The sequence below is a fragment of the Brassica rapa genome, chromosome A09, assembly GCF_000309985.2.
Source record: "Brassica rapa cultivar Chiifu-401-42 chromosome A09, CAAS_Brap_v3.01, whole genome shotgun sequence".
Lineage (NCBI taxonomy): Eukaryota > Viridiplantae > Streptophyta > Magnoliopsida > Brassicales > Brassicaceae > Brassica > Brassica rapa.
Window position 1 is genome coordinate 15,984,844 of NC_024803.2, and position 60,948 is coordinate 16,045,791.

The 60,948-nt window shown below is 33.3% G+C and overlaps 5 protein-coding genes, 1 long non-coding RNA gene and 1 other non-coding gene across 10 annotated transcripts; 2 read left to right on the top strand and 5 right to left on the bottom strand.

The window, feature by feature from the left end:
* Positions 1-845: 845 nt before the first annotated feature.
* LOC117128356 lies at positions 846-16,331 on the top strand. 2 transcript variants are annotated; one of them, XR_004451660.1, is made up of 3 exons: positions 846-867; positions 14,978-15,014; positions 15,773-16,331. It is a non-coding gene; the product is annotated as an uncharacterized LOC117128356 (long non-coding RNA). The 2 variants fall into 2 exon arrangements; XR_004451659.1 differs by lacking the exon at positions 846-867 and having other exon boundaries at positions 13,876-15,014.
* Positions 4,972-19,914, bottom strand: LOC103839415 (phosphate transporter PHO1 homolog 6). The gene is made up of 13 exons (XM_018654485.2): positions 16,648-19,914; positions 13,544-13,892; positions 13,381-13,429; positions 13,212-13,283; positions 12,334-12,463; positions 12,045-12,165; positions 11,573-11,831; positions 11,385-11,489; positions 11,110-11,304; positions 10,734-11,024; positions 10,320-10,456; positions 10,116-10,226; positions 4,972-5,240 (listed from the first exon to the last, which is right to left on the bottom strand). Exons 1-12 carry the CDS (start codon positions 17,198-17,200, stop codon positions 10,118-10,120), a joined length of 2,370 nt encoding a protein of 789 aa, XP_018510001.1. The 5' UTR covers positions 17,201-19,914; the 3' UTR covers positions 4,972-5,240; positions 10,116-10,117.
* On the bottom strand, positions 18,875-18,977 carry LOC117128809. Its single transcript, XR_004452200.1, has one exon. It is a non-coding gene; the product is annotated as a U6 spliceosomal RNA (small nuclear RNA).
* A 1,480-nt stretch (positions 19,915-21,394) lies between the features above and the next one.
* LOC103839413 (DNA-binding protein SMUBP-2) lies at positions 21,395-23,814 on the top strand. Its single transcript, XM_033280501.1, has 2 exons — positions 21,395-21,541; positions 21,630-23,814. Exon 2 carries the CDS (start codon positions 21,637-21,639, stop codon positions 23,566-23,568), a length of 1,932 nt encoding a protein of 643 aa, XP_033136392.1. The 5' UTR covers positions 21,395-21,541; positions 21,630-21,636; the 3' UTR covers positions 23,569-23,814.
* A 9,901-nt stretch (positions 23,815-33,715) lies between these two features.
* LOC103839680 (vesicle-associated protein 1-4) lies at positions 33,716-38,346 on the bottom strand. Its single transcript, XM_033280568.1, has 2 exons — positions 37,443-38,346; positions 33,716-36,953 (listed from the first exon to the last, which is right to left on the bottom strand). Exons 1-2 carry the CDS (start codon positions 37,655-37,657, stop codon positions 36,623-36,625), a joined length of 546 nt encoding a protein of 181 aa, XP_033136459.1. The 5' UTR covers positions 37,658-38,346; the 3' UTR covers positions 33,716-36,622.
* A 12,282-nt stretch (positions 38,347-50,628) lies between these two features.
* LOC103839412 (rhamnogalacturonan I rhamnosyltransferase 4) lies at positions 50,629-58,557 on the bottom strand. 3 transcript variants are annotated; one of them, XM_033280521.1, is made up of 9 exons: positions 57,869-58,557; positions 57,550-57,791; positions 57,403-57,470; positions 57,235-57,323; positions 56,999-57,152; positions 56,624-56,913; positions 56,350-56,554; positions 56,107-56,264; positions 50,629-56,024 (listed from the first exon to the last, which is right to left on the bottom strand). In XM_033280521.1, exons 2-9 carry the CDS (start codon positions 57,779-57,781, stop codon positions 55,778-55,780), a joined length of 1,443 nt encoding a protein of 480 aa, XP_033136412.1. In that variant the 5' UTR covers positions 57,782-57,791; positions 57,869-58,557; the 3' UTR covers positions 50,629-55,777. The 3 variants fall into 3 exon arrangements, with proteins under 3 accessions (XP_033136412.1, XP_033136413.1, XP_009114162.2); XM_033280522.1 differs by having other exon boundaries at positions 55,700-56,024; positions 57,550-57,775; positions 57,864-58,556; XM_009115914.3 differs by having other exon boundaries at positions 55,700-56,024; positions 57,550-57,775; positions 57,869-58,552.
* A 591-nt stretch (positions 58,558-59,148) lies between these two features.
* Positions 59,149-60,076, bottom strand: LOC103839410. The gene is made up of 2 exons (XM_009115912.3): positions 59,575-60,076; positions 59,149-59,434 (listed from the first exon to the last, which is right to left on the bottom strand). The coding sequence occupies exons 1-2, from the start codon at positions 60,019-60,021 to the stop codon at positions 59,348-59,350; spliced, it is 534 nt and encodes a 177-aa protein (XP_009114160.1). The 5' UTR covers positions 60,022-60,076; the 3' UTR covers positions 59,149-59,347.
* Positions 60,077-60,948: the final 872 nt, after the last annotated feature.

The window sequence follows — 60,948 nt, forward strand, 5'->3', positions numbered from 1 at the left end:
ATCATCAAAATGTGTTAAAATTCATAAACTATATTATATTTTTTTTGAAAAATAAATTTATAAACATAAATTCATTAACATAGGTTAAACGTTTATATCTACAACTACATATTATTTTATTTATTTTTATTTTGAAACTCTCAACAATATATATTTTTTTAAATAATAATATACAAAAATATAATAGTTTATAACTAACCTTTAGTTCATATACTATTTAAAAATATGTTATTAAAAAACTATGAAATTTTAATTATTCATTCAAAATATTAATGACAAATCAAATTTTAATTATAAATTTAATATTTATATTAATTATAAACATATTCTGAGAGATGTATAATTTTTTTCCGAAATTAAATTATTTATATAAAATAATTTATTAGTTTAGTAACAAAACAATTTCGAAAATCATATAATCTCCCACCTCAAATATAGTTGTGTAATTTTCCAAACATTTTTGACAAAATATAAAATTTTAAAAATAAGTATGCAAACTTAAAATGATAATGTTTTATATTTTTTTAAAGGTATAATTATAGATAATAAAAAATAACTTCTTGAAATGTAACATGAAAAAACAAACTATGTTATAAAAATTAAAGTAATCTAATATTTTGAAGTCTTAATTTAATAAAAAAAAAATTAATATCATAACATTCAAAAAATATTCTATATCATAAAATTTACTAAAATAATATGATGGATGCTACCATGTATACAATTTACTAAAATAATATGTTTACATTCACAATATAGAACACTAAAATTAATATTATATACTTAAAATGTTTATAATAAATCAAAAGTATACATTCATAAAATGAAAAATATCCGCACGAATGTGCGGGTCAAAATCTAGTATATGTGTTAAAAAAAAAGAAGAAAGATCATCCATATATGAATTAAAACTTAAATTATAAAAGATCAAAAATAAAAATAAAATTATGAGAGATATTTTTATAAAAAATGTGAATATCAGTTAGCAAAAAAGATTGACCCTAAAAACTATTATTTTCAAATTATTGTGTAATTTTCGTGAGAAATTGCCACAAATACCACATTTATAGTACCACTTTTCATGTTTACACTAACCACTTTTACCTCTACTTTTAATGAAGGGTAAAATACAATTATACACTTAGGGTTAACTAATCTAGATTTAGGGTTTAGAGTTGAAGGGTGGGGTAAGGTTTTTGGAATGTGAAATTTATGATTCTAATAAATATATAAATACTTAAAAAATACATAAAAAATTTTAAAAATAGTTTCAAACATAATTTTCGTTTTTCAAAAAGAAATTTGAAAAAAAAAGTTAAAAAAAATTCAAAAAAAAAAATTTAAAAAAAAATTTGTAAAAAAGTTCGAATTTGAAAAAGTATAATTCGAAAACATAAAAAAAATTTACATTTTTTTATTTTTTATTTTTATTTTCTTTATTTTCTTTATTTTTTTATTTTCTATTTTTTCATTTTTTATTATTTTATTTTATTTTATTTATTTTTTTATTTAAATAATGATTTATTATATATAGAAATAACAAGGGCATAAGAGTCTTTTGCCACTTATTTTTGAAAATGTCTCATTAGTGGTGGTAAAAATGAAAGGTGGTAGCATGAAAGTGGTAAAAATGTAATTTCCCCAATTTTCTATTAGTAAAGATGGATGTGAATTGAAGTAAAGTGAAGAAAATCTACTTTGGTCATCAAATTTGAAGGCATTTAGATTGGATATGTATACTTGTACATTTTGTTTTGTAACTAGAGATCTAATCAAAAACTATTCAGAACTATCTTTTTTTTGTCAACATTTAGAAACTATTTGAATAACATGTTTTTCATGCACCCTATATTTTACTTTTTCCAACATCAAAAGATACTTTTATCATCTTATTTATTCCAGTATGTGCTGAAAAATAAAAGTTATTCCAGTACGTCACTAATTATTAGTTTGGCAGACTTGCGTGTGAAGAATCTCACTTTACACGCCTACTTTTTTGTATTATTATGTTCTTTTGGATTAACTTTTTGTATTATAAATGTTTTTCCGCTTTTGTTTTTATAAGCTTTCTCATGTCTAATGGTGTTAGTCTTTGTCATACTTCTCTTTAGGAATTATCTGCCTCACTTTTAAAAAGTGCTCACCGAAAACCCTTAAAAATGTCATGCCCATCTCGTGTTAGGTTTACTTTTTTTTTTCTTTTTTTTTTTATGGATTTCTAAGAGTTAGGTTTCTAATGATGTTTAAAAAATTAATTATATTATTATTTATTTTTAAATTTTGACATTTTTACTAAAATTTAGTGTTACTAGTTTTATGATTTTTTTTAATTTCACGCATATATATATAGCTATGGTTAATCAAAAATTAGTTGATAATAATATAATTCTGCCAAATTATTATGTTATCCGACTTGAATTTTGAAAAATTAAATTTATAAAACAATTTTTTTGAATATCATATGTATTCTTTAGATTCTCAAAGTTACAATAGTAATATTTTGAAAAACAATTAAGACACTATAGAAAGATTTTCTAAATAAACAAATGCCTTTGCAAATGTAAAAAAGACTCTTTATCAGTTTAATAAATCTCAAACTCTTTAAATTAATGTGTATACACGTTGTCCTGACTTCGTTTTTTATTAGGAACTAAATTATCACTTTTTGTTGTACCTCATAGTTGGGTTGTACCATCAGGTCTCAAATGTGATGTTGTACCTAGTCGTTTAAATCAAATCTCTATTTAATCTCTATTTTGGTAGTCTTGGTTTGGAATTCGGTCCAAGTAGTTAACATGATATGTCGTAATCCATTTTTAACATAAGTCAGAAGATATTAAAATTCGGATAAGAAAATGTTTTACGCTTCCACTAGTGCGTTTTTACCGGATCTGACCAGAAAACCAATAAATTTTATCAAAGAAAAAAGCTACTAAACCGTTGAAAAATGGTTAAGTACCACGGACTACAGCCCAAGAAATATGCCATAAAGAAAGAGACCAAAAGCAACAAAAAACATTGACAAAGAGAAGATAAAACAAACAAATCAATCCAAGCTCTAACTAAAAACTAGGGGTGGGCGTTCGGGTACCCGTTCGGATTCGGATCGGATATTTCGGATTTTCGGGTATTTCGGTATAGAGGTCTAGAACCCGTTCGGGTATTTCTGTACTTCGGGTCGGGTTCGGGTATTTTTAGTTCGGATTCGGTTAATTCGGATCGGGTTCGGATATTTAGATTTTGAAAAAAAAAATTAAAATTTTCATTTCTCAAGTTTGTTGTATTTAAAAATATAACTTTTAGTTAACTAATTTTCTATTTTTAATAGATTGAATGGTTAATAGATTTGGACATAACATTTTAAAACTAAAAAGGCATTAATTTAGTTTTTTTTTTATGTAAGTTTTTGTTAATTTTTGAAATAAAAAACTTGACATGCATTTTAAGTGATTAACAAATCATTTTTTCTGTAATTGTATGTATATCATATGAACTTAAAGTATGTGTAGTATCAATATAAATATTTTATATAAAATGAGAGATATAAACTAGAAATATATGGTTAATTATACATATGTTCGGTTATCTTCGGATATCCATTCGGGTTCGGGTATTATCCGTTCGGGTTCGGGTATCCAATCTCTCCTTATTCAATACCCGTTCGGGTATTTTGCTACTTCGGTTCGGATTTCGGTTCGGGTTTTTCGGATCGGATTCGGGTGCCACTTCGGATATCGGGTAAAGTGCCCACCCCTACTAAAAACACCTGCAACAAGACGCTTCCACGCTAGAACCGAAAAGAACAAGATGGCGAAGCTGAACTGACAAATAAAAGCATCGGAAGACTTTCAAATCACAATTCCCCAAGAAAAGCATAAAGAGAATTAAACATGAGCTCTCCTAGAAAAAAGAGAGATTTAGTGAACTACCCAAAATTGAGACCCATTTTATGCGATTGTCCATCGATTGACACTAAGGTAAATTTCATTTCAATTTTGTTTTTGGACTTCACAATTTTCTAACATTATCTTTCTTCTGCTATGCTTCTGACCCTTTCCATACAGTATGTCCCTCATTTGACACTTCCTTTCTTCCACCCTCGCTCTTTTTCTTCTATCTCTTCTTTTTTGTTTTACATGTAGCTTCTTTTTTTGTTTTACACAAAGACAAACATGTACATCTTTTGCATTTTTTCTTCCTTTATTCCTTTTTCACTTACATTTATAATTTTGTAGATTATTGTTAATAACAAAGTAGGACCTACGATATTATCATCCATTCATTCATTATATTATCAACTAAAAAAACATATATTTATATAAGTGGTGTTAAGGTTTGTAGATGTGTATATAATTGTGTATCATAAAAAGAAATACTAAAAGAGTGAGTTAGAGAGAAGACAAAATTTATGTGTCTTGTTTATCTGTTATCAACAACGTTAGTTGATAAGATGTTGATTATCAGATTCAAGTTATTGTTAACAATCGGGTAATTACAAACAACACATGATTTACTAACACGATGTCTCGATGATTTATAAGTGCAAAATTAAATATTGTTGTTGAAAATACTGATTATCGGTTAACAATGATGTTATAAAATAATATCTTAGTTATAAGATGCAAGTACATCTGAAAGATTATATAGTTACAATTTACAAGACACGGTTGGTTAACTGCTAAATATATTATTATCTTTAGAATATTACATGCACCTACTTCACTTCTAGTCCACACTGTTTGCTCGGTTTTTAAGTGCTAAAAATATTATTATCAAATAATAATAATTTTAAAAATATATAATACCAAAATATTTTATTAATAGAATAACTGTATAATTTAACTGTCTAAATTTTAAAATTAATGTTAAATTAATTATTAGTGGTTAACTTATTTGTTAGAAATTGCATTTGTGAAATAACCTTGTTTGTTGTAGATACATAATTTGTTAGCTGATACATGTTCTGTTAACTGATACATTGTTTGATAGATAGTTTGTTAATTGATATATTGTTTAGTATATGGTCTCTTAGATAATACTTGATACAACAATATATCAAAACATGTAGAATGTTAAAATAGTAATACACATTGATACACTTTTTTTCCTCTTACACCCTTACATTCTCTTTACTCTTTTTCAATTCTCTATCCTCCTGTTTTTATATCTGTCGTTGCCACCATTTAAAAAAAATTGAATCTTCTCTTTTATTCATTCATCGATATCAAACTACATGTCACCTAACAAAACATATACCGCATCACAAATCATGTATCAGATATCAAATCATTTAACAAAGCATAAACTGCATAACAAATCATGTATCAGATATGAAAAAAAATTTAATCAATTCTTTGGTATCAAATAATGTTTTAACTCACAAACAATTAATGAATCAAACCATTTGACAACTACAAACCAAGTATAAGCAATGTACAAGCTGTCAAACCTATCATGTACACAAATCATTTATCAATTAATGACAAAATATTTTGTATCAGCGAATTAAATATGTAGCAGATATCAAATCATTCGCTAGATAACAAACGATTTATAAAACCATATAACATATAACAAATATTTGACCAATTTCAAGTTTAAACAATCAAAGTGAAAAATAACATGAAACTTATTACATAACCACTATAAATTAATATTCACTCATGATGAAAAGAACACGTTCAAGCAAAAAAATAAGAAGTAAAAGAAAGTAAAAAAAAATTAACCATTAGTAGAAGCATAGTTATGAGCTTAAAACTCCTATGTTTTGCTTTTGATAGGAAAATTTATCAGTAGTATAAGCATGGTCATGTGCTTGTGTAACTTGTACACACGATTTAAACTTGTACACACGAATCTAAATGACCAAACCCAAGAAGATAAACGAAAAAAAGTTTTAAGGAGTCTAATAAAAACCTAGAAAAAAATTCAATGAAAACAATAGAACTTAATTTATTCTTTTAGTAAAAAGAAACATAGATTATTGCTCGTAAGTGAGAGGAAAAGAAAGAAAAGCATAAGAGAATGAAAATAGTTAGGAAAGAAGATAAGTTAAGAACTGGAAAGAAAAAAATGAAACTGACATCCTTACTGACACAACTGACATGACACAACTATGATAGAGTGGTGGGAGTAGAGTTAAATCACCATCTAAAATGCTCCTATCACTTCATGTGTAATCATCTAATTAAAAGGTTGCTTATGGGCATAGAGACCAATTATCTGAAAAAGGTATATCAATATAAATAATGATAACTATTTATATGAGTACCAGGGTTTAGTTTTGTTGAAAAAATTTCGTGAGACGTATCTTTGGACATTATGACTTATTTGTAGATTTGACTGCAATTTGACTGCAATTTGACCAGTGTCATTTTCATATATCCCTTATATATTAAAAGATAAACATTACAACCTCTTATCTATGACATGTGTGATCATTCTTAGAATCACTAGAAAATTAAGTTGATCCATGTAAACCCATGCTATATTTTTTATTAAAATAATCATAAATTAATTATTAATGTACAGAATTATATTTTTCTTCTTTTATTAAATAAAAGTTATAGAATTACCTAAATTAAAATATATATTGCAAAATAATTTTAAATAATAAAGATTTGGCAACAATTTTTATATCCTTCATCATTTATAATATTTTTATATTATTAAAATAAATTAGACTATATTCACCATATAATAAAAATTTTATATTTTTTGTATATGGTATATATTGAATTTTTGAAAACGATTTTAAGTTACTAAAATTGTTAAAATATTAAAATTGTTAAAATCATATGAGTACGAAGTCTTATTTAATAGATAACCATATTAAAAATTATATGTGTATGTTAATATGATTTAAATTTAACTATATACCATAGAAAATAGGTAAATATGATTATTTTGATTTATTTCTCGTAAAAAGACTGTAAATAAAAAAAATGATTATTTGATTTATGTTTTTGTGTTAATTTAATTATCCCACTATATAAAAGCAACTAATTTCAAGCCTTCTTAAGCATGCCACATATGATAAAATATTTAGAACCAATCATTTAGTCATGTCATTATGAGTTTCTTAATGACAAATTGCTGGGCCTCACAAAACCTTCACACCAATTCAATGTATCATTCCAGCCAATAGCATATCATATTCCTCCCTCTTCGTTAACCCTAACTTCCACAATTTTTATACGCTTAAAATAGTTAAGGCAAATCACAATACACCATTAAATAATTCATACCACCATCTTTCAAAATTCTGGCTAGATAGATACACTTTCTCCACTGTTCAGAGCCATTAACACCTTAATCAGATCAAAAACCCCAACCTGACGACTCTCTTCAACTTCCCCATCTCCATCTATATAACCCTTTGGCCACTTACGAAGTTCAAGTATTCTCCAAAGCTATATGAAAATACCTACTGCAGCTATGGCTGGACAAACTCCAACTCAACTGCACGAAACCCAGTCGAGGCGTGTTGAAGAAGAGTTAGAGTTTGTATTATGATCAGAGTACGCAAATTTCTGTCTAGATCGGCCATTTAGATCCCTGCAACTGAATCGCCACTGCCGAAGAGACGACGTAGCAGAAGATAAAAGATGTTTTTTCGTTCGAGAACTTTCGTATTGAATCTCTTCATAAACTCTTGGTAAGCTTATGTTAAGTTTAATGTTCTAAATCTGATCTGATTTGATTCGATATTATACATCGACGAAATTAAGCTTTTAAATTTAGTCATGATAATTGATACTGTTATGAAAAATTCCTTTGAGATTAGGAAGCATAAGTATATTGAAGCTCCAGATTGGTAATGATTTTTTTTTTAAAAAAAATTATTGCTCGAATGTATGGTTTTGTCTATGCTCTTTCTTGATTAATAGTGTTTGTATGATTTTTTGCAGAAATGACAAAGCAAATCTGCTCAAATATTTCCTACAGACCTGAATGTTTTTGCGGCTTTCAACTAACTTTACAAAAAGATCACTCAGCTTCTGACTCTAGAGAATTTTAGGTAAATTTTCTGTTCACTTTATATAACTGAATTTTCTGGAAAGCATACACTTTGGTGTTTAAGAGAGTGTGTGTGTGTGTGTGTGTGTGTGTGTGTGTGTGTGTGTGTGTGTGTGTGTGTGTGTGTGTGTGTGTTTGATATCTCGACAAGAAAAACGAGAAATTGTTAAAATATGGTGATACAAAATCAGCCAGGAATATAATGTATACTGAGTTGCAGAAGCTGATCGAGGGAAATCCTTTGTTTGATATGAAGCTTCCCTTTCCCAGTTTCAAGGTTTCCCAGCTCAGAACTTTGATCAATCAAAGGTGAATTTCCTATATATTTCTTCAAACAGAAGGGTCAAGTTTTCAATGTTATTTTGTGCGGAATATTACATCTCGAATTGGCAGAACCAGCTATGTCAACGAGGCCAGATCTAGAGTTCAACACATCAACCAAATTGACAAAATTATCCATCTCTTTTTTGATGTATGCCATCAAAATTTAATCTAATCTTTAACTCGAGTCCTGAAATGGCTTTTTGTTGCAGGTTGTACAAAGTCTTGAACATTCTTGAGTTCAATAGCACGAGGCAAATTATGCCAATAATAGTGCATGATAAAGATGGAAAACTCTGACTACTTTTTGAAAAACCAAATAAGTAAGTGTAACTGGTGATTTCATATAACAAAGTATACATATCTTCCTTTTCAAATTATTTTATGCCACTTCCTTTTCAAAAAAATTGGAGAATGCATGCTTGATCATTAGTATATTATATACATCTGGGATTGGTCATATAATACACTGAAAACGTAACTCCAGTTGCTGACTCTTTATGGGATGTTAACGCAACGATATTGCTATCTTTATTACAAACTCATGTTGGATGTGATCTTGACTTCAGGAATCTTTTCTTTTCCTAGATTGATAATTCTGGCAGCAGAAGCATGTAATACAAAGTTTGGATATTTATAGTTAATTAACTAACTTGTCATGATCTGTGTTTGTACCAGTTCAAAGTTGGGTGCACAAGGCAGGAAGCAACTGTGCTTAATAATGATTTACTATACACATGCTTTACTATATTTACTCTGAAATTCTATCAGAATAAAATATTTTCATATTTTGTTTTTCATTAAAACATATATATTTCATTTTTTCATTAAAATAAACATTTTGAATATTTAAGTAATTTCAAATTTATTTAAAATAAATTTATGTTTTATTTTTCTTTTAAACAAAACTTTTAAATATTTAGTTAATGTCGTATTTATTTTAAAATTAAATTTATATTTCATTTTAACTAAAACAAAATTTTAAAATATCTAACTAATTTTGTTATGGGCAATTCTCTCAAATAGATCTTTTTTATTTTGAAAATTTTAATATTTTTTAGTTTTTAAAATTTGAAATCATACCCCCAAACCCCCCCCCCCCCCCCCCCCCCCTTAACTCTAACCCCTAAATCATAAACCCTAAATTTTAAATCATAAACCCAAAAATACACCCCTTAATAAAACGTTTTGGTCATTTTGATATTTGAGGTCTATATTTGTGATAAAAAAAATTTTAGGTCTATCCTAGGGAATTTCTCTTTTGTAATTACAACTAAAGACATGTATAGTTTTGTATTAATCTGTGATTTAATTTAATATAATATAATACTTTTAAAAAAAAATTGATCTTTCACCAGTAAAATTTTTCAATTTAGAATATTGTATCACATGATTTAAAATATGCTTTCACTAAAAATTTAAAACAAATAAAATAAATTATTGCAAATGAACTATAAAATTATTGTATTTTAAAATGTTTTATAAACAATTAGTAATATTGTAAATGTAGTGGAAAAATTTGTAAATTAACAAATTTGAATCATGTAATCCGCGCGTAGCGCGGAAAACGAATCTAGTATATGTAATAGTTACTTGCTTCTCAATTATTCAATATGTATTTATTAATTATTTTATAATATGTAAAAATTGCAAAATAAATAATAGTGTATGTAGAAAGATGTGTATTTAATGTTGGTTCCATCTTAACCTAGTACTTACTAGTAATACAAATGGGCGATATCATGCTAAAGCTGAAGTAAAGCCGATTAACTTACCACTAATTAAGGCCACATAATATTTTTTGGTCTTCCTCGTAGTTGAATGGTAATGAAACTGTCTTGAAAGCTCTAAACTTCCCGACATTGTTTAAATGTTCGTTCTCCAACCTGTTTTATTATATAAAACGTAAACACATTCTAAGATAGTTGAGAATTAAAGTAAGATAAGATAACAAACTAAACTAATGTGTAGTACATAACCTGAAGAAATTCCATATCCCACGACGAATGATCTCAAGACTTGCAACAAAGGCAATCGCCGCCTGTGTGTTAATTGATTCAAATTGTAAATCTAGCACTGTTTGCAGCCACGCAAATCTCAGCACCACGTTCAAGATCTGCGTTAAGTTTAAGAATCAGTTGTTTTTCTTGAAACATTAACTTAATTAATGCCTAGGGAGGTTGTGGTATTGTCTGCTCGATCACTATTCGAGTTGCACAATTCAAATGGGGTATGTAAAGACCCTAGTTAATACCCTCCATCAACTTTGTTTTCAATCAAGATTCTTCCGGTTCTGCACTTTGCGGGCCCATGCTAAGCTCGCCATTTTCCTTTGTATTTTCAAGTAAACGGAGGGAAGACAATCTTTAAAGTAATGTTTTCAAAGCTTTTACCATGGCAATGAAGTAAACTTCTTTGTGGGGTACTAGGAGTTCATCACGTAGCCACGGATTCTTGGATGTTCGGTTAAGAAGTCCCCAGTCTTGAACCAAGTCCCAGTACGTACAGAAAACCACAGCCATGGCAGAAGTAACCCCACCTGACCATCTCCAGATAGTTTGACTATCTTTCTTTCGATCAACTTCATAAGCCATCCCTAAGCAAACAGCAACTACTACTAAAAAGTACTTGAAACTATTATACCCTTGTTCAATGTTTCTCTCTTCAAACACTCGCCTCATGCACTACACAAACATAACGTGATCATACATATTAACATTATTGAATTAACAAAATAGTTATTCAATTCGTAGAGATCAAGTTTTGTACCTGAAGGAAGCGAGAAACGAATGGGAAGGCAGCAGCAATGAATAAGAAAGTGTTGAAGACTCGTGACTCTCTACAAGTGTTTTGCCTTTGTTTGAAGTCTCCCCAACCGTAGTAACATATGTAGAAATGAATGCTTCGAAGAGTTTGCGCTTGGCTACATAATTGATCTGCCAAGAAGAAATCGGATAATGTCACCTGCATGAAGAAGACAATAGTAAAATGTTTGTCAAAAATGAAATTTTCATTTATAAGCAGTTTGAGGTTTAATGTTTTACCTTGCAAAGAGGAGCAGCAAGAATGCGAGATAGGCAATTGAGAAAGAAGTAGCGACTTGATCGATAGAAAATGTTGAATGGTAGGATTAGAACTATGAGCATAGTCTAGTAAAAAAACACAAATTTATGAATCCTTTATCGTCGAATAGATATATGTGAGCTCAAAAACAAATTGTTCGTGGACTTACAATGAGGAGGCAAAGAGGAAGGAGTTCAGTTAATGCTTGGTAATCTTTAGTTTTGGGGTTTGTCTCCATGTCAAGATTGGCAAGGACACAAAGAAGCGCAAGCGCACCAATGCTGAATCCCACGAATAGTATTTGTTTGTAGCCGAGTTCATTTCCTTGTTTGAATCCAAATATGAAGGAATAGTTTACTCCATACCGCCTCCAAAAATAAATATTAGCAGCATACATAATTATGTGCAACACGATGAATCCGAACAAGCTGCAGAAACAAAGATACAAAAATATGCCTAAAAGGTTCTAGCCTGAAATGATCATATAAATTCGTAGGACCATAGGCTAGATTGTTTCAAATATACAATTTCTGTGATTGTATTTATATTAATAATGACGATATACTTAAATATAATCTTCTTTTTGAGTTTAAGGGTTCGCACAAGATGTCAACTACAGTTGTGCATTCATAAAAATTTACCTATAAAGAGGAAACATTGAGTTCATGTACTGTTCCTGGCGTTCATCTTGTAAGATGTTTCGGGTGCGAACGATAGCGACAAGAGCCACAACGAGGGAAAACATGCATCCACCCAAGAAACCTGAAACATAATTTCTCATGTGCACCAAGAAGAAAATTGAAAACAAAAAGAACTTCTGTTCAAGATGTAAGTGTATTATTATCTGGACGGCTCCATAAACTAAAACTCTAATTAAATTGTTCGTAGCCTTGTAAATATTAGAGCCGGTCCTGCTTATAATGATTGTACCTGTGGAAAATGTAAGTCGGTGTCTCTCTCTTTTAGCTTTAGGTTGCAAGATGTTGATTCCTTTTGTTCTGTTGCCATTTGTGAAATGCTTTATGAATGTAGTTTCAACATGATCAAGGAGTCTCATAACCTATGCCAAAAGAGGAGCAATATAAAATCAATATTAGGAGGAGTTCAACGTCGTTAATAAGTTATATATTCTAGTTTAATGAGGGTTGACTCGAAATCATCAAATGGTCATTGTCTCTCTATTTTAGATATACTATCACAATTTAGTTTTATATATAAAGGTATTTACAGATCTTTGTAAATTATACAATTTTATTACATCTTTTAATTACGTTAACATTTTTGTATTAAGTTAACATTCATATTAACACCAAATTCCTTTGATAAAGCTAGAAATACTTCATATTTTAACAAATATTGCATTTTCCAGTTTCAACTATATGGTATATTTATGAGCAGTCACATATATATAAAATATACATTTGAAGTGTTTATATTTATATGTTCATATCTCAATATTCGAATATGGATATGAGTCATGTGACAATGCTACACCATTACTGCATTACATCACTAGTATAACATAATATATAGGTCTGAAGTGCATGAACGGCATATAAAACATATTCTTGAATGTTATTTTGATTAACCATAGAAATTTAATTTCGACCTTAGCTCCATAATTTCCACATGCCCAAAGTCAGCATTAAGAAAACCTTATATAAATAATAACACTTCGTACCATACGTAATTTTTGAGTTCGGGGCACAATATTCTCCCATATTAAGCAACTTGATGCATTAATTATGTAATACATGTTTTTCTATAATTTTGTTTTCAACATGAAAACTACTAACTACTAAGCATACCTCATCAGAGCTTCCAAGGCAAGAGTTATCAACCATTGTCATGTAAGACTTCGCAGCATCCCTCGAAGTTACCTATACGAGTAATTTCGTCGAACACATTTTGGAACAAACCTCATGCAAACAAAAAAAATCCTAAAATCAAAATATTAATCTCTAAACCAAATCTTACCTTATCATACTTCTTCAATATCTTCGAAAGCGCCAACACATTCAAAAAGCTGCACATATATTTTGATTTAAACTCATATCCATCAATCATTATAAAACTAAATAATTCACCTTAAAGGATCTACAATTAATTGCAATACTAACAAAGGGCAAAAAATACGCACCTATAGCTTTTAAGAAACCATAGTTTCCGATGAAACTCTACGAACGCACATCTTAGCTTCTCCTCGATTTTCCTTAAATTATATCTGTTTAATATGAGCTCTGGCTCGTTCGAGACTTTGAGAACGCTTTTAATGGTGGAACTAGGCGTTCCCTTAGTGTAGCTGATCCTGACGGAGTTTAGAACTCCCATCGAAGCTGGTCTCGTCGTATCTTTCATCTTGCTCATGTCATTGGCCGGTTTGAGTGTTGTTTTGCTATAACTGTCTTTCTCAACGTTATTGTCATTTTCATCGGATCGACCAGCTCCACTGGAGCCTCCTTCCTCTATGACTCCCGTGGGAGATTGAGCTTTTAAAAAAAAAAAATGATTTAGCTTTAAGTTTAACTAGATTTAACGCGGGTTATGTTTTTTTTTTCTCAAACACACAATAAAAATAAACTATCACCTTTAAGTATTTTTGGTTAATTATTTGGATCTTATGTGATGATAGTATGGTCCTCGTTGATGACATCTAATTAAAGATAATTTAAGTTTTATAATTTCTGTTGTGTTTTCATTGATAATGATGAATAGTCCATGAGACAATTTTTACGCGTCTAACCTATATAGATATGATAGTATGTGTAGGAGTTTTTTTTTTGGTTTTTACATGTAGTTGTAAATTTATAAGATTCATTTCAAATCTGTTAAATTTTATATCACTATATCAATATATGTATAAACAGTTTTGGTAAAATATATGGTATTTAACAGATGTTTATAAGTTATCAAACTGCATTATTTTAAAACTGTATATTTTTGGCATATTGTGTAAAATAATTTAAATTTTACTAAAATTAAATAAGTGTATCATCTACATACATAATTATTTCTATCAATAGTATTGATGATCTTAAATATTCTATGATTTAATTGTTGTGTGGTTAGTTTGATTTCGAAAAATGGAATATGTTTAGCAATCTTTAGATTTGTTTGCTAGAAATATCTGTGATATAAAAAGTTGTAAAATCCATATGATTGTTTGAATATAGTAGATTTAAGATCTTCTTAATATTTTTATTGAACATACATTAAAATTTCATTTAATATATTAGAAATAATTATTTTATAATAAAATCGATTAATAGTTTACCCTTGTGATTATATCAGAATCTTATTAAATGACTATCTTAGAAATCAAATCAATAATAATCAAACCCAGAAATTAATATTCTGTTATGATAATACATTCAAATGTGAAACAGTAACCCGTTTTATACTCATGTATATTGTGATGATACATAACTTAAATATACTACATGAAATCAACATGTGTTGGGATATCATAAGGTTATTTAAAATGTAAACCACTATTTGAAAATGAAAGAGTAGATTCATGATAAGTTTACTCTAGTCTTCTGAAATTAATTGGTTTGGTTTGATACCTATATAGAGTTAAATCTAAATGTACACGATCTTTGCATATACTGGTACTTAAGTTTTGGAATACTATGAATTAAAGGAATTGAAGAAAATGGAATGCTAAATAATGGAATGATGGAAGTTATGGAATAACAATTAATGGAATGAATAATTGCGGAGAAATATTTTTCTAACACACCTGGTAACTTTTTAAAGGAATTGAATGGAATGAGTAATTTTAGTTTAAATTAAATTATTAAGAATGTTAGAATATATCAATAAAACGTGGATGATACTAAAATAGATTTCATGTAGCATGATTTGTTGCTTCCTTATCCATCATATTTCTGTTGAAAAAACTGGAAAATTTAAAGCTTTATGATCTCCATGAAAAAAATAGAAAAAACAAAGTTTGGAGAAGTTCTCTCCCATAAATAGTTAAAGCATTCAATAATTAGAAGTGTTAAAAATAACGAAAAATGTATTTTGTTGTTATTTTGCCCAATTAGTAACAATCGCATACGAGAATTATAAACTTCAAGAATCTTAGCAAATCTATTAATTGATTGCAGTAAATAAGTTACATAATATCTAAACTTAACTAAAAGTATTTTTAATTAATTTGATTCCATTCCATCTCATTCACGTTACTTTTTTATTATGAATGAACTATAACTACATTCCTTTTGATTCCATTGATTCCACATGAATTTTTGGAATGAGATTTATTTGTATTCCATCTAACTGGTAGATTTTTTTTGGAATCCAAAGAAATAGACCATTCCATACAATTCCATTCCAAAAAATAGAAATCCAGTTACACCAGTATTGTTAGACTCCTTTTCCAGAATAAATAATAGATTGTACTGATTATGGTTATAATCTTTTAGTCTTTATTTTAAATCAAAGATGTAAGTAATATATTTTAGATTAACCAAAATCGTTAAATTAAAGATAATAATTAGTAGGGTCAATTTTCGTTTGACGGTTATAACTTTTTTGATAGTTCATAAAACAGTTGATAAAATAGGATTCTGTTTTAATAAATTAGATTTACGTTCGATGCAAATAAAACCATACACCAGAAGCAAAAAAAAAAAAACTTAACTTGACTATTTTATTATATATTGTTAAGGTTCATTTCAATAAACTATATAGATCACACTAGCGAGAGTGCAAAATGTTCAAAATATGAGATGGTTTTATATTTCTACTAGGAGTGGTCAATCGTATTCCATGAAGAATATTTTTTATTTTATTTTTGTCATGTCTCAAATATGTGACGAATTTTAAAAATAAAACGGATCTTGATGAAGCTGGAAAAAAGATATTAACATATTATCAAACTAAAATTTGTAAAAGCTGTAAAAAGTAAACGAAAATTCTGTAGAAAATGGAATTATATGTGTGCATCCGTGTGATTAGTATAAGTTACGGCTACAAAAGCTGTAACTTATTATATTTTGAATATAATTTATTAAGTATAAAGTTTCATATACGGGTATGCCACCATTTCCTGATCTAAGTTTAGTATACCGTAACTCAACGTGGTTTAAGTTGTAGTTGACGATTATATATTACTAAAGTGTAACGTAAAATTTTCGGTTTAGGTTTATACATAACCATCTACCTAACAAAAATAATATTTGTTTGGTTTTTATATTATGTCATTTTTACGGTTTATTAATATACCGATCTTACAAGACGTTTTGGCGAGCTCCGCCGGAGAAACCGCATTAGGTGAGGCCATGAGAGTCATCTCCGCCGTACGCTCCTCCTTCATCTTAAACCTAAACGCGATCAGCGCATCCATCTGTTTGTTAAGCGCCGCCGCTTCTTTCACCACTTCATCAGCTTTCTCTTTATAGAACTTCTCCACTTTGTTGAACTGGTCGTCTAGTCGCCGGAAAAACACCAACTCATACTCTCCTCCTCTCTCCGCCGTCATAAAAAACGTCGTCTCGTACTGGTGAGTCACCGAAGAACTCACATGAATTGGCGCCGTCGTTATTCCGTCGTTAATGTCGACCACTGTCGAAGAAGGGCTGATCTGACCGCAACCGCCGCCAAAGCCATGTCTCTTTTGACCGATGAATGTGCGGTGCAGAGCCGTTGTCATCTCATGGCCTTGAGGATTGGTTTTGCGTTTGAAGCGGTTGATATCTTTGATTAGGGTTTTTAGATACTTGTAGTCCACGTAAGCCTGCTGCCACTCAGGCACCATCTGTGACGAAAATTCTTTTCCGAACTTCATTTTTATATGTTCTGATTTTGATTTGAGATAGTGAAGAATTTGTTTATAAACACTGATAACAGTTTGCTGTATTTATAGATTTATGTCAAAAGTTTGACTTGACTGTAAATTGTGATTGATGGAAACATCAATATTAGTAACGAGTCAATTAGTTAAATTATCAAACTAGTTAAAACATAGATTTTTATCTTTATATGCTAGTATATATCAAGATGATTTTCAAGTAAATATACGAATATAAATGCTTTAAATGCTCCTTTTTGGGTCAAAAATGCTTTAAATTCATCAATTACTATAACATGCTTTGTTTCCGTACAACGTAACTGATGAGAGTCTTGGAGTATTGTCTTAGGTCTAATGTAAGAAAATTTTGAGCATTTTAACTAATGTGTTAAGAGAATATGCTTATTAACCCTTTGTATAAGATTTAAAATGCTGTATTGCCATATCATGTGGACCTTGTCGACCTTTGAGACACAATAACCAAAATCGTGATTTCTAAGGATCGATCTCGAATAGTGGAAGTAAATAATTTCTGCTTAAACATTTTCAAAACATATTACAGTTTTCTAGTTGTAATAGCTGAATCAAAACGTTTAGATGATTTTACAGATTGTTCACGTTCATTATTTCATATTTTCATTGTACCTTGGGATCTAAAGATCTTGTATATCAAAAAATTCTAACACAGATCAAATCGAGTCCAGAGTCAATTTATACCAGTTTTTATTTGATCTAGCAGTTATCTGAAAATTAAAACCATGTGTTTATTTAAAAATTCTTAATATCTTAATTATGTATACAAAATGATATTAGGTTAAGGTACTTTATAAAGGTACTATTAGGTTTATATATTTTGAGTAGAGTTTATTATTTTAAGACCATGTTTAAAAAAGTTTCATGTTTTAGGTATTTTTACAAATTATTATTAGGTACTTTAAAATGTGCTATTAGGTTTATGAACTTTTAATAAGTGTCTGTAAAATTGATTTGGGCCACACAAGCTATTTTTTGAATCACCTTTACATATTTTTTAAAAAAATTTCATGTCCGTATTAGTATAGCTAGTTCGTGTAATATAGCCAATTAAGCGTTTAGTTAAAATGGGCTATTTTTAAAAAAATTGCTTGTGGTCTTCGCCATGTCAGGACCGGCACTGCGGAGAAGAGTGGACAAACACGTACCACACGTCCATATACGGGCGGGCTACATTACATAACTTATAAAGCTCATTGTAAGTAGTAACTTAAAGCTCACTGGAGTAATGTCACAAAAAGCATGTAAATGTACATCGCTAAGTACAAGTGTCTAACACTTCAGTCAGGTTTGTATAGACAATAATAATTTGAACCAAGCTTCATCCAGCAGAGAAACCTGAAAACCAAATCGCTCATAAAGATACAAAAGAACAATCTTGACAAGAATTAAAAATTATTAATCATAACATTTTTTGTACATATGATTCTACCTCTCTTTTTCACTTTCATTCCTTTTCTTTTTTTACCATCTGCGAAATGCTTTATGAGTTAATTTAACTTCAACACGCTGCATAAGTATTTTTATTTTGTTTCAATATCAGAAGGTTCTAGTTCTTCCATTTCCGAAACCACAACATGTAAGATTGCTAACATAATAGTCGGAATATTTTCTAGTTGAGATAATGAATTCTAATTTTAAAATTTGGACTAGTTTTCAATTCGTGCATGTCTTCCTTACGCATGGACCATGCTAATTTTCTTTATTTCATTCCAATTTTATCGAATGTCCCTAAAGGGACACACTGCATGAGTTTCATAAGCCGTGGTATACGAGAATCAAGAAAATATCGATACATAAAAACGTATGTATGATCCATTTAACGTTTGTATGTTTCCTATAAATATGTTTCCACTTTTCATGTATGAAAAAGAAAGAAAACATATTGTTTGTATCAATGTTCTAGTTTAGGCGGGCAGCGACAAAGTGAACCTAAACAAATTGATTTTTTTTTTTTAACAATCTTTTAAATGATTGGTTAAGACGTTTAAAAAATCGGTTTAGGTATCCGCCTAATCAATAATCTCTTATAAAACGTTGTTTAAATGCCCAATGATTTTTAAACATTGGTTTGTACTTTGTATCAATCATAGGGGGTGTCAAAATGAGCTAGATTGCTCAACTCATCTCAGCTCATAGTAAGCTCAGATCTTTCATGAGATAGTTCAGCTCAGATCTTTCATGAGATAGTTCAGCTCAGCTTATTTATAGTATGAGCTTCAATATGTAAACTCGAACTTAGATCATCTAGATCATGCATGAGTTAGATGAGATAACTTGCGATCTAATATAAATAAATAATTCTTTTAAAATAATTATAAAATAAGTTATTAAAATAAATTACATAATATTATTTAAAATTTAAATATTAGAAATCCAAAATATTAAATACTAAATAAAACCAACACCTAAAATAAATTAAATTAAAGGTGAAACAATGATCCAAAATCCTTATTCCTCATGAGAGTCTATTTTCTTTATTCTAAAAAGTTAAAGATAATTTTAAAAGTTTAATTTTTATATTACTTATGTATATTTTTACATTTAAAATTTAGAAGATAAATATGAATGATATAGAAATTAGTTTCTTTTTAGAGAAAAAGACTAGGATAGCCCCAAACCAAGTTTTTGTTTTCAAACTAGCACTCAAGGTTCAAATTCACAAAAATAGGTTTCATTAAAGAGGTAAATATACACTTATACCCATTGGGTTAATTAATCCAAACCTAAGAGTTTAGAGTTAAGGGGGTGGGGTTTTGGAATTAGGGTTTAAAATTTTATAAAATAAAAAATAAATACTAAAAAATTAAAAATAAAAATTTAAAAAACAGTTTCACAAAGTATTTTTGAATTATAAAAAGAAAATTTTCAAAAAAAAAAATTTCAAGAAAAAAAAACTACAAAAAATTTTGAATCTGAAAACATATAATCTGAAACTATAAAAAAAATTTCTTTTTTTCATTTTTTTCATTTTTTTATTTTTATTTTATTTATTTTTATTTAGTTTTGTTTGTTTATCTCTATTATTAGAAGAGAAGTACCAATATAAATTGCTCCTTAGTTTTCAAAGTTATTTACATTTGAATGCCACTGAAGTAATAAATTTACCTACCTTTTAGTATTCTTGTATTTTATAGTTTAATTAATGCATTTTCCTAAAATAAAATATAACAAATTATGTTTATTTATTTAAAAAAATGTTTTCTATAATCTAGGTAAACAATAAATTATACTTAATCAATGTCAAAAATGTAACAAGATTTTATTATTACGGGGGTGGTTATTTTTTATTTTGGTATATTAACTACGTCTAAAAAAACATAAAAGTGTTATAAAAATACATAATATAAACCACACGATTTTAAATAATATATTAAATTATTTAATCGTATAAATCAAATATAAAAATAGATAACCATTTTATTTTACATTAAAATTTTGATCCATAAAAAATACATTTGCACGAACACACGAGTTATATTTTAAAAATAGGGTTGTAACAGTTGACGGATCAAAAAATAAAATAAAATTATTCATTATAAATTCTAAAATGATTGTGTTTAGAAATATATTAAATAATTATTTAGTATATATATATATATATAAATTTTAAAAACATATATTACCATTTATATAAGATAAATATTTTTTTTTGCAAACCAAAAATGAATACCCACGCGGGTGCGCGGATCAAGCTTTAGTTTAATTTTAAACCAAGAGTATTAAGGATATTTTACCCTTTAATGAATGTTATTTTTGTGACTTTCTCCTTCTAGTGTCATTTTGAGATAAAAACTCAAAAGGTGCTATTACTGACAATTGCCCTTCTTTTTACCTAAGAAAAATAGAAGTTATCCGATACACACATATATATATATATATAATTATAAGTATAAAAACGATCAAGCTCTGTTCATCGTTCATATAACTCGTAATCTAATTTAATCTTGTTAAACTCATTTATTAAATGAACCTAAAAAATAGAGATCATGTTCATAAAAAATTGAGCTGAAGCTGAGTCGGCTCATGAGCTATAGCTCATTTGGACACCCATAATCAATCATCAGGTCTAAAATATATATAAAACTGGGCCAATAGCGGACCACAAAAGCCGAAACGTTCATAAAATCAAAGCCCATTAAAAAGAAATGCTCGAGAGCTAAGACCTTCACAACTATCTTCCACCGTAGTCAGATCATCGTCTCCATTCTAGGGTTTCTTTCTCTCATCTCAATTTGTCGAGGGTCTTCCTCCTCGGCCAATAGATAAGAACTCATCGTCGAAGAACATTTCCTTTAGATAGAAGGATCCTTCATTTGGATTCATCTGAGTTTTAGATTTTGCGTTGTTTCAAATTCTATACTACAATTGAATTCAGAGAATCAACAATCTCTCAACAAATGGCCAAGAACCGAGGAACTGCGATGTCACTCGAGTCCTTCGTGTCAACGATGGCTCCACTTATCGACATGGAGAAAGAAGCCGAGATCTCAATGTCCCTAACCTCAGGCGCGTCGAGAAACATCGAAACCGCTCAGAAGAAAGGCACCACGATCCTCAACTTGAAATGCGTCGATATGCAAACAGGTCTCATGGGGAAGTCTCTCCTCGAGTTCCAATCCAACAAAGGAGACGTCCTTCCTCCCCACAAGTTCGGCAACCACGACGTCGTCGTTTTAAAGCTCAACAAAGCCGATCTCGGCTCCTCTCCCCTTGCGCAGGGAGTCGTGTACCGGTTGAGAGACTCCTCGATCACGGTTGTGTTCGATGAGGTCCCTGAGGAAGGGCTGAACACTTCTCTGAGGCTGGAGAAGCTCGCTAACGAGGTGACGTATAGGAGGATGAAGGATACGTTGGTGCAGTTGAGTAAAGGTGTGTTGAGAGGACCTGCTTCTGATTTGGTACCTGTCTTGTTCGGTGAGAGAGGGCCAACGGTTGCAAAGAAGGAGGTTGAGTTTACGGCGTTTAACAAGAGTCTTGATCAGTCTCAGAGAGATGCGATTTCGAAGGCTTTGTCTTCGAAGGATGTGTTTTTGTTACACGGTCCTCCTGGTACTGGGAAGACAACTACTGTTGTGGAGATAATCTTGCAAGAAGTGAAACGCGGTTCCAAGATTCTCGCGTGTGCGGCTTCGAATATCGCTGTTGATAACATTGTCGAGAGGCTTGTTCCTCACAAGGTGAAGCTGGTGAGAGTGGGGCATCCTGCGAGGCTCTTACCTCAAGTGCTGGATAGTGCTCTAGACGCTCAGGTTCTTAAGGGGGATAACAGCGCGCTAGCGAATGACATCAGGAAGGAGATGAAGGCGTTGAACGGGAAGCTGTTGAAAGCGAAAGATAGAAACACGAGGAGAGGGATACAGAAGGACCTTCGAGCTTTGGGTAAAGAGGAGCGTAAGAGGCAGCAGTTAGCTGTTTCGGACGTGATCAAGAACACTGATGTCATTCTCACGACTCTGACTGGTGCACTAACGCGAAAGCTTGATAGTATAACTTTTGACTTGGTGATTATCGATGAAGGAGCGCAGGCTCTTGAGGTTGCTTGCTGGATTGCTCTGCTTAAGGGTTCGAGATGTATACTTGCGGGAGACCATCTCCAGCTCCCGCCGACGATCCAGAGCGCTGAAGCTGAGAGGAAAGGGTTGGGGATAACGCTCTTTGAACGGTTAGCGGATCTTTATGGAGATGAGATTAAGTCTATGCTTACTGTTCAGTACCGTATGCATGAGCTTATTATGAACTGGTCATCAGAAGAGCTTTACGATGGGAAGATAACAGCGCATTCAAGTGTTGCCTCGCATATGGTTTTTGACTTGGATGATGTAGAGAAATCTTCTGCAACAGAGGCGACTCTGCTGTTAGTAGATTCCGCTGGGTGTGACATGGAGGAGAAGAAAGACGAGGAAGAGAGCACTTATAACGAAGGGGAAGCAGAGGTTGCTATGGCGCATGCCAAGAGACTGATCAAGAGTGGTGTTCGTCCTTCTGATATTGGAATCATCACACCTTACGCTGCTCAGGTTATGGTGCTTAGGATTCTTAGGGGCAAAGAGGAGAAGCTAAAGGAGATGGAGATCTCTACGGTGGATGGTTTCCAAGGACGAGAGAAAGAAGCTATCATCATTTCAATGGTTAGATCAAACTCAAAGAAGGAGGTTGGGTTTCTAAAGGACCAAAGGAGAATGAACGTGGCTGTTACTCGCGCTAGAAGACAGTGTTGTGTGGTCTGCGATACAGAGACGGTGAGCAGTGATGCGTTTCTCAAACGTATGATTGAGTACTTTGAGGAGCATGGGGAATATCTCAGCGCCTCTGACTACACCAATTGGTAAACTCAAGCCAGAGCCAAATCTTCTTGGTTAGCATAGTTTCAGACCCTTTGGCGTTACTTGTCTGCATACTATCGATGGACATGTCACATGTTTGTACCTTCTTCACCTAGCTTATAATAAAAAGTCGGGGTCCCTGAAGCATTCTTCAAGGCTTGTCATGTGCTACTTATGTTGTCGCTGTTCGTATAACAATATGTGTACTTAATTTAACCCATTTGAGTTTTGAATATTGAGTTGAAGTCAGTATGAAGGTGAAGTCAAACCCGGATTTCAAGAGATTGATCGAATGATATTTGCATTTTTAGTTGAAATTGACCGATGTGCTACAGCGGATGTTAATGCACAGGGGATAAGTAAAATGTAATTTACTTGTAATAAATTGAATGGGCCTTTAAGCTTATTTCACTCAACCATTTAGTTAACTTAGAAAAACGTTGGGGCGTAAAGTGTTGCATAAAGCCCATAAAATCCTCGCAGCAAAAAGTCTATTTACTACTGTTGTGTCTTTGATGACGTTTGTACAAGAGAATTTTTCAGTTTATGGAGATGAGATCAAGTTCAAGTCGATGCTTACTGTTCAGTATTGTATGCATGAACTGTTTATCCCAAGAACTTAAGGATGGAAAGATAAGAGCTCATTCAAATGTTGCCTCACACAGGCTTTTTGACTTGGAGAATGTAACCAAATCTTTTTTTTTTTTTTGCTAAACTGTAAATATCATAAAAATGAGCAAAAGATTTTACAAGAAGATCTTTGTTCTGAAACCATCAAGGCAAAAAAATTAAAACAAGATGGAACAAAGGCAAATATCACTAAACAGAGGAGTCTATCTCAGCCACATTTGCATGAGGCTTTTGAATGGCTTCCTTTGTCTCCTAGCTGAGATGATATTTCGCACCTCTCTGTCGATACCATGGAAAACAGTTGCGCTCGATAAAGAAGCTTGATTATGAATGAGGTTGTTCCTCTGTTTCCATAGATGAAAGATAACTGTTTGGCCTGCAATTTTCCTCAAGAGTGTGAGGCTCTTTGAACGGGAGGAACGTATCCAAGAGAGAAGCTCCGACCAGGTCGTGATCATTGATGGCGGGGGTTGGCATCTTCTCATCACCTCGGACCAAACTTCATAGCTATACGCGCAGGTAAGCATAAGATGGTCTCTCGTTTCATCATATCGCGTACAGAAGGGGCACGCTGGTGCTATCGGTAGACCCCAGGCCGCGAGCCTCGCCTGTGTTGGCAGCCTGTCGTAATTCGCAACCCACATCGTGAATGCATGTTTAGGAATTCCTCCTTTGAACCAGACGACGTCTACCCAGTCTTTTTCCTCCTCCCTCGGCCTCAGCATCTCCCACGTTGTAGATGACCTGAAACTACGAGAAGGATAATCAGCCACAATCCATTCATACTCATCTACTTTATCAGGAGCTAAAGGCAAGGTAATAGTTGTAAGATAGACATGAAGATCAACTTCCTTTTGTGCTCTAGGATGTGGGAGTTTCCAAACATTCTGTCTGATTGCATCAGCAACAACTGCCTCCTTTCTAATCGTCAATGCTCTCGGACCAGAAGGACCTATGTACTCGATTAACTGGCCAAATGGCGTCCAGACATCAAACCAAAAGCTAGTAGTCCTTCCATTTCCCAGGTTGGATTGACAGAACTGAATCGCTAAGGGTCGGAGATCTAGCAACTTTTTCCAGGTCCAAGAATCCGTTTGTGAGGCTTGGATGGTCCAGAAAGACTTATTCTGTAAGTGGATACTCCAGTGCCAGTCCACCCAAAGAGACGGAGCTTTAGACAGAAGCAACCAAATGAACTTTAGGCATAGGACTTGATTCCAAACAGAGAAGCTCCTAAGTCCCAGCCCACCTTCTTGCTTGGGGAGACACACTGTCTGCCAAGCTATCTTGGCTACTCCTCTCTTCTCATGGTTACCAGACCAAAGGAACTGGGAGCACAGGGACTCGATGCTTTTAATGCAGCCTTTGGGGAGAATGAAAGCAGAGAGCCAAAAGGAGACGAGACCGAAGATCACAGTCCTCAGCAACTGCAGCCTTCCAGCGAATGAGAGGATCTTAGCAGTCCAAGATTGAATTTTCGAGGTGATCTTCAGCAACAAGGGAGTATATTCTGAAATCTTTAGCTTCCTGCTCATGAGAGGAAGACCGAGATACCTTATAGGGAATTGACCCGAAGAGAATCCGTAGCTAGCAATAGCCGCTGATTCAACTTGGTCAACTCCTGAAGTGAAGAGCTCGGTCTTATTAGTATTCATATGAAGGCTGGACCAGGAAGCAAAGTCATCGAGGCATTCCGCTATTCCATGCAGGCTGTTACTCGTGCCGTCGAAGAACACCATGACGTCATCAGCAAACATGAGGTGAGAGATCCTCAGCTGTTCCGTTCTAGGGTGATACCCAATAATCCCCGACTCATAACGAGAGAGGAGCAACCTAGAGAGGCATTCCATAGATAGAACGAACAAGTAAGGTGAGAGGGGATCACCCTGCCTAATGCCTTTTGTACTCTTGAAGAAACCTCCATTAGCGCCATTCACACAGACAGAGAAGGAAGCCGTAGACAGGCATTCTGATATAAGGCTAATATAACTTTCAGGAATGGCAATGGCTCGTAGAGCAGCGATGATGAAATCCCAACGGACGCTGTCAAACGCCTTCCTAAGATCAACCTTTAACATGCCTCTCGGTGATAACGCATGGGTGGTGTAGCCATTGACGAGGTCTGTTGCGAGCAGGACATTCTCAGCTAAGAGTCTCCCTGGGAGGAAAGCGGACTGAGCTTTAGAGATCATAAGCGGGAGAATAACCTTAAGCCTTGTAGCCAGGAGCTTAGAGATGACTTTATAAACCGTATTTAGACAAGATATTGGCCTAAAGTCCGTTGTCAGTGAAGCGTTCAGCTTCTTGGGAATGAGAACCAGGTTTGCACAGTTTCACTGCTTGAGAAGCTTCCCTGAACGAAAAAATTCTAGAACCGCTGCAGTTACTTCCGGACCCACAACCACCCACGCAGATGTGAAGAATTCTGCTGAATATCCGTCAGGCCCAGCCGACTTATTCTTAGGAAGGGAAAAGAACGCATTCCTAACATCCTCAGCAGAGAAATCCTTCTCGAAACTAGCCACTTGACTTGCTGAGCACTTGAAGTCGAAGAGAATATCCATGTCGCTTTGTATGAATAAAGGGTCTGCAACCGGGCCCCCAAGGAGGTCCCCAAAGTAATCCACGCATAGCTGTTGGATACCCGATTGAGAGGTAATTTCCTCCCCGTTAGGTGCAGTAAGGAAATGAATATGATTTTGAGCCTGCCGGGAGGCTGCATACCGATGAAATAGACTAGAATTTCCATCCCCAAGAGATAGCCAGTTGATGCTTGTTCTTTGGTAGAAGAAAGCTGTCTCAGCTGATGCCAATTCTTCCCACTCATGTTGAGCCTGAAGCTCGGTAGCAGCGTTAGAGGATGAGGGAAGAGATAGCATAGCAGATTGCGCATGGAGGAGTTTCTCATGAGCCAGAGCCGTTTTCATCTCAATGCCCGAGTAGTTTTGACGGCTAAACTCTCTAATAACATTTTTCAACAGCTTCAACTTCTTTGATACCCTAAACATTGCTGAACCCGTAATGTTATACGAGAACCAGCTGATGCAAATAGTAGAGAGAAACTCCGGGTTCTGAAAGAGGAAGTTGTAAAAACGGAAAGGCTTTTTAGTTCTCCGTCTGTCGGGCTCCAACGTGATGGATATGACAGCGTGGTCAGAGAAATCCGGACTGCCCACAAACGCAACCGATGAAGGGAAGACCGAATACCATTCATCATTCACCAAGCTCCTATCTAGCTTCTTAGCCAAGGGACTCGCCTTCCTCTTGTTCCACCATGTGAATGTTGTACCCCTGAAATTAAGATCATCCAAGTTTGCATCAGATAGGCAGAGATTAAATTCTCTAATTCGCTTATCCATATTTAAAGTTGGGAGCAAAGAGTGTTCAGATGGGTCCCTGATTTGATTGAAATCACCCAAGATCAGCCAAGGCTTTGTGCTCATAGCCATATCATCCGCCATGGCCGTGATCTCCGCCCAGAGAAGAGACCTGTCCACAGGGTCGTTTGATGCGTATACTACCGAGATAAACACCTTTGCTGGTGTAGAAGAAGGCCAGGTCACTTCAGCAGTGATCATCTGGAGTGACTTAGAGATAATAGTAACCACCAGGGAGGGATGCCAGACAAGCCATATTTTCCCAAGAGGAGAGAAACCATAGTTGTCCTCAGTAAACCACCCCGGAAAAATTTGCGACACAAACTTATTCATCTTGAGTTGCTTCACGTGAGTCTCAAGGATGCCGCCAAAAAGAGGAGAATATTTCCTGATCCATTTTCTTAATCCGCTGCGGTGAGAAAACTTATTTAACCCGCGTACATTCCAACAAAAAAGGTCCGTCGACATTATTTAATTGAGTTTGGGGCTCCTGCCCCGGTCACCCTTTTGGCCTGAGTATTTCAGACCTGAAAATTTCTTCTTATTCCTTACCACCTGAAAACCCAAATCCAGGTCGTGCTTACTTAGCTCCCCTTCCTCCAATTCTGAGTCCGAGGATTCGACATCAAAGGAGTCCGGCTGGATGTCAGATTGAGAGGAGTGAGAAGCACCATAGCGGCTCTTTAGCCTCATGGATCTGAGGTAGTATGGTGTGGTACTGGATTCTCCCAACGCTAAATCTGTAGATGATCCCAGCTTAGAGTCACTAGGTAGCACTTCCTGCACACTCTGGACCTGCTTCTTACCTAGCAAAACTGGATGTACCCCCTGCTCAGTTCCTTCCTCTTGCGCAATTGGCTCTTCTTGCGCTGACTGCCTAGCCAAATCTGCGAGCCCCGGCGGGGAGGTGTTCTGGCCATCGAGCGAAAGATGTTTTGCCTTAACACCCGAGCTGCCGACCTCTCTCCAAACCTGCTTGTCTCTAGACTTTCCCCTGCGCGTTTTCCTACCAGGAGGATCCGCTTTCTTCTTCTGAGGGCATTTTGCGGAGGAGTGCTTCTCAGAGTTGCAATGCTCGCAAACTTTAATCACAGAGGGGCAACGCTTTGAGACATGGCCAACTTCCTTACAAATGCCGCACACAGGTGGCATCCAAGGGCTTGAGACCAGAACTCGGCTGATAGCGCCAGAATCAAACTGAACATTTACAGCTTCCGGTAGAGGCTTCCTTGGATCAATGATCGTAAAGACCTTAGCAACCTCAAGGTTAGTTTTATTTGCAGTGGAGGGATGTAAGTACTCCGGGTGACCTACAAGCCCAGCAATCCTCTCCAATCCATCCTCATTGAAGAATTGAAGGGGCACATTTCTGAGCTCAAGCCAAATCGGCGCAGAGGTGAGCTCGGGCTTTCTCGGAACGACTCCTGGTTCCCATTTGTCCACGAACATAGTTTGGCCCTCAATCTGCCAGAGCCGCTGCTGAACTACCCTGTGCCTTGTTGCCACATTCGGTATCCGAAACAGGAACGCAAAGCCCTCCATTTTTGAGACTGCAATGTCCCTATATTGTTTGCTCCAGATCCCATTAACAATGTTGTGTAATGTTCCCTGAGACGGAGGATCAGAGTAGAACTGGCCGATGATAAATGGTTCCCAAGATTTTCTATTCTTCTCAATCACCGAGTTAGGAATTTTGATGCAAGCTTCACCCGAGGGTAGTGTAAAGGCTTCTCCTTTCTTTGCAAGCCTTTTGCCAAACCCCTTAGCATGAGCACACCAGTCGTTTCCGGGGGTTTTGGAAGGCACCGGCAAGCCTGGGTGGATTTTCGATGTACTCGCAGGGGCATTTTCTTTTGGTGCCTCCTGATGCACCTTCATCGAGTTAGTCAGACCGTGCGCCACTGGCGAAACATCCTCACTCATAACCACAGCTTCTGGAACAGAGGCTTCCACTGGAGGCTGATAGTCATTCTTAGCTACCTGTGAGCTCAAAGCATCAAACTTGGCGTCAACAGAAACTACGGGAAGAGACACATCCGGGGCTTGGCTTTCCTTAGAGATAGCTAGCTTTTCCGGGGTTGAGACAGAGGAGCTAATCGGCGCACCGACAGGGCTCGACTCTAGGTTAGACTCTAGAACAGAGTCTTGTAATTCTTCACGAGATGGAGATGGATCTGTCGAGGAAACGGCGATCACTGTCTCACTTGTCGGAAGCGCTACCAATTCTAGGACCAGATCCGAGTGAGCAATCGATTGTTGAGCATCCTTGTCAGCGGGGCCGCCGATTTGGGCATCAGAAACAAACGAGGGGTCAATCGGGTGAAAGTCACTAAGGCTAGTGGTTGATTTTGCCGACACTGAAGATGGCGGCGATTTCGGGGTGGGCTTCTTCTTCTTCGGGGATTTCCTCGGAGAAATCTTCGGTTTCTTCTTCTTCATCTGCGCCGGCGGGACCGGAGCAGAGAAATGGCTGCTGATCCGACGTCGGAGGAGACGCCGGTGAGAAGCAGAGATCGGCACTGTTACAGATGAGAATCGCCTTTATTTTCGCTAGGAGAGAGAAAATAGCCATTTTTTTTGCGTTGGTAACCAAATCTTCTGCACCAAAAATATACCATTGGTTGGGACATGGAAGAGAGAGCACTGATTGTGAAGGAGAAGCAGAGGCTGCAGAAGATACCAACGGTTGGATTTTTAAAGGACCAAAGGCGAATGAATGTGGCTGTTACTGCTCTAGAAGACATTATTTGCTTCTAGACTGAGCAGTCATTAGTTTCTTAAACGAATGTATGATCTAATGAGGGCCTGTTTGTTTCTCCATTTAAATGAATCATCTGGATGAAGATGGGAGTTTTGTTTGTTTATGCACTAAAAGTGCAATTCATTCAAATAGATCATCCGGATGACTTTTGGAAATTTAGGCTTAATTTTAAAGTTCATTCAGCTGAACCAATTTGGATCATTTGAATGTAGATGGTTCATTCAAAATGGTATAAAGTCTATTATGCCCCTAATGTAATTCACAAATTACAAACCAAAACATAATATCATTTTTGTCACAAACGAAAACTGACAAAACTACAAACACTTTTTCCCGTGCTAAAAACTATTTTTTCACGCCAAAACCCCAAAACGCATTTTCCGCTAAAATTGCAAAAAAATATTTTCCCGTCAAAATTGCAAAAACGTGTTTTCCCGCAAAAACCGAAAAACATGTTTTCATGCACAAATCACAAAAAATTATGTTTTCACGCCAACACCCCAAAATACATTTTTCCGCCAAAACACAAAAAACATGTTTTCCCGCCAAAGTCGCAAAACGTGTTTTCCTGCCAAAATTGCAAAAACGTACTTTTCCGCCAAAATTGCAAAAACGTACTTTCCCGCCAAAACCAAAAACATGTTTTCTCGCCAAAACCAAAAATTTGTATTTTCCCGCCAAAACAAAAAAATCTCGTTTTTCCGCGAAAACCGTAAAAATGTGTTCCCGCCAAAAACTTGTTTTCCCGCCAAAATCGCAAAAACGCGTTTTTCGCCAAAATCGCAAAAACGTGTTTTCCCGCTAAAAACGCAAAAATGCGTTTTCTCGCCAAAACCGCAAAAACGTGCTTTCCCGCCAAAACTGCATTTTCCCGCCAAAACCGCAAAACCGCGTTTTCCCGCCAAAACCGCAAAACCGCGTTTTCCCGCCAAAACAGCAAAAGCACGTTTTCCCGCCAAAATCGCAAAAATGTTTTTTCCTGCCAAAACCGCAAAAACGTGTTTTCCCGCTAGAACCGCAAAACGCGTTTTCCCGCCAAAACCGCAAAAATGCATTTTTCCGCCAAAATCGCAAAAACGTGGTTCCCTCCAAAACCGTAAAAACGTGTTTTCTTGCCAAAAACGTATTTCCCGATAAAACCGCAAAAACCTGTTTTCTCGCCAAAACCGAAAATTTGTATTTTCCCGCCAAAACCGAAAAATCTCGTTTTCCCGCCATAACCGAAAAATCTTGTTTTCCCGCCCAAACTGCAAAAAAAAAACTCGTTAATTTTGAAATAATTCTAATGTAAATATATTAAATTAAATAATTAAATGTAATATAGTTAAAATTAATATCAAACATATGATTAAATTAACGTAAGGGTATTTTGGTAATTTGTTTGCTAAACTCATTTGAATAGAAATGAAAATAAAGAAACAAACATAAGATCCATTTAGATGATTCATCTAAATGAGCTATGTGGATGGACAAACAAACAATCACAAAAATCTGAATGGATCATTTGAATAGATCATACAAATGAATCATTTGAATGGAAATAACAAATGCTGAAACAAACGGCCCCTGAATGAATATAATGAGAGGAGTAATAATAATCTATGATCCACAATAAACCCTTTATTATGTCCTTTTCTTTGTCACTGGAAAAAGGAGAAGCCTTTAGTCCGAGGAAGGACTTGTCTCATAATGTCATTGATTAAATCGATTAGATCTTAAGAAGATAGCTAAACCTGATTTGGATATCAATTCCTGATATAAATATACTAACCCTTCTAAGTTACATCTCTTAATTTACAAAAAACCGAAAACGACAAAGAAAAACACAGAGATGGTAACTAATCAGTTCCTGCTCTAGTGGTTAGTGATCTACTATATGCTTTATAAAATTTTTAAAGAAGCTTTACTATGTTAAAGTGGATGGACCTTCACTGATGCATTTCATGAGGATTGGCATAGAAGTAATCTTCTTCCTTTGGTTTATCAGAGATTACTTTCCTATGTGCTGGTTCCCCCATCCTTCTTCCCTCATGAACCTCCTTGACATATACTGCAAACTGATCCCATGAGAGTGTCTTGTTGTCATGCAAGTCCAAAAGCTCCAATAGTCTCTTCTCTTCCGGTTCAGCAATATTGTTTTCTTAAACCTGATATATCTTTCCAAAAAAATGGAAACCCTCAGTTCAATAATCTCGCTGAGACTTTTAGTAAACATTTTGATTTTATGTAAAGTACCTTCGATGACCTTCAACAACTTTAGCCATGTTTCCATAGTAGGTAGGAATAAAAGTGTCGCTGGCTACTGATACAATGAAATCTAGAGCTGATGAATGGTTCTGAAAATGTTGCAGTTCCGTTGAGTCTAATAGCATTTCCTTTTTCACCTGATAACACATTGTGATTTATCATTTTGAAACTATATTATATGGTGAAAGCATGACAGTGTGACAGAAAAAAAAACTTACAATTCTTGGGAATGATTCTTTTAAAATGGCTAATTGTTGGAACTGTATCATTTGATTAAACAAGAAAAAAAAAACAAAAAGAAAAGAAGACCAAGAAAATGTGAAAGAGACAAGAGCAAACAAACTCAAAGGAGAAGTCAAAGAAGTTGGAGTGTTAGACTTTTCTTGTAAACTTAGTCTAGGTAAAGACAAATGGGAATGGTTAGGCTAAAAGTCTAAATATGTGTGCGTAGTAGTTAGAGAATCTACTATAAATATGTGTAAGTTTGTGTGTTTGAAACTTATGAGAAAAGAAAAAATGTCGACAGTTTTGAACAAAAAAAAAATTGAAGACAGAAAAAGTGTTCTCTCTTTTTTTTCTACAAGAAAACAAATTAAACGTGAGAGAGAAAAGAGAGGGAGTAAGCTTGTGTACATTATAACACAAGTGTAACAACAGAGAGTGAACAAGAAAATAGGAACAGAGAGAGAAATAGAGGTTGGCCATGAGTGAGAGGTCAAGCCAAGAAGTAAAAGTTCAACATGGTATTAGAGCTGTGTTGTTCAAATGTTAACAGTAATCTCCTCTCACCACCGTAAATATCACCAGCTTCAATGTATAACCAGGGCCGGCTCAGGTGCAGCCCAGGGCCCAAGAGAGAGAGAGGGGCCCATTATGTTTTTGAGTATTCAAAAAAAAAAATTTGTCAACTGAATATACGAAATTTAAGAGGCAGAACAGATACAGCTGGAAAATTATAGGAATGTTCATATAGACTGATTTTTCTTTTCAAATCAAAAACGTTTCGCGTTCCCCAAATATCTTTTTCTCACTAAATTCTTCGTTTCCCATTAGAATTCCATTTCCCCATATATAATTCCAATTTTTATTTTATTTTATGAGATCATGCTCTGTTCTATTAATATTATTTTATTTTTTAAAATAAAACTTTTAGTAACTAGGTTTATATATTTTAGACGGATCAAAATTTTATTCCTAATTATATGTCACTTCTTTCTAGACAATTAGATTGTATCATGGTGAACATTGAACAACATTTTGAAAACAAGTGCTAATACAAATTTAAAATCTGATGGTATAAAAATAATTTATGTGAGAGAATTGTTTTTAATACGACTAATCACTTCTAATCCCGTACGTGAGCATGATAATATTTTAAGCATTTGGTTTCATATTTTGATAAACTATACAATTTTGTTAGAAATAAACAATATTTTAAGAGTTAAGGGCCTATTTTGAAAAATTGCCCCAGGGCCTATGAAATGGTTAAGCCGGCCCTGTGTATATCTGTGTATCCTTATTGTGGAACCCTAATGCTTTTAAGACCGAAACAGTCTCTTCAGGTGTCAATGGACAACGCCCTTACACTCTGCTCTCCTTAGAGACTACCTCTTTCTCTTTCCACCATGGATATGCATACCTAGAAAGAGAACCATGAAATCAAGATTTTGTATAAAAGGTCAAAGCTAGAAGAGTATGTTACCTCATCTTTTTGAGCTCTTCAGCTTCTTCCTGAGTGCAACCAGAGAAAGCCAACATGTCCATCTCATATCTCAAATGCAAAGCCACAAAAGGCCCTCTTTGTTTGAGAATACTAACTAACTTTGCTCCTAAAGCCTCTATCTGTGGAGTGAATCTCACCTGGTCCTTGGAAGTTCAAACGGCATCTCAGCCTCTGGAGATGGAGAGAAAGACCATTGTTGGCTATCGAGTATCACTCCTGTTGAAATGTTTCCTGAACCGCGGCAAGAGCTAAAACAAGACACATCAATCAATAAAAACAAAACGCAGATCAGTCATAAGCAAGTAGGCCACATTTTCACGAAACGTCCAAAACTTTGAATACTGCAAAAATCTCTCTCTCTCTCTCTAGTGCCGCCATGGATTTTCTTTTCGGAGTTCATTTTTTCTTTTGATACTCACGTTGTTATCTCCTACAACACTATCAATCGGGTATGAGCTCATTCTGGACAACGAAATGCATGTCCGAGAATATTCATATATACAAACTCAATAACCGTTGGCAAATACTTCATCGTAAACCCTAACGAAGATATCATCCTCTTTCTGATTATCTGAAAATCACCGTCAAGGCGTCAAGGTAGTAACCAGGGGCGAAGCCACCTTATGTGGTGAGGTGGCACCTGTACGGCTGCACCCATATATATCTTAAAAATTAAAATTTTATAGCTAAAAAATTAAAATTTTGGTGTATTAGATAGTAAATGTGAACTTGGGCATTCATAATAACCCAAGTTCCAATCTCATTTTTATTACCAATAGTGCACCCAGTAAATAAATACTCTAGATTTGCCCCTGGTAGTAACTACTGGAACATTATCTCATCGATCGTTATCAATCTTAGATTAATAATGTTCTCCCTCTCTTGCTCTTGTGTAATATTAGTAGGTACTAGGTGATGCCGCCAACATGGGACGACGACGTTGCATGAAGCCGATAAGGTGGACTCAGGGCAGTTCTCGTTTACTGCGTATGAGACAGGTAATTTACATTGCGTGCAAGATTCAATAACTACATATACATATGATTTAGGGTTTGACTCGGTCTTGAATTTGAAAAGGAAAGAGCATCGTATAGACAGCTTCTACTTTCTTGAGTGTGTATACAAGGTTGCTACAGCATTTGTAGGTTTGTTTTATATGTATAGCATGTAAATGCAATATGAATTATGTTAGTCTTAATATATTGCATTTATACATATTTTCATTTACATATTGAATTTATAGATATGATTAACAGATTAAGTATGCTTCGCCGAAATATTACATATATATATATATATTGCATTTACATGTTGAACTTACGTAAATGCATTTACATATCAAACAACACTTGGCCGACGCCCAATTTGTATGCTTATACATATTGCATTTATACATGATCTAGTATCATGTAAATAATATTTGACCCTTAGGGCATCATCATTAGTGCGAAATTCTTCCCAAATTTCTCAACCAAAAAATATATTTAAAAAGTTAAAAGTATGTGAGAAAAAGTATATTTAAAGAGAAACATATCTTTAAGAATTAGCAAGGAACTTTCAAAAACGGCTGAAGTGTTGGTTTTACATGTGTCTTTATATAAATGGTGGCATTAGATTTTAAACATTTAATTTTAATTTTAAGTAAAACTGTGTTAAAAATACTATTATAATGTTATCTAGAGAAGGTTGAGAAATTACCCAGTGCTGATGCCCTTATTATTAAACATTCTCTATGCTCCTATTCATATAGGAAAAAAATACCTTGGATTAGTGGCACAGCCAGAAAATAATTTTACCGGGATCATATATATATTAATTATTATATTAAAATAATATAAAATAAGTAAACACATAAATATAATTAATTTACAAGGGATTTAAAACATAACATTTGTGGATATATGATATTTAAGTTACAAACTGAAAAATGAAGGTGAAAAGGAAAGAAAATAAAAGATTGGGGACTTAAATAGAAAACAAATTTGTAAATTTGGTGGGGTCAGCTGAGCCCATTATGCCTTGAATAGCTCCGCTCCTGCCTTGGATATATGCTAAAGAAAGAAAACACTTAGATAAAGAGAAGAATTTAACATGACAAATTACAAAATTCAGTTACGTCTAGACTTTTAGGGTTAAAACAAGAAAGAAAAAAAAAAGAAAAAAAAAACTGTTAGGGTTTTGCTCCTCTTGAAATGGGGAAGCTCACATAGGCAACTGCGATGCGTTCTCTTTTTCTTCTCAGCATGATTATCCTTTTCCTCGAGTTCAGGTGCTTCTATAACTCTCACAACCTCCTTCACAATTTCCTTGATGAAATCAGCTTCACAGCTGCCATATATAAAGTATATGCTCAGATTTTGGAGGAAACGGACTAGAGCGAGAATGTGACTGGAAAGCATACCTCTTGTTTTTCAACGACAAACCCATCTTTCCTGATATACATTCCAACGCTTCCTTCCATTTCTTGATCTGATCTCCGCTAGTAATAGAAGCTCTGGCGAGATTCCAGAATTTATCTCCAAACTTACCCGTCTGTCTCCTCACGTCTCGTGCGCTCACCTTGTAAAAGATTGGAATGACTTGGATCTTCCCTTTATCAGCTAGTTTCTTCATCTTCACTAACTCATCCATGCACCAGCTCGACTCAGGATACCTATATAATTAAGTCGATTATGATTAGGTGATTACGGTTGTTGATTCTAATTCTGGTTCAATAATATAAATGTCTTTGTAGGCTCTGTGCAATGAACCAACGTAGCATGGTTGGTTAAAATCCCTATTTTGACACCCCCAAAATTCTGAAACCCGAGTTCAATCTTCGATGCTAGTTGTTCCCATTTTATTTTTTATTTTGTTACGAGCCAAAGCATCTACTCAATATATTTTTTTTAATCTTTTTTTTGGATCTAAATCAGTTTTTTTCTGGCTTTATAGAAACATTTATGTTATATATTCATTTTAAATGAGAAAGTATTCTTAATTTAATATTATATAATCACTATTTTAATAATATTTCAAATTATTATTTTAATAAAACTAAATTAAATAATTAATTTAGTTTAATTTATGACAGCTGTAAAAAAAATTTCTGGAGCCAATGTAGACACTTGATAATCAAAGAGCGTGGAAAATAGTATACAACCTGGTAGAGAAGATGGCAAGCGCAATGCTCGACTCTTCGATCCTTGCAAAGATATTTTTGAGATCTTTGCCTCTCTGCTCGTATTTGTCAACGATGAAGTTAATCCCATGCCGTTCAAAAGCATCAGTGAGATGACTCACGAAGCTGTGACGCAGTTGCTCTCCTCTGTAGTTGAAGAACACTTGATGGGACTTAGTAGGAGAGATGATCGCCATCGTATGATATCAAGAACACAGGAACTTAAGTACTTAACGTTGTTAAAACTATTACGTATTTTATAACGCTTTCTTCTTCCTCTCAAGGTGCCAACGTCAGTTTTCTAACGTCATCTTTGTCGGTGCCGTGCTCAGCTATTCAGGGGCCGAAGCAGGCCCGGCCCAAATAGTTCTAAGACCTTGTGCTTCATAAAAGAAAGTTCCCAAACTTTAGCTATATTTATACTTTTTCGCAAATAAGACCCTAGTTTTTAAAGAAAAATAAAATACCACGTGCAAATGTGCCTTGAACACATGTGCTAAGCAAGGCAAAACTGACAAAAATAAAACTATTTAACACATGAGTATTATACAAAATATGAAAATAGTTATGATAAAGTTTATACAATTCACTATATCCCCTATATATTAAAAGAGAAGTCACTTTATTGAGGTCTAGTAACGTGTCGCTCATAGGTAAATTTTCAACAAAATTGTTATAATTTGATTGATCGATTGTTTTTAATTTTTATTTATTTAAATTAGATCTAAAAATTTAAGGTAAGTCTAAAAACATTAAACATCACTTGCCATATAATCTAAAGAATATTACAAATAACAATTTATGGCAACTAATTTTTGAAATTATAGAAAGATTAATAATGTTTTATTTATTACTTTTAATATTTCTAAACTATAAAATATAATGAACGAATTTTTATATAAGATAATTATAATAGTTTTATACTCTACTTGATGAATTGTATTCAAATATAATTATATAATAACTATTTTAAATATTACAAAATCCAAACATGTTTATTTTATGATTTTTAAATTATTTATCGTTGTTTACAAAATATTTTTTTATCAGAATTTTAAAATTATTTATATAATGTTATAAATTATTTATAAAAATATAAATCCTGCTATATATTGATTGAGAAGTCACATAAGTGATTTTTATTACGTGTTGATCATAAATGAACTCTTGAAATTGTTATAATTTGATTGACCGGTGATTTTTAATTTTATTTATTATAATTATATCTAAAAGGAAAGGATAATTCAATTACCACTTTCCAAATAATCTACATAATATTAGAAATAATTATTTATGGTAACTAATTGTTGAAACTATGAAGGAGTAATAATGCGATCAATTTTTTTATTTATTTATAAATTACATAAAATAATAAACAAAAATATTTATTTGAATTGATAAAATGATTTTATATTCGTATAGTATTTGTATATAAAGTATCATAATAACTATTAATGTCTAATAATTCAATGCATGCTTTATAAATAATTTATAAAATTATAAATACATTTATAAAATTATAAATACATTTATAAAAGTATTTATATTGGCTTATCAGATGTTTAAAATTATTACAAGAGGTTCTAAGTCATTTATAGAAGCTTATACATTAATTTATAAAATGTATTTTGAAAATTTATCCTCCTATTACAATATTTTGAATTTTTTCATTTTTAATGGTAAAATTCTTCAACTACATTTACTTAGTGTACAAACCCATAAACTAAAGATTTACTAGTAGTAATGGTAATTATGACATGTTAGAGTTTTAATTCATTAAATAAAGTTAGTTTTTGTGGTTTTTCGTTAAATACTTAGTTTTGGGGTTTTTACCCAAATCAAACTTAGTTGAGGGGTTTTAACGTTAAAATTCTTTATTCTTTCCTTATTATCTATTATTTAAATCCTTATATTGGGATTTGTTTTATCAAAAACCAGTTGCAATCAACTGACGAGATATTTTTTTTCCTAATATCATGCTTTTAATATTTAAATATATATAGCAAGATTTGAGTTACCAAAATTATGTATATATTATAACCAGAATATCTTTAAAAATTTATTAGAAGATATTCTATCTCATAGCTGAATTAAAATTTATTAGAGGATATTCTATCTCATAGCTTCTCTTGAAAACTAGGTCATTTAGAAACTTAAACTAATTTGCTATATAAATATCACGTCACCCCCATCAGTTGCACGCATCTATATTTTACGTTTTCATATGTTTTTGATCGTTCTAATTTAAATTTTACTTTTGTGATCTTGCGCAGGTGTATGATAATCAATAATTAACTCATAGACGAGAACACCATTACTGGTAATTTTATGGGAGATTATTCTTCTCCGTTATTTTTGTTCTCTTCCTCTCCATGTTGTACCTCTATCTATATTTTTGCATCAGTAGTGATTCAACTAACAAAAAGAGACGACTATATTTATCCACGAACTGATCATCCCTTTCGAAAAAAGTAAATTTTTTTTATAAAGTTAAATCACTTATCAAGAATATAATATAAGATGTGTATGCTAATCAAGTACAATTTATTTATTGTGCGTGATCCTCTTCGGTACATCTGAGAGCCAAAGGTAATCTCAAAACTTTTTTAAATTTTTTGAAACTCATTGACGTTGTCCTATCAATTATATAATTTGTTATCTTTTGAGGATTGTTTACATCTTTAAATATTTTTGTTAGAATTACCTATTTTCTGACTTAAGGCTTAGAGAAGGAAACCGTAAATCAACTCTGTTGTTACAATGAAACCAATGATAATAAATCTCAGGTAATTCAAATCTCTCTTTTATATTTCTTGGCTAATTTTTTTTATTGGGGTTATGCGTGAAATATTTGTTTTTTCTCAATTATATTTTTATGATGTTTTAAGATTAGTGTTAAATGTGATCGTTTGAAGCATAATGCATTCTCAGAACACACCTCCATGATAAACACTTCTATGTAAATTGTGTCAATTATGTTAGTGATTTTGCATCTGAGTATTGTGACTGATGTTCCAAGAGAGAAAGCGCATCATCTCAAACCGAGATTGTTGCGAAAGGTAATTGGTTTATAGATGTAATTGGATAATTGACATCTAAAGGATACATTTTATTAGATAGTACCAAGCAGTCCTTTTAAATCTTTTGAACTCTAACTTTTTGAACTAACAGAATATTCATGCTTAACCTATAAGCAGTTCAAAGAGTTATGTATCTAAATGATACGCTTTATCAGATATAAATGATACGTTTTATTAGATAGTACCAAGCAGTCCTTTTAAACTCAAACAATGCCATATTCTGAGTTGTACACATTGTATTGACCTTTTTTTTCCTTGCGGTGTGTATTCAGATAGCAGTCGTGAAGTGCAGATATAAAGTAATATCAACCAAAATTAAGAAAAGTCTTTTAAAAGTATAGATAATCACATGGACATCTCTTGAACATGTCAAACAACCAACAATTTTGTCAGACCCGAATTTCTTAAACATGTTTTCTACTTTCTTTTTTCTTTTTATTTAGTTTCACCTGATGAGAAGTTTGAATCACAGACTCTTGACATTTTAAAATTTATATTATTTGTTTGTGTAATGGTGCAAAGGTTTCAATGAGACCGGCTTATCGTTCTTCCAAGAAAACAAAGGACTATGACAAGCTTGAAGCTGAAGTGAAGAAGAATAGAAGGATGATAAGCATGAAGGAGACGATGCTTTGAACAAGTTCCTCCGTGAGTTATATTCCGTGAGATATATTTGAATTCTGATGAGGATATGAACATAGTATAAATATCAATATGCCACATCAAATCTTTCATATTAACCACATACATGTAACATAAATATTATATAGTTGTAAATATGTAATTATCAATTTAATATCAATGTTAATGCCCGCACATGCGTGCGGGCGGTCCACCTAGTTGATAGATAAATGTGAATAGTTGTATACACTATATATCAGTATTAATTAGTGTTCTAAAAAATTAAATATATATTTTTAAATTTGGAAACCACACGTTAACTAAACTAATAAACTATTAACCATTTAATATTAAAAGTTAGCTATTCAGATTACGTAATATATGTTGAATATTTTTTCAATAAGTTAATTTAATACAAACTAAGTAGTTAGAAATTTATAAAAGAATCAAAACCAATTTATGTACACTAAAACTAGAAAAATGAGCAAAAGCTAAAATATAAAACAGAAATAAAAATTTCAAAAGATCAGCTACTTTCATTCTGTACTCGGCTTCTTGCAATCCGTTCTTGACCAGAAGGTGTTTTGGCTATTGGTCTCCGAGTGGTTTAGGAGCTTGTATAGGCAGTTCTAGAGTGATTTTATGGTTTGTGTTCTATAACCCTTGTTCTATAACATTTTGCGCATATTGGCGGTGACGATTACAAGCTTCGAGGTGTTCATCGGAAGCTAGCTAATCTGAAGACGACATGAGAATTCCCGCATCCAAGGCAACGAGGACAACCTCATGTTCTCGTGGAAATCGTCAGCAGTAGAGAATGAAAACTAATTTTTAAGGATATAAAAAGCAGACTGGCGGAACGTGTCGTGTCTAGTGGGTGGGCAAACCGGGGTTTAGCAATATGAAGACTAGGGAAATTTTGTTCAAATCAAAGTTGTAATCTAAATTGTATCCCACTCATATGGTTTGACTTCAATATAATTGTAATAAAAAGAAAAAAATAATAATTATAAAATACAGTAGAACAGATTTATTTTTCTCAAACGAAACATTCGCGCAAATGTGAGTTTCGTGAAAAAAGTAAAATTATATTTCTCCGGAGGGTCACATGTTTCATTTACTAAAATACGATTAATTAGACGATAATCCGCTCGCATGCGCGGAGTGAATTAATTATAATAATATTTGTTTTTTTTTTTTTTTTTTTGAAACAATAATAATATTTGTTTATTAATTGAATAGTTGTAACATTTTGCAACACTACAATCTTTATTGATTGTAACATGATGAATACAAATGTTGTTTTCTTACATGTATCATCGTTGTCGAATATCTAACGTATTAAAGCTCATTTTAGTTATTTTTAACACTTCATATGCACAAAATGAAATTAAGTTTTGCGGCTAACACAAATCGCAAAAACCAGATAGGCAACATTGATTGTAAAATGACAAAAGATGATTAGGTTTTCTACTCTCGACTTGTTTACTATTGACTCTGCATAAGTGATGTTATTTTCTACCTCTATAAAATTGTGCTTTCGTTCTCGTTTTTTTTCTCACTGATATGAGTTTTGTTTCCTTTTTAAACTTCTTTTGTGAATTCAGTGAATTACATAAGTGTCAACTAAAAAAGATGGACACCTGTAAAAATTATTTCCACTCCAGATACATATCTAAGAATCAAAATTCTGAAGAAAATCAAGCTGTTATAGAATATAAATGCAGACTTGAAATATAAAAGTATGTCTTTTATATATTCACCAGTCCGGTCTAAAAATTATCTCCTAAACAACAACAAAAAATTATTTATTTTATCAACCTATGCTTTTGAGGTTTAGTTACTGAAGAGTATATCGATAATATATATATATATAATACTTTATCATTCTAGTATATGTAAACTATGTATAAACTAAGAGCCGTTTGATTTATTAAATTATAAACCGGAAAAATTATAATAAATAGGTCAAATCTCTTTTTCATACAATTATAATAGCTAGACAAGGTAGTAGAGAGAAACAAACATTAGACGAATGATCAAATCTCTCATTCTTCGAACAAACTCAAAAGAAGGTTATTGGAATCTTGTCATGATATTTCATTAAAAGATTTTTATGAATAAAAATCAAGACTAAAATATTTAATCTGAATGAAATAATATATATATATATAGTACTTCCAATATTAAAAATTACTTCGATTTGAAAAAGTGTATTTATGGGATTGTCAGGATCAAATAACATATTAGAAACCACCCATTTAAAAAATATTTTGCATCAATAAAAATGTATATATTAGAGTAAGCGCATTAATCAAAACCAACACCTTTTGTTTATTTACAGTCATGCTTTTGGTAAATAAATCAAAACAATTATTTTATTTACTTTATATGGTATTTAATTAAACTTTAGTGACATTTACATAGATATATATAGTATCTTTTAATATAAATGTTTATTATTGACATTTCCTATTCATATGATTTTATTAACATTTGTATATTTGTTGTAACAAAAATTTAAAGCGTTAACCACAAAACTTTTAATGCGAGATTTATCAATACAAATTTCAATATTAAAATATTAAGATCTCAATAAATTTTCTATGTAAATTTTGAAATTAACATATTTATATATATATATATATATATATATATATAATATGAATATCTATTGAAGACTTCATATTCATATTATTTATGATCATTTATATCTTTTTTGAACAAAAAAAGTTAAACCATGGATCACAAAATTTCAGTGTGAGTCTTTTACCATTTTTAGTAATTTATAGTCGTTTGAAAAAATTCAAAATATAACATATAAGAAATAATCTAATTTTTTTATTATATGTTTAATCTGATTGTTTAATTTTTTTTAATAATATAAACTTAAACAAAAAAAGAGAGGATACACTTTTTTAAATCAAATATGTATTATTCATAATCATTATTTGTCATATATATGTTAATCATATTAGTTAATTTCATAAGATTTATTAAGGAAAGAATAACGAATATTTTTTTGTATACTACTAATCAATTTGATAATTAGTTTAATAAAAACATAATGTATATTTATATGGACTAACTTATTTTTTATAGAAAATCTAAAAAAAATATCTTAATGATGACACGTGGCTTCTAAAATATGTCGTAATGTTTCATGGTTAATATATAGGAAATACTAATCTTACTTTTTCAAAGAGAATAAGTCTCTAGGCGATACTACTGCCAGAACCACACTACTGCCAGAGCCAGACTTGTGCAAATGCTTTTGTAACATGTGAATGGTTTGCCACCTTTTGGATCCCCATATTTACAAAAATTATTTGTACATTGAAAAATGTGAATAGGTCGTCACCTTTTGGAGCCCCCAATTTAAAAAAATTATTTGTTTTTTTTTTACCTATGTTCATATACATATAGTTATATACTTATATATATGATAAAAAATAAAAACAAGAGATATTTTTACTATGCATATATAAATTTAATAAAAAATAATAGATTTTGAGAGTAAAAATCTATTTTACAACAAAATAGAAATAACTATTTATATTTACAATTAAAATTATCAAAATCTTGTGATAATTATTTTAAAATAAAATACAATAACATATTTTAATTATTATAGTTTTATAAAAAAATTATATTATAATAAAATATTTATCATAAAATTTATATAAATTGCAAAAAAATAAAAATATTTAAAAGTTTAAAACTACTTAGAAATTTTCTTATATAAATAGAAATAGTTTTTCTTAAATAATATAAATTATATAAAAATTAAAATACTTAAAATTTTGAAACTAATTATAAAATTTCTCATATAAATTATTTATATTTTCTTAAAATTGAATGGCTATTTTTATTTTTCATGACTAATACAATATATTGTATTACTAAAACATATTATGTTTTTATAATTTTAGTTATTTATAATGTAACTAGTAATTATTAAAACTATTCTATTATTTTATATAGAGAAATTAATACCTAAGTTTAAAAATTAATTAATATTATTTATAAACTATATAAATTTATTTTACAGATATTAAACACAAATAAATTATATCACATTATTGTTTAAATTATAGCTAATGTACCAAAAATTGTATGATTATTTATCTTTATGAAAATATTATTTATTAATTATTAATTAATTAAATATTGTAGTTTCTACCTAAAAAAATCAAAATTCGTTTTTCCTTTTAAAAGCTCACAAAAGTTGGTTTTTGGTTTTTCTTCACAAATTGGTTAAACTTTTCAAAAACTAGTTTCCCTAAATTTTAGGGAATCTATTTATTAAAAATCTTGATTGGCAAATCAAATGGTTTCTACAAAAACAAAAACTAAAAATTAAAACTTGATTGGATGAAAAATGGTTTTTGCAAAAATAAAAACCAAAAACTAATGCAAAAACCACAAACAATCGACCACTAAACCCTTATGAGTTTTGAATTATTTTTTTGACAACAATAAAAAGTAACTATGATGTATGTTCATCCGGGTCGGAGAACCAAACCGGAGGTATAAAATCGACATAGAACATAGCAGAAGAGGAATACCTAGCACCCTTATGAGTTTTGAATAATATGCTGAATTCAAAACTCTCTAAAAGTTTTAGGTTGGTATAATTTGTTGGTCTAAAATAAATTAAAAAAAAACGATGCCAGGAATCAAACCAGGATTTAAAGAGATTGATCGAATGATCTTTGCAAGTTTTTTTAAATAGTGTGTGCTACAGCGGATCCCATTGCCTAGACAACTAGTCCAAATCTATTATTTATAAACACCTGAATGGGCCTTTAGACTTATTTCACACAACCATTTATAGTTATCTTTGGAAAACATTTGGCCCAAATGCGTAAAGCTTATAATATTATCGTTGCAAATGTTGTAGGAAACCCGATTCACATTTTCCCTGCAAAGAAACATAATATTAGAAAATTGATTCAAGGAAATGATCATACGAAAAATTTGGATTTTTTTCTCAAATGCGATGATGTAATTAAACACAAATTTTTAACCTTTTCTTATTATATTGCCCTCATTTAATTTTTTTTCAAGATCCGCCACTGGTTACAAAATGGGAGACTACCATTGCTACTACGTCTTTGACGTTTGTATAAGAGAATTGTTCCGGTTTTGGGGATGTAGCTGTAACTCGCTTTAGAAGATAGTATTGCTTCTAGACTGAGCTGTCATGAGTTTCTCAAACAAATGTATGATCTCTAATGAATGAATGAGAATAGTAGTAAGGATCTATGGACTACGATCCACAAAAAGAAGTAGATCTTAAAGGGATAGCTAAACCTAATTTGGATCCCAATTCCTGATATAAAGATGATATAACCCTTTTTAAGTTACATCTTATAACTTTACAGAAACTGCAGAGGATAAAAGAAAGAAATTCAAAGATAGTATAACCAATCAGATCCTCGACTCTAGTGATTAGTGATCTTATATGCTTCACTCTGATAAAGTGGATGGATTTTTACAGATACATTCTTGAGGATTGGGATAGAAGTAATCTTCTTCCTTTGTTTTATCGGAGATTACTTTCCTATGCGTTAGTTCTCCCATCCGCCTTCCCTCGTGAGCCTCCTTGACAAATACTGCAAACTGATCCCATGAGAGTGTCATGTTCTTATGCAAATCCAATAGCTCCACAAGTCTCTTCTAGTTTAGCAATATGGTTTTCTTAAACCGAAGATATCTTTCCAAAAAAAAAAACTCTCATTTCAATAAGGATTTTCTGCAATTTCAAAATTTCCACGGGTCAAATCAATAAGTGGCAGTCAACTCGTAATATAACTTTCCATTGTCTATATGTGTATTTGATTGTGTATAATTTTAATAATATTCAATACTACGTCGTTTTAATATTGATTTTTAATAAGAAAACTTACATAATCAAGAATTGAACCGTGCATCTCTTACAAAAGAGTCAGAACCTACCCAACTTTACTACACGTTATTTAGATAAATTTTAGAATCACGCATACTTATATTGTACATAAACTGAGATTATATGATTTCAGTTATGGGTTATTTTACTAGAATCAGCAAAAGCTTTGAGAGATTGGAGATGGTTATAGATTCTCAAGTGTCACGTAAACAAAGATAAGAACTCAATGAACTCACTAAGAATCACTCTTATTAATCTTTTGAGGAAACTTACTCAAAACCTCAAGTTTTCAATCTCTCAATCACAAACTCATACGTTATGCAACATCCTTGCATCTCCTTATATATAAATCAAATTTCCTACTCATTAAGTATAACAAAATAGATAATTTCCTATTATATAACTCAATAGAATTAGGTTACTTGCTTCTCAAGCTAACTTCAAGCTTACTCCAACAATCTCCCCTTCAACTTGAAGTCATATGTCTTCACATCTTGAACTCATATTAGATCTCTCATCTCTTTGAATTTAACCCTTCCCAATGCTTTAGTTAAAATGTCAGCTCTTTGCTTGATCCCATGAACATGATGTACTTCAATCAGCTCGTTATCTACGTATTCACGAATGAAGTGAAACCATTGATGAATATGTTTTCTATGGCCATGGAACACCGGATTTTTCGTCAAGGCTATGGCATATTTGTTGTCTATATTGATCGACACCTTCTCACACTCGCTTCACTTTATCTCTCCCAATAATTCTTGAAGCCAAATAGCCTGTTTTTCTGCCTCAGTTCCAGCCATGAACTCAGCCTCACATGAAGATAATGCGACTGTCTCTTGTTTATGAGAACTCCAGCTGATAGGACAGTTGGCACAGTAGAATATATACCCAGCCGTGCTTTTTCCATCATCATCATCCACGTTATGAGTACTATCGTTGTATCCCTCAACTTTTGTTTCACCTGATCGTGAAAAGCTCAGCCCAAACGAAATTATTCCTTGTAAATACCGCAGGACAGCCTTCAACACTGCTTTATGAGACTGCTTAGGAGATTGCAAATACCTGCTAAGCACTATGATGCTGTAGGAGAGGTCTGGTCTAGCATGCAATAAGTATCTGAGGCATCTTATGTTTCTCCTGTATTCTTTCTCATCAACACTTCTCTCTTTTTCCGCTTTTGAAAGTCTCAAACTAGGATCCAGATGAATATGAATCGCGTTACAGTCTTTCATCCTAGTTTCTCCTAAAATATTCATAACATATCTCTCTTGCTTTAGTGGTATACCTTCCTTGTGTTGGAACAATTAGATACCAAGATAATAAGTTAACTTTCCCAAGCCACTCATCTCTAACTTTGCAGCCATATTTCTCTTAAATTCAAGTATGCTTTCTCGATTTGTCCCTGTTACCAAAAGGTCGTCGACGTATACTGCAACAAGGAGAAGACCAGTGACAGTGTGCTCTTGTTTACGATACAGAGCAGGCTCCTTTAAGCATTTAACAAAGTTAAAGCTTGAAGGAACTATGTTTAACTTCTCATTTCATGCTCTTGGAGCTTGTCGCAGACCATAAAGAGCTTTCTTCAATTTATACACCTTGTTCTGCTTTCCACTAATCACAAACCCTTCTGGTTGAGAGACATATACTTCCTCCTTCAAGTCACCGTGGAGAAACACAATCTTGACATCTAATTGATGAATTTCCCATCCCTTCGAGGCTGCTGAGGCGATCACAAATCTTAATGTCTCGATTCGTGCTACATGTGCGAAAACCTCATCAAAATCAACACCATATTTTTGAATATAACCATTTTCTACAAGCCTCACTTTGTATTTGTTTATGCTCCCATCAGAATTGCGTTTAATCTTAAAACCCCACTAAAGACCAATAGCCTTTGCACCAGCTGGAAGATCAACCAAATCACATGGTTTGTTCTTGACTATGGAGGCTATTTCATCTTCACAAGCATCTCTCCATACTTTTTCTTCTTTTGCCTCATCAAAATTCCATGGCTTATTATTGATAGACAAAAGAAGTCTCTCACCATCGAGTTCAGCTAATAATATATAGTCATTCAAATAAGACGGCTTCTTTCTTTCTCTTGTCGAACTCCTTAACATATCTTCATCATGGTCACTAGTTTCTATATCATCTTCCTCTTCATCGAGACCAGGTAGAGTTTGATGCTCTGTATTATCGACTCCTTCATCTTCTTCTTCTTCGACAGTATTATCATCTCTACTAACTCCTTTGTTCCCAAAATCGCCATAGGTAATACTAAAACTTCCTGGTGTAACCTTAGTAGTTTCAGTATTGCTCCAATTCCACATCTTATTCTCATCAAAAATAACATATCTATTCACAACAATTTTGCATGTTGTGGGATTATATAATCGATAGGCTTTTGATCCCGGTTCAGTGCCAAGATGCACAAGTGCTCGAGAACTATCATCTACTTCTTGAAATGTGGACTATCTACTTTTGTGAAACCAGCACACTCAATGTTAGCTTTTTTGTTCTTCAAGGCTTCATATGGAGTTTGGGAGTTGAGTACGCGAGTAGCAACTCGGTTGATAAGATATGTAGCATGTCTCACATCCTCTCCACATAGATAGTTTGGACACTCCATATGTTTTAAGATGCTTCTCGTCATACCTAATAGAGTCCTGTTTCGTCTCTCTACCACTCCATTTTTTTGAGAAGAATATGGAGCCGTTAAGTGTCTATTTATTCGATACGTCTCGCAGAAGGATTGGAACTCCGATGACAAAAATTCACCACCTCGGTCTGTTCTAAAGGCTTTGATTGTAGCTCATGTCTTCTTTTCAACCACAGCATTGAACCTTTTGAATTTCTCAAAACCTTCTACCTTCTCACAAGAAGAATCGACCACATGTATCGAGAATTATCGTCTATAAGAACGAATATATATATCTTTTCCTTGAAGGTGTAGGAGGTGTGATAGGTCCGCAAAGGTCAACGTGAATCAGCTCAAGTACTTTGTCAGCACGGAAAGTAGTAGCTTGCGGGATTGAATGCCTTTTCTGTTTACCAAGCAAACAAGACGAGCATACATCTTTCTCGATCGTGATGTTGGATATGCTGAGAACCAACCCTTTAATCATTCTGCTCATTGAATCTCTTCAACGTGCCCCAACTGTGAGTGCCATTTAACCGAATAACTTAATAGAGCTTCAGTCTGCTTACACCTTGATTCCACGATGTCAATGAGGACCTTGTACAAACGATTTCTAGACCTCTTTGCGCTCGTTATAAGTCTTCCATCTCTTTCTCGTAGCGTCAAATAGTCATCCTTCATTCTGATATCACAGCCCGATTCAGTGGCTTGTCCGAGACTAATTATGTTGATCTTAAGATCTGGTATAAAATAGACATCAGCCAAGATCTTCTTCCCTCCGTCCTTGCTACAGAATAAGATAGAGCCTTTCCCTTTTATATCTATGCATGAGTCATCTCCAAATCGTACCTTCCCCGTGATTGACTCATCGATAGATTTAAAATAGCTTATATTTCCTGTCATGTGGTTACTTGCACTGTTGTCTAGGTACCAATTGTTTTCTGTGTTTGTCTCATACTCCTTTTGATTAACATTCTTCTCGTTTAAATATACGAACTCGTTCATCATCAACTCTTCAGCCTCTTGAGTGTCATTTTCTTTATGTTTGGTTGCTTCCTGCAACTTAAGCAATCGATCAGGACATGTTGCTGCATAGTGGTCATTTTTGTCGCAGCGGTAGCAAGTGATCTTTGACATATCAAACTCATTCTGATATCAGTCGTTGTAACGTCCTCGTCCTCTGCCCTTAATATAGTAACCTCCTCCTCTTCCTCGTAATAGCCATGATAGTCACGATTTTGGTTCGACGAGGCAGACTGATTCTCTGAATTTCATACATAAGTTTTTTGTTGTCTTGTGTGCTTCTTCTTCATCACCAACCTGTTCCTCATACATCTTTAAATGTCCAATAATTTTCTCAAAAGTCGTGGTGTTCAAGTCAAAAACTTGCTCTAAGGAAGCCACAATATGAATATATTTCTTTCGAGGAAGACTGAAAGAAATTTCATGACTAGCTTGGACTCTTCAATAGTTGCTCCTAGTGCAGTTGATTTTGACGAGATTTCTGATATCTTCCCAACAACTTCGTCAATTTTATCACCATCTTTAATCTCCAATCTGTCAAATTCAGACATGAGAATCTGAAGTCGAGCTTCCCTAACTCGATCTGCACCCATGTTCCTTGATTTGATGGCTTCCCAGACTTTCTTTGATGTGTACAATTCTCCTACTTGTAATATAAGTGTTCCAGGTATGGATTGGAACAGCAAAGCAGTCGCCATATTATTCTTCTCTACATCGTCTGATTCATGCTCAATAACATCCCATACTTTGTGTATCTTGAGCAGAAACTTTACCTCGATTGCCCAGACCGTGTAATTAGTCGAGTTGAGCATAGGGCAGCTGATGGATGAAGTTCCGCCATCTCTAGGTTTCGATGAAACCGTTGTTATATCTCTCATCGCTTCCTTCGTACTCAAGATCGATCCCTAGAGCTCTGATACCAAATATAGATTGTCAAGTATCACGTAAATAAAGATAAGAACTTAATGAACTTAAAAATAAGAATCACTCTTATTAATCTCTTGAAGAAACTTACTCAAAACCTCAAGCTCTCAATCTCTCAATCACAAACTCATAAGTTATGCAACATCTTTGCATCTCCTTATATATAAATCAAATTTCATAAACTCATTAAGTATAACAAAATGGATAATTTCCTATTCTATAACTTAATATAATTAGGTTACTTGCTTCTCAAACTAACTTCGAGCTTACTCCAACAATGGTGAAATCAAAATCAGTAATGATGCTTGTGTGAGAATCTTCGAAACCGTCTCTCCTTCTCGTTTAATCTTCTTCACCATCCCTAACCATATTTCTCCGTTACATCTCCTTCGATTTGTCACCATGAGGCCAGAGTCGCCCCATGCTCGTCTCCAAGCACCGAGAAACAGATTGGATCTTCTCCACTGATTCCAGCCATCTCCAGCTCCTCATGAAACTCCCTGAAATCTCTCATTTGATACTGATCAGCGATGCTCCCAAGAATGTCTCTGATTCCCCCCCCCCCCCCCCCCCCCCCGAGGACAACGACTCAGAGAGACTGAGCAGAGACTGGAGCCTCTCGTTGTAGCTTTGTCACCCGCTGGAAGAGATGACTTCACGTTGAAGATGCTATTGAGGATTAGGAGGCGTTACTATGAGTTAGAATTTTTTAAAAAATATTTTTGAGTTTTCATGTTTGTTTGAACCGAGTTTGGTCGGGACTTGTACTGTAAAGACCTAACTCGTCGGTGGGTTATTTTAAAGGCGTTTATTAGATCTGGAAAGAGTTCTATTTAAAAATGAGGAAATAAGCGGAAGAGTAAGCCGGTGCTCGGTGAGCTGGCCAGGAAAGTACAAGTCGTTAAGAATACAAATGAGTAAAACCTTAGTTTGTAGCCGTAAGGTATGTATGTGAATGTCCGGGTCCCCTCTTGCTGGTCTTCCTCCGCCTTATATAGGATGCCTCTCTTTCCCATCGCCTTAGGTCGTCGTGTCCTATTGGGCTTGGTCTCGAACGGGCCAAGCAACTGAACTTTCGAGCCGAGCTTATGTTCTTTCTTCGACGAGTCGACCGAAGCAGCACTAAGCCGAGCTTGCACGTTTGGTTGGAGACCACTTAGCCAAACAGGTGTCCTGGGTCGGCTTTAATGAGTCAAACCTTCTATTTTGCGGGCCTTGTGGAGGGATGTAATCCATCTCCTAGAATAAATCCCCATAGTTCATTTACGAGAGGCGTAACCGATCTCAGTGAATTTGTAGAGTCAGATTTGGAAAATAGAAGATTTGGAAAATAGAAGGTTTGGATCAGAGTTTCATCGAAAGAGGCTTGCTTTTTACTCGGGGTAACCTTCACAAGCTGCTGAAGCCAAAAATGTTTGTCGGTCTCTCGGTAGAGGTAGTGTGTCGCGAATTAAAGGCTATAATGAATCATTCGCTCAAGGCTATCGGTCGATTGAGTAATAGCTACTTAGAAGCATACCGTCCAACGCGATTATCCCGAGCATAAATGATTGTGACGATGAAGATTGTTGGTTGTTCAGTTTGACTGTATTACCAACTGAGTTTTGAAGCTGAATTTGGTCCAATTTGGTACCTGTTTGGTTGGATAACTGGTTCGGTATAGATTGACGCTCGGTTTACTACGAGAAATGGAAATGTCACGAATAATGGGGCAGGAAAGTTTGGTGGTAGTCTAGGCCCAATAGGCCCTTCTAAACCTAATAATGGCGATGTTATGGCATCTCCAATGGTACATCAAAATGAGGGAAATCCATCTTCAATGTTACATAATTTTGAAGGAAAAAATGAGTATATGAACAGTATTACATCATTTTTTGAGGAAACACTATTCACAAACTCATTTTGATGTCAAACTTTTTTTATTTACATAATGGTGTTTTACTTTTTGACAATCTTTATTTTATGCATAAACAAAACATTAATACCAAACATAACTTTTATAACTTTATATCAAATATGTATATACTGGTTAAACTTTTATTAATGTAATAAATATTTTTTTTTATAAATCAAAGGGTGGTTAAATTATAGAATTTAAAAATAAGTGAGTATAATCTAAAATCTTATAAAATAAAAAGTGTTATTTACAATAAATAAGAAGTTGAAAAATGAATATAATAAGAACTTAAAGAAAAAATGAGGGAAATCACTGAAGTAAATCACAAACTCATTCTGAGTTTATTTCACTTTGAGAAAAAAAAAAAAAGAGGAAAAGCATTGGAGATGGTGTTAGAGATTTTGTGCCTCCTTCCCTATAAGGTTATGAATGGGAGGGGCAGGACAATGACAGATCATATGTGTTGCAGGAGAACTGCTTTTAAACTCCCATTCACAAATTTTCTGTTTCTAAAAGTAAAAGACAGGACATCTGCATATTTGATTATTTTTTTTTGTCTTTTTGTGCAAAAGGCAGTTCTCCTGCCTCATTTTCTAAACACCCACTTTTTAAAGAGGTTCACCTATTGTCTCTCTATTCTAACCAATAAAAGATTTTTCTACAAATTAAATTTTAAAAAACTATTATATTCTTCTCTCTTATTTCCCATTATTAAGTAACTTCACTTATCAAATACAAATACATTAGATTTAATTCTTTTTTTTCGTGTCAACATATAATAGATTTTTCTACAAATTAATGTTCTTATTGTTTTATCTATAATATATGAATGTAAAAAACGACTAATATCTATAAGGCTTCAAATTTAGAACCACAGAATTTAATAACAACGAAGTTTTCGTAGAAACCACATACATTATATATGTATTAGATATTTTTAAATATATAATCATCAACCAGATTTTTTATTTTTTTAAATTAAATATATATATATATACACAATAAGTATAAATCTAGCTATATAATAAACAAGAAAATATTATGTAAATTGAAATTGATAAAAACAAAATAATTAACGGTTCAAATTACCATATTTATATATTCTTACAATTGAAGTCTTAAATTTTATGAATATAACAAAATAAGAATAGTATATGAGAACCAAAAAAGAAATTTTTACATTTTTTCTTAAGAAAATAAAATTAAAGAGAAAATTAGTTAAATAGTGATAGTTAAACATTAACTATTAAATATTAAATTTAATAATAATTGAAAGCACATTAATTTTATGTTGATTTTTTAAAACCGGGTTTTGAAATTGAACATGTTCACTGGTTTTATCGGTTTTTAGCCGGTTTTACTTGTTTTTCTGAAATCCACGTTTTAAACCGAACCAAACTCGGCTTTTTCACTGAGTCACGGTTGGACCGGTTCGATCAGCCAGTCCGGTTTTCAAAACACAAGTTTAATATTGCAGTTATGTTATGGGAAAATCTAAATATTTTTCAATAAATTCATTTATCTTTGTTATGTATTATTTATATTATGTGTTGGTATTTTGGTGTAAATTTTATTGTTTAAATATATGATCTGTATTTTTAATTTCAAAAGTAACTTGTCCTGCTTGATCTGCGTCTCTCCTGCATGATCCGCTTGATCTGCACTTGTCCTGCTTAATCATCCGCTTGATCTGTCCTGCTTGAACTGCTTTTACCATTCGGAACCTAAATAGTCAGTCTCTCTCTCTCTCTCTCTCTCTCTCTAACGTTACTTCTCTCCCTAGCTGCTTTCCGATCAGCCATCGTAGTTTTAGGTGTTTTATACGCCGCGAGTTTCCGGGTGAAGACGATGTCTCCACGTAACCGATTATCAAGGGAGCAGAAAGAAAAGGTCGTTGCCATCGAATCATCTCCGAAAAAGGACTTGTCGGGCAACGGGGGCTCCCTTGACGATTCTAGCCTGATCCGTCGCGAAACTCTCGGGGACGCCACGCCTCGAGGAGTTACGTTTAAGAGGAGACAGAGATGGTCATGAGCGTTAACAGTGGGGACTCGAGTGACTACAAGTATGAACCCACTATTACCCGACTCGCGCTTTTGAGAGAATGTGGGGCCACATAACGCGTTTATGAGTCTTCTTCAAAACTTTGAAGCTGTGACATTTTCATGCGCGTTCCAGTTTAGTTATCTTAGAAAAACGTTGGTTAGTGATATATATGCTTCACTCTGATAAAGTGGATGGATTTTTACAGATACATTCTTGAGGATTGGCATAGAAGTAATCTTCTTCCTTTGGTTTATCAGAGATTACTTTCCTATGTGTTGGTTCTCCCATCCTTCTTCCCTCATGAGCTTCCTTCACATATACTGCAAACTGATCCCATGAGAGTGTCTTGTTCTTATGCAAGTCCAATAGCTCCACAAGTCTCTTTCGGTTTAGCAATATTGTTTTCTTAAACCCATGATATCTTTTCACAAACAAAACGCATCATTTAGTTTCAATAATCTTGCTGAGACTTTTAGTAAACATTTTGATTTTATGTAAAGTACCTTCGATGACCTTCAACAACTTTAGCCATGTTTCCATAGTAGGTAGGAATAAAAGTGTCGCTGGCTACTGATACAATGAAGTCTAGAGCTGCCATTTGTGATGAGTGGTTCTGAAACTGTTGCAGTTCCTTTGGATCTAGTAGCATTTCTTTTTTCACCTGATAACCCATATGATTTTATCAATTTGAAAGTATATTATTATATGATGAAAAGCTTGAAAGTGTGACAGAAAAAAAAACTCACAATTCTTGGGAATGATTCTTTTAAAAGGGCTAATCTCCTCTCGCCACCGTAGATATCACCAGCTGCAATGTATATCTGTGTATCCTTCTGAAACCCTAAGGCTTTTAGGACCAAAACAGCCTCTTCTGGTGTCAATGGACAGCGTCCTTGCACCCTTCTCTCCTCAGAGACTATCTCTTTCTCTTTCCACCATGGATATGCATACCTATAGAACTCACAAAGATCATCAATATTTTGTAGCAGAGGATCAAAGCTAGAACAGTATGTTATATACCTCATCTTTTTGAGTTCTTCAGCTTCTTTCTCAGTGCAACCATGAGTGCAGCCAGAGAAAGCTAACATGTCCATCTCATATCTCAAATGCAAAGCCACAAAAGGCCCTCTTTTCTGAAGAATACTAACTAACTTTGCTCCCAAAGCCTCGATCCGTGGAGAGAATCTCAGTCCTTGGAAGTTCACACGGCATCTCAGCCTCTGGAGATGTAGAGAAAGACCGTTGTTGGCTAATCTCGTATCACTCCTATTGAAATGTATGACTTTATGTTTCCTGAACCGCGGCAAGAGCTGAAACAAGAAACTTTAACTCAGTCAAAACACCAGATCATTAATAAGCAAGTAAAAAAGAAAAGAAGAAAGCTGCAAACTAAACCTTGTGCAAGTAATACTTCTCATTTGACCAGCTCACTGGAGGCATTTGGAACAGTTTGTATCTGCTATAACGTTTAGGAAGCTTCCTTATGATCTGAACTTCATCTCTTAATGAATCAATGAAATGGTTTATATCAAAAACATCCTCAAAGTCACTGCAGTAAAAGTAAACCAGAGTTGGTTTAAATTACTATTTACTAACACACACCAGCACAGATAACAAAAGTGAGAACAAACCTAGGATCAGCCCAGAAAGATTTCTTATCAAGCTCTGGAACAAGTAGTGTCAAGTTCAACAGTCTAGCAATAGTCACCATATCACATATCTGTAAACAAAAAAAAAACAAAGCATCAAACCCTAAATCTTCAAATCAGAGAGACAGAGAGACAGTGTGTGTTATAAACCGCTGCACGCATTTGATTCAAACCGCCATTACAAGACACTCGTAGAATCCCATTGCTTGTATAATTTCCTACAAAGATAATCACTCTCCTTAAAACCCTAAAGCACCACATCAAAACTCAAATACAAAAGAAACATAAAAGACTTACTTCGAGGAGGAAGCAATCGAACCGGCTCAACCGGAAGGGAGAACCGGGAAATCTGATTGGTTAAACCGGTAAAGAGCTGAAACAAGCAAGTCCAAACCAAAATGCAGGAGCAGACTCTAAAGAACCAAACTTGTGATCGACTTTTGGTAACTCTTGGACTCGGTGGCTTATTATGCGTCTGCGAACTCTCCGATCTAATTTGAATCTCCATCAAATCTCCGACCACCTTCATCCGAAAAAAACTTTGCGATTACTACAACTATATCTATTATTATTATTATTACTTTTTCGTGTGATTAGATGACAAAAAACACCTTACACTTCAAAATCAAGATTCTATTGAGAATCCAAACAGCTCGAACTCATCGGAGACTCTGGTCACGCGTCATTATCTCTGCCCCGCTATTTAAAAAAGTCCATCATTAACTTCGTCTTTATTGTTTTGACTAATCGAGTTTGAAATAACACACCAAGATCACTTTATATATATCATATAGTTTTAAGCATTTACATGGGCTCTCTTTGAAACCTTAGGCGGAAACAAAAATTCAGCTGAAGTCCATTTATAGCCCAACTAAATTATATATAAAAAAAAAATTGTTTCAAGAACATAGATGCAAAAATTCCGCTGCCGGGATTTGAACCCGGATTTCATGAAAGCGAGCAGGAGCGAAGTCCGATGCTCGAGTTTCGAAATAAACCGGTGTGCTACAGCGGATCTTGCTTCTTAGGGAGGCCAAACGTTATTTATTGCTTCTAAAACTCGTATGGGCCTCTTAAAGCCTAACACTTCATTATTATCATAGACTGTGTAGCTGTCTCTAAAGTCGCAAAAATAACCCTTATAAATAGATTCTCAATCCCAACTAAAAGGCCTACCCCTAAAAATATTTCAAGGCTATGATGATCAATGATGATACGAGAATACAAGTGGATTCAACATCTACACTCCAAGAAACAAATATATCAAGGGTTGTGTTTAGATTTTTGAACAGTCATGTTTAGAGCATCTCCAACCCACCTTTATTTTTACCTCTATAATAGCATTTAGAGGCAAAATCACTCCAACCCATCTCTATTTTTGCCTCTAAAATAGAGATTGCTATTTTTTCCTCTATTTATAGGGGAAGAAATAGCATTCCTCTATATTTTGCTCTATATATAGAGATCTCTATTTTAGAGAAATACATTGGAGTAAAACCCATCTCTATTATAAAGTTCCTCTATTTTAGAGGTAAAAATAGAGAAATACATTAGAGATGGTCTTAGTAGAGTAATTTGCTAGTAATAGTGAGCGGCTTTCTGTTTCCAAAGCTGGATATATATGTCATAACAACAATATCCGATCAGAAAGCGGCCGTCTCAATCTCTAACAATCCAACGATCGTCACTATGCTAGTTTGATCTATAAAAGCCGCATCAAAATTACATTTCAAAAAGCCTCAAGTTGGTCTTTTCAAACCATTTTCTTGTGAGCAGCTAAGTATTTTTGTGTTTTTGAAATCTACAAAGCTTAATATACTGTAGTTTCAAATGCAAAATCTTTATGCGTTTGATACCCAATAAAAAACATATATCTGTTTTAAAAAATAAAACACATAAACACATATCTTAGTTTGTTTTTTATGAACATTCAGTCAAATTATTAAAAAATCATAGAAAGACCAAATGTAAACTGTATTTCACTCTATTTTCCTTTAATTTCGTATATCTTCTTACACACACATATAATACTATGAACATAACTCTGTATAATAGTCGCACAACAAATCGCCAATACAAATATATTCGCATCTTGTCACAAGATCCGAACCACTCGAACTCTGCGCCGGGATGATATCGACTCGTTCAATCTCCCAATTTCAATTATAAGCTCCTTTATTTTCTACAAATTATTAAAACTCCACTCAGTATCAAACTAACATTTTAAAAGATGATGTCAAAAAACAACATTTTAAAAGATTTACTAAAATAAATTTAAAGATTTAAGTCTTTTTGAGTAATCAGTTTACACAAGTGACAAACCTGATCTTTCTCTTTGAGCTGAAGAAGCAGAAATCTCAGCTTCTCTTCTTGTAATCGTCTCCACCATCTCACGATCTTCACATAAACAAGACTCGAGACCAATGAGAAGCCACAAATGAGGGTGAATGACCAGAACACCCTTGTACTACTCACGTAATTACAAGGCGCCCGCTCAAAAATTCCTGAGTCCTTCAGTCGCTTCTTGGCAGTCTCAATCACCCGCCAAGGAAACGACTGGTTCACGGTGCTGGAGGATTCATCTTCTTCTTCTTCTTCTACGACGGGGACAACAGAATCTTCATCATCATCATCACGGCCTTGGCTTGGTTGTGATATCGGTGAGCTTAGAGGGCTAGATGCGTCGACTGGTGAGCTCGTGGATGAGGTTTGTATCACTACCCATTCACTGAACTCCTCTTCTTGCGCTGCTTCTGCATTGTTGTTCATATTTTTTTGGGATAATGTTCTGCTTTTTGAGTCTTTTATATATGGCCGTCATTTAAAAGAAATTGGCATAGAATATTGTAAAAATCTAGTAATGATATTTTGCTAGTTGAGAATAAATATCTGACAAAATGATAATGACACTACTGGTCTCTAGTATTTCTACTTTCAAAAATAAATTTATAGATATTTTAGTAAAGCAAAAAGATGATTTCAGTAGACTTCAAAAGTCTCAGATTAATTTATTAATATTTATTAAAACTTAGGGAAAATTAAAAACTAGTATGCTACTTGATATGATTTATTTGGTTATATTTAAAGAATTTTAATACTCATGCATAATTGTTTTTTTTTTTGGTTCTACCGGTTGATCAATACATTATGCATGGGCGTGGCTTTAAATGGCATGCATTGTTAAATTTGTTATATTAATTATATTTTGCTTATATTCTTTTTTTTGTAAACTAGATTATGCTTATATTCGAGGATCCGTTCTTATAAACCCAGCTTCTTCTCTATGTAACGTACCGGCTTCTTCTCTACAACAAATGTAACAAAAGCAGAGGAGAAGAGAACAGTTAATCCTGTCATTCTTCATATTTGATGGCAACGGGAGAAGTTGCTTGCTGAGATAAACTGACCATTTAAGTCTCAAATCAGATATTAGATTTTACCAAAATATATCAGATACATTAGATTAAAGAAAATTACCATCCAACTCTATTTTTTAAAAGGGTTATTTGTGAAATAACCAAAACAAAATTAGTTTTTTTAGAGAGAGCCTAGAGAGAGATAGGAAAAGAAAATAAGAAAGAGAATGTGATTTTGGTAGGTTTGTTAATTTTGGTTTTTTGTTGAGTTATTGGATGCAATTTCTCTTCTTTTTTTTCAATTTCTCTTCTTTTTTTTCTCATTTTTGGTTTTTTGTTG

Bases quoted from the DNA above. Each gene is read 5' to 3' on its own strand.
- LOC103839412 (XM_033280521.1), bottom strand. From the start codon at position 57,781: ATGAAGGTGGTCGGAGATTTGATGGAGATTCAAATTAGATCGGAGAGT. The intron at 56,555-56,623 runs GTATATAACATA...TGAGTTCTATAG, and splicing joins GAAGAACTCAAAAAGATGAG to GTATGCATATCCATGGTGGA. The intron at 56,265-56,349 runs GTGAGTTTTTTT...ATGGGTTATCAG, and splicing joins AAGAATCATTCCCAAGAATT to GTGAAAAAAGAAATGCTACT.
- LOC103839680 (XM_033280568.1), bottom strand. From the start codon at position 37,657: ATGGCGATCATCTCTCCTACTAAGTCCCATCAAGTGTTCTTCAACTAC. The intron at 36,954-37,442 runs GTTGTATACTAT...TTAATTATATAG, and splicing joins CTTGCCATCTTCTCTACCAG to GTATCCTGAGTCGAGCTGGT.
- LOC103839415 (XM_018654485.2), bottom strand. From the start codon at position 17,200: ATGAAGTTCGGAAAAGAATTTTCGTCACAGATGGTGCCTGAGTGGCAG. The intron at 11,305-11,384 runs GTAAAACATTAA...TTCTTCATGCAG, and splicing joins TTGCTGCTCCTCTTTGCAAG to GTGACATTATCCGATTTCTT. The intron at 10,227-10,319 runs GTTATGTACTAC...ATAATAAAACAG, and splicing joins GGGATATGGAATTTCTTCAG to GTTGGAGAACGAACATTTAA.
- LOC103839413 (XM_033280501.1), top strand. From the start codon at position 21,637: ATGGCCAAGAACCGAGGAACTGCGATGTCACTCGAGTCCTTCGTGTCA.
- LOC103839410 (XM_009115912.3), bottom strand. From the start codon at position 60,021: ATGAACAACAATGCAGAAGCAGCGCAAGAAGAGGAGTTCAGTGAATGG. The intron at 59,435-59,574 runs GTTTGTCACTTG...AATAATTTGTAG, and splicing joins AGCTCAAAGAGAAAGATCAG to AAAATAAAGGAGCTTATAAT.